A 60,572-nucleotide genomic window follows, 5' to 3' on the forward strand; every position below is an offset into this window, starting at 1 on the left:
TTACCATCTGTCATAACACTGTTACAATATCACTGATTATATTCCCTGTGCTGTACCTTTTATCCTTGTGACTTATTCATTCCAGACTTGGATCTTACTCCCTTTCACCCATTTTGCCCATCTACCACTCCGCCCCCTCCGCCCTGGCAACCGTCAGTTCTCTGTATTCATAGGTCTGATTCTGTTTGTTCATTCTTGTTTAGATTCCACCTATAAGTGAAATCCTATGGTATTTTCTTATTTTGCATAATACTCTCTAGTCTACACGTGTTGCAAATGGCAAGACCTCATTTTTTTTATGACTAATACTCCATTGTGTATATATACACATACCATATCTCTATCCAGTCATCTATCAATGAACACTTGGGTGCTTCCCTATCTTGGCTATTGTAAATAATGCTGCAATAAACATATAGGTGGCATGTCTCTTTTTAAATCAGTGTTTTGTTTTTTGATGGGTAAATACCTAGTAGTGGAAATCCTGTATTACGTGCTTTTTAATTTTTTTGAGGAAACTCCACAGTTTTCCACAGTGGCTGCACCAATTTACATTCCCACCAACAGTGCACAAGGGTTCCTTTTTCTCCACATCCTTGTCAAGACTTGTTACTTTTTGATTCTAGCCCTTCTGACACGTGTGAGGTGATATCTCATTGTGGTTTTGATTTGCATTTTCCTGATGATGATTGATGTTGGAGCATCTTTTCATGTGTCTGTTGGCTGATCTGTATGTCCTCTTTGGAAAAATGTCTATTCAGATTCTGTCCATTTTTAAAATCAGATTATTTTGGTGTTGTGTGAATTCTTTATATTTTGGATTATCAACCCCTTATTAGACCTATCATTTGCATTACCTCCTCCCATACAGTAGGTTGCCTTCTGCTGGTTTCCTTCTCTGTGCAAAAGTTTTTAGTTTGGTTGTAGTCCCAATACTTTTGCTTTTCTTTTCCTTTGCCTGAGACACATCTAGAAAAACATTGCTGGGGCTGATATCTGAGTACTAGGAGTTTTATACTTTCAGGTCTCTCAAATTTAGGGTTTTTTTGTATATGGTGTAAGAAAGTGGCCCAGTTTCATCTCTTGCATGTAGCTGTCTGATTTTCCCAATACCATTTATTGGAGACTCTTCTCCATTGTACACTCTTGTCACAGACTGAGCACACATGTGGGTTTATTTCTAGGCTCTCTATTCTGTAACACTGATCTATGAAACCCTTTAATGTTCTTTAATGAAATGACCAGTAAATGCCACACCCTTTACCACTTAGGTTAGTATGTCGATCTGGCCTATAAAACCAGTTTTAGATACTTTGAGAGAATCAAAATTCCCATGGCAATGTTTGCAGAACCCCTTTGTGAACCAACCATGAAGAAGTGCTATAATGGATAGAACAGGACTCAGTTACCACTAGCAAAACAGCAGCTCACTGTGGCCTTTGAGAATGGAATCTCAAACCAGAGACAATTCCTTCATGGGTGGAGCTCAATTTTGGTCCTGAGGATCATTCAGACAGTGGGAGATATATACCTGCTAGAACAGAGAACATGATTTTCTCTGTTCACAGGAGTCAAACAATTATACCACCCCATTATCTGCATTGCCCCCAACAAGATTTTTAATCTTACTTAGTGGCCTACAAAGTCACTAAAAAGTTACCAAGAATATATGAAATTAGGACATTAAATGTCATCTAATGGCCACATTTCATTTATGCTGAAAGCTATTCAAAGACACCAGACAGTTTTAAAAAGGGTAGAATTAATATTTTATTGTCACTTATAATCAGATGGAAGTTGGGTATAGAATCTTCATACTTGATCTTTCCTTTTTGTAAATAAAAAAAATTACAAGTTTTCAACAGCCAAGGGCTGGTTATGTTTTCAGAAAACATAATTAGATTAATTCATTTATGGTGGCTTCAAGTTTTTCCTTATTAGCTCCAGAAAATTCACCCACCTGTTAAGAAAATATTGAATTGTGGTTAGGGATGTAGCACTGTAGCTGTATTTTGTGACTGAGATATCACAGAATGGGAGAAGAAGTATAATCTTACTTGAAAGAGCTGGTTGTAAGCCAGAGAAATACATTTTAGGTTAAAAACAAGGTTTTTTTTTTTTTGCCCCCCTTAGTTTGTGTTTAAGACCTAAAACTTCTTACCTCTCAAAGATAAATGTACTTAACAAATACGAAGCACCAATCATGGGATTAGTGACCAGTTCTAACAAAGATCCATTTTCAATTAGATGTCACAACATGTACTTAAGAATGACCTATTTAAATATTATTAAAAGTAGAATATGGGGACAGGCTTTTCCATGTGAAGGGATAAGTCCCTTCAGTGTCTTAATTTACACCATGTCTTCCTATTGGCCAGCTGGATATAAGGTCAGATGTACCTACCTTCTGACCCTTTTTAAAAAACTGGAAGGTTGGCATGCATTTGACTTCACACTCTGAAGCAACATCCTGTGGGGTGAAGGGAAAGGATAAGAACAAGACTGAGGGTTGAGCTTTGACAGAAGTAATCTCTAACCAGACTTTTTCACCCCGTTATATACCTCACAAGTCAGCATTAGGATCTTTTTTAAGCATATGAAAATTGATAGAATGAATGAAATGGCAGCACAAAAGCCAATTTGGTTATATTCTCAATGAAAATTAACATGCACTCCCCTCTTGGGGGGGGCCACCAACAAGCAGAATGCATCAGATAAAGACAATGACCCAGTGAGTTGTTTAATCCAATTATATCTTGGCTATTTCAAGTGTAAAGAAGCAATAACAAATCCTTCTGTAACTATACTCGGGATTATAATCTTAACTATTCCTCAGAATTAGTACTGTTCCTAGTTTTTCCAATCTTATTATGGCAGTGGAGTCCACAGCTAATGGTCATAAAGACTAAAACAGCGTTAGCAAGAGAACCAACAATTCACTCACCAAAGAACTGTTCAAGAACAAAGGCCTAGTAACCTAAAGGCAAAGCTCCACACCACTTCTTTCTGCTTTAAACATTTACTTGCACGTTCTTAAATCTGGCTGCATATCCGAAACAGAGGTGCCTCAAGTATCAAGCATTCCCTAATTCTGTTACCGGAACACTAAATGAGAGCTTCTAACACCCACCCCCTTCTCAATATCTTGTTCACACAAGGGTTGGGGGGAAATACCTCGGAAAATGGTTTTGGACAAGAGTTTCAGATGGAGAGATCCATTAGGGACTGAAAATGTCCTAATGGTCCTCAAGAGGCTTGGGAAAGAAAGGTAGAACCACATGGCAGTGAAGGACAGCACCCAAAGAGGCTGAGTTCTGAGAACCAGATCACAGAACCCAAAGAGCTTACAGAGGAAAGGAAGGTGTCGTGGTGACTTCTAGTTTAGTATTCGGGAGGGAACAGGATTAAAAAAATGGAGCCGTCTGAGCCCCTAGCAATGGCAGTGTGCCAGCCTAAGTTCACCTCCTCCTCTGGGGAAAAAAAGTGTGGTTTTATAGCTTTATAAATTTGCTTTGCTGGTAGCTTGGGCAGGAAGGGTAGTGGTCACTACCGTTGGGAGTTCCTTCCAGATAACCTTGACTTTTCCTCTAAATGCTGGCTGACAAAGAGGCACAAGGACAGTCATAACTGGGATAAAAACGGCTAATAGGTTTGGAATGCCCAGGGAAGTTACCAAGAACATGTGATAAGACCACGAAAATGAAGGTTCTACAATTACAGTAATTCCCTTGTGGCAAGAGCATCCAAGATTGAAAATGGGGTGAAGAGGGGACAGGAAGACTATGAACTGCATGTGTCCAGGTTCTGGAAGAACTGTGGATAAGGATTCAGGAAGTCAGAAGATGACAAGTTAGAAAGGGAGAGGGGGACTGGCTGAGGGAAAACATTGAACACTGGTAGTCTAGGGGGCTGAATCTGGTCCAGATACGCTGCTTGGCTCGTGCAAGAGCTTAGAGCAAATCTCTGCATTGGCTGACCAAGAGCAGATACCTCTTGAACTTGAGTATTTGGGAACACCAAGCTCACCCCTCACAGCACCGGGGAGAGCAGCTGTTTGCCTCAGCCCCTTCCCTCTCTCATGCACATGGAAGCCACTGGTTGGACGCTACCTTTCATGCAGGCAGTTGGCAGCAGCTTCAAAGGAGAAGGGTGTTCATTTTGTTTTATATTTATGGTAGAAGGGCAGCCACCTGAAAATGATAAGCCATCCTCTTCCCCACCGCTAATCGGAAACTCCCAGGGGGGCTTGACTGAGCTGTATCACACACAAAGGCAGGTAAAAGGAACCTGGAAAGTCAGCACAACTTGCCGAATGAAAAAGCTTTTCAACAGAAAATACAGGGTCTCCTCTCAGTCAATCCTCAGATTCCGGATGCCTTACCCCTCACCTACCCAGAAGTTCAGCATTCCTACACTGGTACAACTGCTTAATTTACAATAAAATCCTAAAACTGGAAAAAAGATGAATGCCCAGAAGTGGTGTCAATGCTTTGAGAGAGAAGAGGATGAACAAGATTTTTAAAATACTTTTAAAAATTGCGGTCAAATCTTTACATGGGAAATTTTTAAAGAATTGAGTTTTCTTTCACTGGGTATGAAAATGGTTTGCTGTTTTCTTTTAAAGTGACCTAGGATTCCAAACCATAATTTAATGCCCCAAAGCGAGGCTTTGTTATCTGCAATTTATGTACATCCTTATGAATAAAGTGAAATTGCTGATCTTAAGATCATTTTTATTCACTTAAGTATAACCCACATTCAATTTGCAGAAAAACTGGGAGAGGGAAACCATTCCTATTCTCGACTAGCTGCTATAAACATCTTACTATTGTATCTAAACACTTTTCTTTATAAAACTTATGCTGCGTGCATGGTACACATATTAGGGACCTTATACCTATATACTCGGTATAATGTACATACAATGGCCTTTTCCCCATGAAAAAGTACACAGTTCTTTTTTATGGTTCTATGGACATGGCATCAATGGAACTAATCCACTGGTCAATATGTAAAAGGCTTTGATTTTTGCTTCAAGTAAACACTTGCATCTTCCTATATAAATTGTATCTGGTTCGGCCACCACCCCCAGAAGCAGAACTGCTAAGAAAAAGAATCATGCTCCTTTTAAGGCCTCTAGATACATAATAAAATGACCTCCCAATTTGAATGTGTATTAACTGATCAATATTTATCATGATTTTTGCCATCAGCCCTTCTCTACCCCATTCATTAAAAGCATGGGCTTTAGCTTAGGCATCAAACAGACTTCAGTTCTGTGACAGAATTTTTCCAGGCCCATTTCCTCAGTGGCAAGAGCGGAAAACAGTTAAGTTCTTGAGACTACAAGAACCAGAATGGTTAATGTGCTTAACAATGTCCATCATTTCTCTAAGTATGTTTAGTATTTTCTAGGATTTTTGTTTATTCCCAAGTAAAACCTAGAAGACATTTAAGGAAATGAGGCAGAGCTGCAGCATCTTAACCCCTAACAGTTAATGATTAATACATGCTTAATAGATGCTTTTTTTTTTTACTTTCTATTCTATTCCATGGGTATACCTCCCTACTCTGGTTACAAGACCACACTGTGTTCATAAGTGCAGCTAATACACTGTATTTTTATGGGGCCTGACCTTTCTCATCCCCCACGACTTCTCTCCCAGTTAGTGTTTGTTTTTATAAATACTTTCCAGGACCTTCCTGACTATTATTTCAGAATGTCAATCAATGGCCCCAAAATGTCAGATTGAGACTGCATCAGACAAACCTGGGAGTACTGACATTTTAATAATAATGAGTCACTATCCAGGAACACAGTACACCTGTCTCCTAAGATCTTTTATGGACTAATTTGCCTATTCCAATAGTGACTCTAAGATATTTATACATAAAAACTTAGTTACAATTGAAATTTATCACTTTCCTCACTTAAAAATAAAACTAATACCTCCAACCTGTTTTTATAAACAATCTGGAATTTTAAAAACAGTGAAATTCACTTTTTAGGGAATGTTTAAGTTCTGTGAGTTCTGACAAATGAAATCAAGATATAGAACCATTCCCTCCCTCCCCTAAAATTTCCTCAGCAGCTCCTTCATACTCCAATCCTCCCCCAGCCCTCTGCCCCCATCTGTTCTCCATCCCTATAGTTTTGCCCAATCTGATTTTTTGTTTTTATTAGTAAGTGTAATAAGACTACTTTTTACCTTACTAAATTTAGTTTCATTGGTTTCTAGCTTAAAACTCCCTACAGCCAAAGTAACGTTAAACTTGCTTTTGTCACTCCTATTAACTCATCTAATCAAAACGGAAACACACCTTGTTCTAAAAGGTTGCACAATTGTCCGGTCTAAATTACTTTGTTTCTTGTTTTCATTTACAAAGTAAGTATCTTACCCTATACAGAGTCTGGCCTAGAGTCAAGTCTATCGTTTTCCAAAGGACTGGGACTCCTAACTTTTCTATAAATACAAAATTTTCTTCGTGTATCACATTATATGTCCATGCCTCCTAATTCTTCCAGGCCCTGGAAAAGTTCCCGGTTCATTCTATTACACCTGAAAGGTAACTCCTTCCTGCCCAGGTGCTTACAGAGCCTTCTATTAAAATTATATGTTGCTTATGCCGAAGACACTACAAAGTACCCTAAGTCTGAAATTCATCAGCAGGGAATTATCTGCACGAAAATTTAAAAACTAGTCATTAAAAATTTCATCCATTAATGATATGATTTAATACTGAGAAATGTGATTGACGTAATGTTTATCCCTATCTCTATTTGAGAGTCGAATGAGGGGATGGTTTTACCTAGAGCTGCAAATTCCATGAGGAAAAAACAACTGCCTGTTGTTTAATGAACTGCTTTTCCATAGAATTAGCAACGAGGGTAATTCAGAATGGCCAGGTGAGTAGGGGCTGACAGACACTGTTACATGTATGGGACCAAAGGATTCTGGAATTAGTTCAATTTTGATCTCCTTAACAGGTCGATGAGGCTATTTAGATGGTGTTGTAATAGTATCGTTAAAGGTATTCAAACACCGTGCGTTGCTCAAAGGTCCCCAACTTGTGAGAGGGTCACTCCAAGGTCTAGAAAGTTCTGAGGGCGTATCTGCTAATCAGACATGAAGGAAGAGTTCTGTCACACCAAAGTCCTTGCCTGCTCTGCATATCTTTCCGCCCAAGGTTTCATATTCAGGCAGTGAGAACACCTGTCTGGCAAGGGGTCGACCTGCTTTGACCTACCCCTCCTCTTGTACTGCAGTCCCATTATCTGTTCCAGGGAAGTACTAATAAAAACAGTTATCAGAGCTGCCTGAGGACTAAAGGACCTAGTATAGCATCTAGCACATGTTATTACTTTCCAATAAAAACCTATGAGAGTCACTTACTATCTAATAGGGTCACAGTACCAGTCAGCAATCTCTCTAGTCCCTTCCAGGTCCCATTTTCACCGGGCTAAAGTGACCATATAGAAAAAGTAAGTCTGTAAATTAGGTTTAGATTTGGGAGCAAGAAATTGTTCACAAGCACCTGATATCTACTCTCATTTTCTTAAAACTCTGGAACACCTCAGAACAATCACTTTACCTTATATAATAAATCCATTCTATACCTACTACATGCCAGCCAGGTAAATAAGAGAGTCTCTGGTCCCAAGAAACTCATAGGGACTAATGGTAAAGGACAGACAAAAAGACTAATACTAGCTAAGATTCACTGAACACGTGCCAGGCACTACTCTAGGCACTTTCTAGGGATCATGTCACCTGACAACTCCTTTATGAAGGCTCAAATAAAGCAGGAAAATAAAGCAGGAAGTCTAGGCAGGGGATCTGCCCCATTCTACTACCATAAATGCAAGGGGAAAAGCGAGGTAGAGGACGACATGGAGACACGGAGGAAGGAAGCTGACGACATGGAGACACGGAGGAAGGAAGCTAACCTAGTCTGGGTGGAGAAAGGTTCCTGGAGAAGGTGTGAAGCTTACAGCTAGGAGTTTCTGAGGTATGAAAGGAAAGCATGTGCCAGGTAGAGAAGACCCCACCAGTAAAGGCCTGAGTGTGGAATCAGAAAATGTGCTAAGAAAAAGCAACATGGTGATGGTAGGTCCTCACAGGTTTAGAAAATACTGCCAAAAACCTGTTTTTATAAACCTTTCAGTACCTTTATTAAACACTCCATGTTTGCTCAATGAACAAACCACCCTGGGAGGCTAATGGGGCAGGTGTTAAGACCTGGTCTTAAAGAACTAAAGCTCAAGGGACAAGAGAGGTTAGCCTAAAGCCGAAGTCCCAGGGTCAGGCCTGGAACCCAGGTGAGCACCCTTTTGGCCACCTTAAACCCTAAACCCTCCTGCCTGCCTGCGGCTAGGAGAAAAATGTCCACATATCTGTAAAGAACTCCTAGGTGCTGTTCTTGAACATAAGCTATCCTAGTTCGGTGGGCTGTGTGGGAAGCAAATCTTAGGCCAGGAACGGTATCTGTACCCACCCTGGGCCAGAGCCTCCTCTGAAGAACAAGGGCTTCATTTTAAATCCGGACTCTGCCACTTACTAACTCTAACTCCATGGACAACCTCTCTGTTTTCTCATCTGTAAAATGGGGATGGACAGCACCAAGTATTAAATGAATCAATACTTGTAAAGCATGTGGAAGAGTACTGGGTACAGAGAGTCTGAAATAAGTGTTTGTAAAATTAAATCAACCCTCAAATTTCCCTCCAAATTACTCTCTCTGCTCTCTATCAAGCACCTTGGTGTGTGTTCTTTACAACATTGGGTTTTCTAATTGACTAAAAACAAGCAACATGAGTGAGCTTGTGATTATACTTTCTCATGTCACTAGTTCACAAAGAATCTTAAAAGTGGTCTCCCAATTTTTAAGTCTATGGATTTAGTTATAATCAAATTCAATTATCGATTTACTGAGCGCCTCAGTGTTACACTGAATGTCTAAGCTTTTAGAAAGGTGACTGGTAAGGTACAGAGCCTCAACCATCTGTTTTTATGCTTATTTTAGGATGTGATATACATAGTTCCTGATAGCTGGCATAAGCTCATAATTGGCACAATTACCTTTTTTGGCTAGGACTGTAGTTCTCATATTACTTGACATGTATGAAAACAAGCACTTGCAATTCAGAGAAAAAGGCCAATGTGAAAAGGGCAGTAGTAGTCCAAATTTCCAGGCACATACCTGACAGTCATCCACGTCTACTTCAAGGAACACCACGTTGGAATACTTCTCAGAGAGGGACTGGAAAATTTAAAATGAAAAATCCAGAAAGATTCAGAACTGGGTAACGGCAGTCATTATACTCAAGCTTCTTAAATAGAAAATAATAAAAGTAGAAACTACTCATTGAAGATCCAAAGGACCAGGTAAGCACAAAGGCCATATGCGCTCTCTGAATCAAATTCCTCCTAGCCTAAAAGAATTTGGCACATCAACTTCTGAGGCCTGAATTTCAAATAGGGCCTGGGTTTCAACCCGAAGAAAAAGAAAAACCATTTAAGACAACCAAATTAAGTTCTGACAGTTGTCTTGAGTGGGCTACACATTTGTCAAAACTAAATTATTTAAGTTGTTACACTATTACTTTATTTTGAAAGATTTTAAGTAATCTCTACACCCAACGCTGGCCTCGAACTCATGACCCCGAGATCCAGAGTCCATGTTCTACAGACTGAGCCAGCCAGGTGCCCCTTAAACTGTGACACTATTACTTTCAGACCAAATATCCAACAACAACACAAACACTCTGTCCCTTCCTAGCTTTGCCACCACCAACCCGAAATATAGAAACTCTTATAAAGCAGAACTAGCTAGCTTCATACTCACATGAAAGAAAGGCTTGATTATTTTGCAAGGCCCGCACCACGTGGCTGAGAAGTCAACTACTACAAGTTTATCCCCTGCACTGTTCAAGGCTTCCTGAAAAGCATACTAGAAGAAAAAAAGAAAAGCATGGGTTAAATTTCCCAAAGTCCTGATCAAATGTGAGAGAATGTGACGTACTGCTTTTTAAAAACCTAATAAACTAAAATGAACCAAATAAACTTGGAAAAAAAATCCTAGTGTGTAGTGTTAAAGATGAAACAAGTATGATGTATATAGTGTATCATTATTCATGTCTACATCAATCTATATTCAAACTGAGCAAATGGAAAGACATTTCTATTAGGTTTCCACATCAAATTTAGGTATATGGTAAACAAGCACTAAATGCTTATCAATTGATGAAGAGGGTCACTTCGATTGAATAAGTCACAAAAGCACAGAATTTTGCAATGAAAACAAGTTTAAAAGCTAACACTTTTTTGATTAAAACTGTCTACGATGGAACATGTCAAAAGCTTTAAAAATATCAAGGAAAATAAAATTCCCCCAGACCCTCACACTCAGAGGGGCACTGCTGACATTAAGCATATTTCCCCGTACTCTCCTTAATGGGTTTCCGGAGAGGAGATCGTACTGTGTATTGTTGACGTCTGCCCTTTATCTCAGAACTCTGTCCTTACCGGTGACCAAATGATAGCTCTAGTTCCTCATGCAGGGAATTTTCCTTAGGTGCTATTTTGCATTAGAATTATGTCAAATAAAATTCCACCAGCGAGACCTGATCAAGAAATCCCTTACCACCAATCTCCCTGAATAATTTACCAATGGTTTTGATACTGTAACCTTAGGAACCTAACCTTCTAGTTAAAAGGGACTTCTTTTTAACCACAGTTTAGTCAGTCAGTGCTTACCAACACTGGGGCAACAAAGAGCAATCAAAACAAGTATCTGTATCTGAAGTCTGGGTTTTCCCTCAAGGGGAAAATGCTGGTCACATTGGTTTAATTAAACCAACATTCCTCTCCCTTGAAAGCTAAGAATCATATCAGATCCTATTCAGTAAAGTAAACATCATTAAAAAAAAAAATCTGAAGTGAATTTCTCTGCAGTACAGTTACTTTTCTAATTTCTACTTCATGTTTTTTTGGGGGAAACAATTCACAAGTGGCATTCGCATGTCCTGACTTCTGTAACCTTTTTAGTTATTCAGATACAAGTTCCCATCCCACCTTTGGGGTGTGGGGAGATATTTGTGTGTGAGGGCTAGGTAGAGGGGAGGGAGAGAGAGAACAAGTTAGAATTATAGAAATTATTTTTCCAAACCACCAGTTTTTCCGGGTGAATTTAATTTGGAGCCTTCTCTAACCTGATTTTTTAAAAACCTCAAACTATGGGTGCCTGGGTGGCTCAGTCGGTTAAGCATCTGCCTTCAGCTCAGGTCATGATCCCAGGGCCCTGGGATCAAGTCCCGCATCAGGCTCTCTGCTCAGTGGGGAGCCTGCCGCTCCCCCTGCTTGTGCTCTCTCTCACTCTCTGACAAATAAAATCTTAAAAAAAAGTCAAACCAGTCATTCTTTACTTCAAGAACCAGGTTAGACAAGAAAAAAATCAATGATAATGTCCGATGAATGCACTGTTTTGTGAACACGGTTGGCCCTCCATAAATACTTGGTGAGGTTACTTGCAAAACAAAATATACACTCTCAATGGTTTCCCAAACAATTCTGAATCAAATTCAAGCAAAACTACCTAAAATTCTGAAAAGAAAAGAAGCATGCAACAGTAACTTTTGGCTTAACTGAGGAGTTACAGAGCCAGGTATGTGTAAACTTCACAACAAATTCTCTTCTCCTGATACTTACGTTTGTCTAAAAGAGATATCTTTTGAAAACGACTGTCTAACACTCAGAGACTAACAATGAGGAACAATAAAGGTCCCCATTATGGACCTAAATATTCTGAAAACAAAACAATGTATTTGGGGTAGATAAGAACAGACTCTAGTGTCTCTTTTCCTAAACATACCCATTCCAAAGGTAATTAGCAAGCATAAGAGTGCCCATGTATAGAAGGCAGGACTTCAATAAAAGGCAGCTACCATTCTTTTTTTTTCTTTTTTTTTTCTGAGTTGTAAAATATTTATTTCTATTGTATTTGTTTTCCATTGCCTGCTGTATACGGCAAATTATATTGACTTTTCATTTTATAGTTACAAATGCAATTTTCCTTTTGTATTCATTTGCTTTAACGTGTGAGCTAATATTTTAAAAGTTATTAAGTAAAGTACAGGTGGAACATATCTGTGGCCCAAAAAATAAAAATACAAAGGTGGTGTGCAAGTGGGAGGAAATGTTGAAGTGGAACCCCGGGTTAGTGGGAGATCGTGCCCTTAGCCAGAGCAAGTAGGAGAAAACAAAGTGTTGAGGACTGAAAAACCAAATGAAGTTTGCATTTTGTTACATGGGCCATGGAGTATTGTTGGAGACTTTGGGGCAGGAGCGTGATATTGAAGAATACTGATCTGGCTGTAGAGCGTGAAATGAGCCCTGTGCTGGTCGTTCCGTCCACTTGGAATGCTCATCCCTATATATTTGCGTGGCTAACTTGCTTCCCTCCTGTGTGACTTCGTTGAAATGTCGCCTTCTTGATGAGGCCCATCTTGACTACCTTATAAAATGGTAGCCTGCTCCTTCTACCAGGACCTCTCTGGTCCTCCTTAGCCTGCCCAAACTTGCCTTCCTCTCCTCGACCTCTAGCTTCTTCTAGCATCCCATGACCTATCTTTTTTTTTTTTTATTTTTTTTTATTCTTATGTTAATCCCCATACATTACATCATTAGTTTTAGATGAAGTGTTCCATGATTCATTGTTTGAAAAGGCAGCTACCATTCTTTTTTTTTTTTTTTTTAAAGATTTTATTTATTTATTTGAGAGAGAGAGAATGAGAGAGAACACATGAGAGGGGGGAGGGTCGGAGGGAGAAGCAGACCCCTTGCAGAGCAGGGAGCCCGATGCGGGACTCGATCCAGGGACTCCAGGATCATGACCTGAGCCGAAGGCAGTCGCTTAACCAACTGAGCCACCCAGGTGCCCTGGCAGCTACCATTCTTAAACAACATACAACAACTGTGTGTTGATTTCTTTCTCATCACATTGACAGTCCATTATCCCACTTGTTCTAAAATAGATACCAGTGGCTCTGATCTATCACACCTCAGAAAGAGCTGTCTTAGACGGCCAATGGCACCAACTTTAGTCCAGCAGGATGAAAATCTAAAGTGTATTCGACATTTACAAGTAACACTGAACTGAGCTTAACTTTTGATCAATGTCCCTGGATCATAATTTTGAAGACCAACTGATGACCAGGGTCTTTGCGCCCCAGTCTGTAACCAATTTCTGGTCACCCTCGCACAGCTTCTCATTGATGAGGGGAGGAGGGTGCCAAAACTATGACAACTAAAATAGGGGAAAACTGAAAGATGTGTTCCAGGATTCAATCGATTTTGTTTGTAGTGTATGGGTTCTGAGACAACTACTATAAACCACTCAAAGTCTTCTCCCTCCCTTTATGGGTTCTCACCTATTAGGTTATACTGATGATGTGGTCAGACCCTGGACAACACTCCTCCTCCCCCAACGGAGACTGATACTTGTCACTCAGTAGGTACTGAATAAAAGTAGGGGGAATTCCATATTAATGACCTCTCCAACAAATGACAGGGTTGCTAGTTTTAATATAAAAGCTCACACAATAAAACATGCCATTAGGAAAAAATTGATTAAGGACAAGCAGATAACAAACTGCAATTAGTCAATCAACATATATGTGGGGGGGGTGGAGTTCAGAGTCCCTAATAATCAAATGAAATACAAGACAATTTTTCTTACTAATAATGATTTGGCCAAAGTTGGGGGAAAATATTAAGTGTTAATGGGGGTGGAGTGAAAGAGCACTCTCATATGCTTCTTGGGGATTTACAAACCTTAAATAAAAGGTTCTCACCCCTTGACCCAATCACTACACTGGGCCCTAACCTGAGGAAACAGCTTGAACTCTGTACAAAGGGTTATGAACAAAAATATGCACCGAGGCACTGAAAGCTGCCTAAATGTCCAGCAACGTGTTCAGATACCGAAATGATTACAAAGCTTCTAATTACACAAAAAGGGTTCAGGCTAAACTAGAGGATAGAATAAAAAAAAAAGCTCAGGAACAAAACAGGATACATAAAATAATCCAACTACTTTGCAGCTGCTTCTAGGAAATAGAAGATCGCTCTCTTGCTAAATCTACTACAATGATCATATATGCTTTCTGATTTTAAACGTAACAAAAAGACAAGGCACCATTACAGAGAAACTTCCATTTCCAAAGCGACCCAGCATCTCTCAGGTCCAGACATTCAAGGAGGGCGAGGGCTTGGGATGGGAGTACCGCAGGGTAAACGCTTTCGAGGGTCTTCTACTGTTCCAGCAACATCAATGTTCTCCCACTCCCTTTTCTGACTACATTTAACTAACAAACATTTCTTGAATGGCTACAGTATACCAAACACGAAGTCAGGCTCTGAGTTTCCCGAGCAGGAGGGTATGAGGCTTGCAATAACTCTCGAAGATGGAACAAGGTCTTGGACATTCCTAATAGGGCAGAACCACCACCTGGTACTCCAGGGCCGCCTCGGGGGCACTCCTGGCTGCAGCGAAACCCACCCACCGTGGGTGAATCACGGACGGGTAGGGCAGCGGAGGCCCCTGGGCTCAGTCTTGGGGACTGAGTCATTCCAAAGCCAGCGCTGCCGGAAACACGCCCTGCGCCGCTAGAGGAGGAGTCCCGAGGGCGCGGCCCCGGCCTCACTTCCTTGCGGCCACCTGGGCCCCTCGGGCCGCGGGGCCCGCCTCGTACAGGCGAGGGGGTCTCCAGCCCGGAGCCGCCCCCTTGCGCGGAGGCCAGCACGCGCCATTTCTGGGGCCCGGCACTGATGGAGGCAGCCGGGGTCTCCGGCCCGGATACGCTCCCTAGGGAGCTCACGCTGCCCAACGTGGGTGATCATGCCGCCCACCGGGGAGGGAGCGGCGGCCCACAACCCCGTGCCTCTTTCAAGGGGCCCTCCATCTCCTTGCCCGGCCCGTATCCAGAGACGGACGGGAGCCAAGAGCAGACTCCATCCTCTCAGCCAACAGGGGTTTCCCGAACACTGGGGTGCAGGGGGGCGCTTTGGGGGGGGAACGCTCGGCGCACTGGACACGGGCAGCGCTGGGCACCCAGAGCCCGCCCTCCAGGGCGCCCTCGCCCCTCTCCTCCTTTCCTCCAGGGCATGATCGGCCGCCTCAGGCGCGCCCAAGCCCGGGCTTCCCGCAGTCCCAGGCCAAGGCGTACCATCCCCTTCCCCCGGGCTGCGGAGGGGCGCCTGCCCACCTCCCGCCCTCGCCCTCCCCAGCTACGGAGGCTCCACGTCGCGCCCTGGGCTTCCCCGGGAAGCGCGTACCTTGCTCTCGATCTGCTTCACCATTTTGGCGGCTGGGGTCTGACAAGCAACCGTAAACACCGATGAAAGTGGATCCAAAACGCCGGCCACAGCTTGCGGAGAGCTCAGCCCGCCTTCCCTTTATAGCAACTGGGGGCGGGGCAGGCGGGCGCGCGCGGCGTGCGTGTTGCGGGAGCGCGTCCGCTCGGGCCTCTCGCGCCCGCCACGGCGCCCCGGCCAGGCCCCGCCTTCCGGAACCACCGAGATGCCGATTGGGGGCGGGGCCCCCCGGGGGCGGAGTTGGCGCGGATGCTGGGCGGGGCTCTACGGAGCGCCCTGGGCTCCAAGCCCGCTGCTCCGCTCGCCCGCACCCCCGCTGGGAGTGGGGGTGTGTGCCGGCCGCCGAGCGGCCTACGGGACGCATGCACTGTGCACGGGCGGGGGAAGCGGGGATGCGGACGGCCATCCCCAGAGCCACAGGGCCACCAGGGAAGTGGTCAGCCGGCCTCAACGGAACGCTCCCACGTTCGAGAAGGGGCCGCTCAGGTAGGGCTGGATTCCTCGAAAAGGTCCGCCACGCTCCCGCCCTCCCAACCCCGTAAACCCCACAAAGTGCTGAGTAACGGTGACCAGGAAGTATCTCTGCGCCCCCGCCTCCCTTCTGGAGCTTATCGCGATGGTTGTCTGCTTTTCACTCTTCCCTGTTCTTTGACTTTCACCGATGAAACCGCTGCTCCGGCGTGACACTGCAGTTTAGTGCGGGAGAGACGGCCCGGGAACGGACTTGACCAGCAGGCAGCTGCTGTGTGGTGGATGTACCTGCGGCTGGACTGATGAGCAGGTCCTGACCTTCCGGTGCCTCAGTGTTCCTTTATGTAAAATGAGAATCATGCTGGTCCCTAACTCATGCTGGTGGTGTTTTGAGGATTAAATGAAGTGCCGTAAAGTGATTAGGACAGTGCTTGGCACGTAGTAAGTACTCAATAGTTATAATTAAAGCTGTTGTGAGTACTAATTAGGCTTGCTTGGTGTCATGGTGAGGGGGGAGGCATGCTGATCTTGGCGACCTTATACTTATAATGGCGCCAGTACACACATTTGTGTGAGTTTTTTCTACCAGTGGTAGAACCTGGAGCAGAGGTGTTGATCCAGGGATGCATGTTGCAGGTTGGGTCTGGCAGGTTAGGAGGCGTTGTGAAGCCACGGGGGGCCGTCAGCAGCCGGAAGTGAAGGTAGCGAAACTGTTGAGCTGGAGAGAGGAATGAAGGCTTGGAGGTGGGATGATGGAGTGGGGGTCTGAGTAGGAATTTTCAGGGGGGAGCAGCTCTGGATGGAGCTACGTCTAGGTGTGATTGGCTGGGATGGTGAAACTGCCCCCCTGCCTCCCTTCTCCCTGCTCTTGCAGACAGAGGAAGGAAGAAAACCAGAGGTTTTGAACCCATCGTGCCAAGCTTCTACAAGGTTGAGGAGCACAGGGCCGTGAGTAAGACAAAGGACAAGGGTCATTCCTTATCTGAGGAATGACCTGAATGCATTCCCACAGAGTATAAGGACTATTGGGGCAGAAAAGAGGTTTTATGGGGTACCAGGACAGAATATATAACTTTCTTTTATTTTTTTTCCCCCAAAGATTCTATTTATTTATTTGGCAGAGACAGCGAGAGAGGGAACACAAGCAGGGGCAGTGGGAGAGGGAGAAGCGAAGCAGGCTTCCCAGTGAGCAGGGAGCCAGATGCTGGGCTCAATCCCAGGACTCTGGGATCATGACCTGAGCCGAAAGCAGACGCTTAACGACTGAGCCACCCAGGCATCCCTATAACCTTCTTTTCTGCTGCTGTGTTGTCAACCCAACCTCAACACCAGTTTCTGGGCTTATGTATTAGTGGGTACATTTACATGGGAGATGACAATAAATCATGTGCTGTAGAAAGGTGAAGTACAGGTCTTCAATGGCCATCCAAACCACCCTCAGCTGACCTCTCCTTCTCTCCAAGGACCTTCCAGGTACACAGTGACTCAGTTGGAGGAGGTACTGACTGCCTCCCACCTTCACAGGACCAATATAGAGTGGCTATGGGGGATGCTAAAATTTTAGAGAAAAGGGAACTGGGAGGCTAGCATGTATGTTAAGAGCCCAGACTCTGCAATTAGACTCCTTGTTCTCATCCCCACTCTACCACTTAGTAGCTGGGGAACTCTAGAAAAGTCTAAATAGCCTTTCTGTGCCTCAGTTTCCTCGTCTATAAAATGGGGCTAGTAATACTTCATGCTGTTATAAGGGTTGAGTGAGCCAAAATATATGTAAGCTACTTAGAACTATGCCTGGTACACAGTAAATGCTTATGAGCTGTGATTACAGGCTATTAAATGGAATGGTGAAATCCCTCTGGAATGACGGCAGAGGTGGAAGGAGAGACTATAAAACAGGTGTCAGAGTCCTAAGTGAATTAAGTAATCAGGAAATCGGTAATGAACAGTGAGCTCTATAACATGACTCTCAAAAGAAAAGGATTTCTGCCCCAAAGGGTAGAAGAAAAGTGGGCTAGACCTGGCCCTAAAGAGCAAGGCCCCCCACCTATAGGGACATGGGAAACTTGTGTCCCATTGTGGCAAGGAGGTGACATTCTGCGAGGAAAGTGAGGTGCAGGGGTATTGTTTGGGACAGCCCACTGAGGGAAGATTTGTTTGGGCACAGAGGTAGTGAGAGAAGAGTAGAGACAGGATGACGTCAAGGCCTCCATTTGAGGGGTTGGTTCTGCATATCAGAACTCCCAGCTGTAAGAAGAAATTCCAACTCAAACTGACTCACACCAAAAAGAGAATTAGTGACTCATATTACCAAGAACTCCAGAGGGCTAAAGATGTCACAGCACCATCTTTACTGTTTCATTCTCAGTGGGCTCTCCATCTTATGTGAGACTAACCCAAGCAGCGCCAGCCTTAGGTTCCTACCATCCTCCAATCCCTGGAGGAAAAGCTTTCCTCTCCTTTGTTCTAGTAAATGTCCTGGAGGCTGACTTTCACTGACTTGAGTTGGGGTTGGGGAGGAAGGGCATCAGCCTGGCTTGAACCATTTGGACTAGGAATGTGGAAAATCCAGAGGATTAGCAAAGAAAGGGGAAATGGATGCTGGACAGGCAAAAATGATACATCCACATTGTCAAAAAGAACAGAAACAAGGAGCGTGGGTGATGAACTTGTATCACGTTTCTGGGTCAGCTCCATCTGAGGCTCCCTGGGGGCCTGGAGAACTAGGGTTGCTGTCTTTGTACAGGTCCAAATTTGAAGAAAATGCAGCTCTAAGTTTTCTAAAGTAAGCTTTTGTCAGGTCATAGCTTTCCCTAAGTGTGGCCCTTGACCATCCCATTCAGCATAGCTGGGGGTACTTGATGACACTGTAGATTCCTGGGCCACATCCAGACACATGGAAAAACAATCGTTTGGGGTAGATCTCTGGAATCTGCATCTTAACACTAAGATTTGATAGACTGCCCTGGCATCTTCAGAGGAAGCTAGCATTAGTTAAGCTTGAAGACTGTGATTGGTACAGCCACTATGGAAAACAGTATGGAGGTTCCTCAAAATTTTAAAAATAGATATACCATATGATCCAGTAATTCCACTGCTAGGTATTTACCCAAAGAAAATGAAAACACTAATTTGAAAAGATATATGCACTTCTCTGTTTATTGCCCCATTAATTCTAATAGCCAAGATATGGAAGCAGCCCAAGTGCCCATGGATAGATGAATTAATTTAAAAAATGTACACACACACACACACACATATGCACACAATGTAATATTAACTCAGCCATAATAAAGGATGAGACCTTGCCATTTGCAACAACACAGATGGACCCAGAGGGTCCATCTTATGCTAAGTGAAATAAGTCAGACAGAGACTGTTGGACATTCCATATGATTTCACTTATATGTGGAATCTAAAAAACACAACAAATGAATAAACAAAAAGCAGAATCAGACCTATACATACAGAGAACAAACTGATGGTTGCCAGAGCAGAGGAGGTTGGAAGGATGGGCAAAACGGGTGAAGGGGAGTGGCAGATCCAGGCTTCCAGTTATGGAATGAATGAGTCACAAGGAATAAAGGGCACAGCATAGGGAATATAGTCAATAATATTGTAATAGCATTGCATGGTAACAGATGGCAACTACACTTGTGGTAAGCAGGTCATGATGTATGGAATCACTGTTATACACCTGACACTGATGTGACATTGCATGTCATATATGCTGAAATTAAATAAATAAGTAATAACAGTCCTTGGTGTGGGGAGCGGGGGGGGGGGGGGGCTTGAAGACTGTCTAGCAAGAGAGTTGAGATAGGAACATGGTATGTGATATAAAATAGGGAGCTCAAAATACTATAGTAGAGGAGATAATCAAAGGAAAGGGAATAACTATACACATGTGGAACAGTCATTAAGTGCCAAGTCTGGAGCAAGGTATCTTGCATCATTCTTCTCAACAGCCCCTAGGAAATAGATACGATTCTTCCCATCGTACAGAGAAGAAAATTAAGGTTCAAAGAGGTCATCTGGTCACACCAAATGCACACTGATTCTATTCAACATTGTACTGTGGGTTCCTAGCCAGACCACTTAAGAAAAAAAAAATAAAAGGCATCTGGATTGGAAAGGAAGAAGTAAAACTCTCTTGGCAGATGACATGGTCTTATATATAGAAACTCCCAAAGATCCTAAAGACTATTAGAATAAGCAAGTTTAGCAAGGATGTAGGATTTGATTCAACATACAAAATTCAAAAAGAATGAATTACTTGTATGTAAATTTAATAAAAGAAATATAAGACTTGTACAACGAAAATTGCAAAACCTCATTAAAAGGAATTAAAATGTTAAATAAATGGAAAGACAGCCCATGTTTATGGACTGGAAGACAATATTATTAAGGTGTTAATACTTCCCCAAATGATCTGTAGATTGAATAAAATCCCTGTCAAAATCCCAGGTGCCTTTTTTTGCTGAGGTAGACAAGCTGTTCCTAAAGTTTATGTGGAAATCCAAGGGACATAAAATAGCCAAAACAATCTTGAAAAGAACAAAGTTGGAGGACTTACACTGTCTAATTTCAAAACTCACTACAAAGCTACAATATTCAAAACAGTGTGGTACTTGCATAAAGACAGACATATAGATCAATAGGACAGAATTGAGAGTCCAGAAATAAACATGGGTTTATTTATTTATGTGGAGTTGATTTTCAACAAGAGTACAAGCCCATCCACAGGAAAAGGATAGTATCTTCAATAAATGGTGCTAGGGACAATTGCATATCCACAGGCAAAAAGAATGAGGTTGGACCCATACCTTACACAGTTCACAAATATTCACTCAAAATGGATCAAAGATCTAAATGTAAGAACTAAAACTATAAAACTATTAGAAGGAAACATAAATTTCTGTGTCCTTGGATTAGGCCATGATTTCATAGGTATGACACCAAAAGAACAATCAACCAAAAAGATGAGATAAATTGGATTTCATCAAAATTTAAAAAAAAATTGTGCCTCAAAGGACACCCAAGAAAGTGAAAAGATAACCTACAGAGTGGAGAAAAATATTTGTAAATCATATATATGAGAAGGGACCTGATTTTAAAATATATAAAGAACTCTTACAACTCAACAGTGAAAAAACAACTCATTAAAAAAATTGGCAAAGCATTCGAATAGACATTTCTCCAAAGGGGATATACAAATGGGCAATAAGCACAAGAAAATATGTTCAATATCATTAATCATTAGGGAAATACAAATCAAAACTACTAGGACAAACTACACGCACAAAGACTGCTATATAAAAGACAAGAACGAGTGTTGGTGAGGACGTGGGGAGACTGGAAGGCTCACACACTGCTGGTGGGAATGAAAATGGCACAGTTGCTATGAAAAACAGTTTGGCGATTCCTCATAAGTTAAACATAGAGTTACCATATGATCTAGCAATTCCACTTCTAGGTGTATACGCAACAAAGTTAATAATACACGTGCACACCAAAACTTGCACATACATGAATGTTCATAGCGGCATTATTCTTTATAGCTAAAATGTAGGAACAACCCAAATGTCCACCAACTGATGGATAACAAAATGTAGTGTATCCACACAATGGAATATTATTTGGCCATAAAATGGAGTAAAGTTATGATGCATGCCACAATATAGATGAACCTTGAAAACATGCCCAGAGAAAGAAGCCAGCCAGAAAAGGCTACATATTGAATGATTCCATTTGTCTGAAATGTCCAGAATAAGCAAATTCATAGAGCTAGTAAGTGAGTGGTTTCCAGGAGCTGGGGGAACTTCCAAGGGGTATGGATGGTGTTTTTTTGTTTTTTGTTTTGTTTTGTTTTTTTGTTTCTTTTAAGTCTCGAATATGTTCTGGAATTAGATAATAGGATGATCATACAACTTTGTGAATATACTAAAAGCCATTGAAGAATAAAACAAAATTGGGATAAGGATATCTATTCTGACTTCACAAAATCATCTTATATAAATAAATATGTTCTGCAAATTCTAAAAAAAAAAAAAGGAAAGAAAAAGAAATAAAACCCTTTTCACAGAAGCTGGGTGAATCCAGTTCCTGTAATTTTACTTTGGAAAACTTATCTCTCCAAAACGTGTAAGCTAATGGGAGTAGAATATCTTTGTCCAATGCCATTAACCAAGGGTGATCCTGACTCTTGTGGGGAGGACAACTTGCTAATCTGTAACCACAAATCAACCAGGAAGTACGTATTTTTTATGATCTGCTCCTTACCTAAGTATGGTATGCCAGGTCATTCAGCAGCACTCTATTAACAATCCAACTACACACAATTATTCTTACAAACAGGTAAACTTTAAGGAAACGAAACTGACCCCATAAAAGAGTTGTACATGGTTGGATCCTTAACACATAAAAGAAGTGTTCCATTGAAATACATGGCTGTACAGGATGTCAAATCCTAGAACCATTTAGATATCACTTGACTACAAAGAAGTAATTAAGTGGTCCAATAAGCACATTCAAGATTATTATGATATGACAATTTTTAGGGCACGGTCAAAGTGTCACAAGCCAGGACGTAAACACATTATCAGTCAGACTGTTACATGATAATTGGCCTTTACCTTTTGTTTATCATTGTAACTTGGCACATGTTTGTGAAGCATGTTCTATCATGACTCTCTCCCAGGGAAGCAGGGGTAAGTCCTTGAAATAGAGTGTTTATCAGAAATAAAGGGGAATTGAAGAGACAATGAAACTTAAAAATGTATCATTGTAAGTAAATGTACACCAAATGCGAAGTGATCTTTATTTTGCTCATAAAGGATATCTTTACTCCAATAAAGTACTTGGAGTTTCATTTCTCCTTCCACTGCTACCTTCCTGGTTCCGACCACTCCATCCCTTACCTGGACCACAGCCATACCCTCGTAACCTATCTCCCTTCCACCATTCTTGCTCCCTATACTCCATTCTTCACACAACAGTATGAAAATCTGAGCACGTCACTCTACTGGAAACCCTTCAATGATCTTTTCATCGTCCCCTGAATAAAACACGAACGCTGACCATGGCCACAGGATCATGCTTCCCTCAGTTTCTCTCTCCAAAATGTTCCCACTTTGGGATCAACTCCAAACTCATGAAAGAGGACACAGGAGTCAGACCCATGAAGATCAAAACATCAGTTTTATTCCTAAAAATGCTGGATTGGAAAACAGATGTGCAGTTATAATTAGACCTTCTTGGGAGCCAAAATTTCCTTGTGGAAATACAAAGACTGAGATATAGGGGTTTCATCTCCACTTACTTCAGGACCCTTTCTGTCTAGTTTCTTGATGATTGTAGAAACCAGCAAATACTTTTTCTAATACGAAACTGGCAGGTTATGGCATCATTACCACGTTAACACAATTCTTAAAACAACTGTAGAGACATTGAGCTTTCTCTCCTCTTTGATTTTTCACTTTTCTAATTCACAGGACATTTATTGTAGTGTCACTCACACTTGGTCCTTTTCTCAGGAACATATTTGGAAAACTATTAGAAATCTGATAACTGAAACATGTCATCTAGCACTGTCCCACCTCTGCTCAAACAGACCAAACAGACCAGTGAGTCAATTCCATTTAATCCTGAGTTGAGGGCAGGGTTTTATGAAATAACACGTATTGAACATTATTATCAAAATCATTCATAGACCCCAAACAGATATAATCACATTTAACTTTTAACCATTCCCACATAAAGACAAACCATGAGCTCTTAGTAGAAAATGTGGTTTGACCCCAAACACGTAATGAAACAAAACATGACCTGCAAGGTGGCTGCATAAGAAGGTAATCTATCGTGTAAACTCTCTGGTTTTAGAACACATCATGGGCTCTTGATAGAAAATGTGGTTTGACCACCAAACACATAATGAAACAAAGCATGACCTGCAAGGTGGCTGAATAAAAAGCTAATCTATCGTGTAAACTCTCTGGGTTTGGAACACATCATGTCCTTCAGGAAAAAACAAAAACAATAAAGTGTGGTCCCAGAGTTGCTTCTGTTGTTCATTCTGGACAGTCTCACATTTGCAAGTGCGGGGTGGAGGGGGGGACAGACCCCACTGTATCAACTAGAACTCCGTCTATTCCAAGTGACCAAACTGACCTAGGAAACAAACTGACCTAGAAAGAGGACTTTGGCAATTCTAGGGGTAGGTCTGGCATAGAAACGATGAAGGAGGTCAAGGGATGTCACCAGGACCTAGTTTCTCTTTTATCTTTGGGTCTACAACTTCTGCTTTGCCCTATTTTCAGACAAGCCTCTTTACTGTGGTAGCAGTTTGGTTGTTGCAGTTCCAAACCTAAATTACTATCACTTCAAATCCAGGGAAAAAGGGCAAATTTTTTCCTTCCTCAGGAGCCCCAGTCCAGGTTTTATTGTGTCCCCTTGGTTGTGGTTGAGAGGACTAGTCATTATGATCACATATGGGACCAGGCCAAGGTCACATGCTCCACCACTTTGGCTAGACTGGACAATGAGAAATAGGATCCCATAGAAGGAATCTTCAGGGACCACTCAGCTTCTTCAGGATGGCAGGCTGTGATTTTACTGTCCCTCTTAAATTTCCTATTGTGGGGGCTGTATTTCTCTGTGCAAAAAAGAGGGATGGACCCTGGGTACAAAAAAAAAAAAAAAAAAAAAAAAAACCACACCAAAAACTCACCACCCCTTTTGTAGTCTGTGCATGTCTAAAATGATCAATTGTTAAGAGAATCTTTGCTTCAGATTCGGCTTCTAGAGCCATGACAGCAGCTCCAGCTGCGAGGGAATAAGCTGGAAAAGGCCAGGGAGGCTGTGTCCAGCATCTAAACATCAAGTTCAACAACCTTTATCATCACTTAATAAGCCAGTAGCCCAAGAGACCCAGTATCCCCTGGCATGTGTGCAAGATACAAATTTCATGATCTGGAACCAAGATGCTTCTTTCATATCTAGAGAAGAAAGAAGGGCAGTGTTTCCAGTTTATAACCATTAGTGTAATTAAATTGCTTCATTATATGACTCAATGACAAGCAGGAAATCAGCATCGGCCCCTGATCCCCAAGAGGAAACATATTGTTCTGGGAAAGAAAGAAGGTGACTAGGAATACAATAGAATGTAGGAGCCAAAAAGTATTAATAATGCATTTCATGTTACAGGTTTTCAATGTGTTCATATTATTAAACTTAATAATAGGGTGATTATTTATACGAGAAGAATTTAGTTGTATCAGTCGCGATAGGCTAAAGGAAAGGAAGAGTCCTTATAATAAGGGAAAGATGTTGTCTATGCCAGAACTTTGTACTCCTTAATTTTTAATTCATCTAACATTGCAGGATTGTTTCCATTTCACGCTTAGGTCAGTCGAAGCAGGAGGCATTTTGTGAAATTCCTTAAGCCACTGATAAAGCAGAAGCTTCTAAAAAAAAAAACCAAACCCAAGTTCCTTAGGGCCCAGACCGCAGAAGACAGTACCATGCTGTTTCTGCTTTAAAAACGTTCCTTTTCCTCTTTGTCTCTCATCCTGATATCAATGCTAAAGGACAGTTTCAAATTTTTGTAATGGATGTTGAGGTTTGTGTGATGCTAGTTCACAGTTGCAAGCAACTGAAACTTACGCCATACGATTGATTCTCACAGAATTTCTGGTGATGATGCAGAAGGCGGCTTGGAAACTGAGCAGGAGCAAGGGGGGTGGGGGTCGCAGCATGGACCACAACCCAAAACCAGCCACAAACCCTCTGGTTGAGGACCCTCTTGCCATTGCCACTGAGCACTCCGATGCCACTGGATTATAGTTGGATAAAACAGGATGCCTAGTTAAGTTTGAATTTTAAGGAAAGAATGCATGAGTTTTTAAAAGTGTAACTGTGTTGCATGCAATATTTGAAATAGACTGAAAAAATTATACTAAAAGTTATTTGGGTTTTTTTTTTTCTGAAATTCAAATTTAATTGCACTCTCATTTGCTGAACCTGGCAACCCTCTACTAAATGTATGTGCTATTGCCACCTCTGTCCTTGGAAACCAGCCACCATAACCACTCAAACAGATTTTTCAGGCCATTACTGGCTCTTGGCCTCATGGGTTCCAAAATGAACCTCACTGAAACAGTTATGTGTGATCGGCGGAGCCTCTGTTCCATGCCCCTGCTCCGCCTTTGAGGAAGGTCAGAGAGCTGATGGTGTCTCCATTGTTTGTGGAAAGCGGCCTCTGTCTTCCACTAAGTCTCAAATTCCTCAGACATGGAGGGGGGCGGTAGTGAGGTTCAGATACTGGGGGAGAAAAAAAGATCAAGGCCTACTCTATTTTTCTTTAACATAAATTCCTCCTCTTTTTCATTGTCTAATGGCCGGTGAGTTGGGGGCCAGGCAGGATAATATAATTCTCTTTGCTAGTGACTGGTTCAAGAACCCAGATCTAAGCCAGTTAGCATAGGGTATGCTCTTGGCCACAAGGACTTTTGCAGGATTGGCCATGTGATCCAGTCTGGATCAAGGAGATGAGAGGAAAGCACTAGAAGATTCTAGGGAAAGTTACCTTATTCCTGAGACTTACGTTAAAAAATGATCTCATCTTCCTCCGGTTATTGTTTTGGGTGCTGGAGAGGCCTGAAAATCCTGCGCCATCTTGCTTCCAGCCCGAGATAAAGAACAGAGAGAGAAAAAAAAGCAGAAAGCCTCATGGCACCCGCAGAGAAGTCGAGTTGGAACCACTGGATTCAGTCCCCTGACGCCTGTCCTACAACTGGACATTCAGTTCTGGGCACCAAGACATTTTTGTTTGGCTTAAGCAACATCAAGTCGGGGGTTCTCGTACTTATAGCCAAAAACAACCCAACTGAAAAAGAAGGATTCATGAATATGCGAGCCAGTTTTGTAAGCTTGTTATTTGTTGAATTCTGAAAGCTCAGCATAATGTGTTTTGATTGAACTAGAAATTATTGCTATTATGAAATTGTGAGGCAAAGATTAGTATTTAAATTAATGCAACACAAACAACTAGAGAGCAGCTTCATTAAGCCAGGGAGAGAAGTGGTTTATGATTAGTGCCAGATTCTTGCTCTTTTTGCATGAATGCCCTGAGGATGAGCCAGCCTCTCGGGGAGTACCCTCTGAAGAGAGAAACATTTAAATTCCTGGAAGGGCCAGCAGTACAAACATAAGCAAGATTTCGGAAAACATTTCCCACCCTCTTTCTTTCTTCATGAGGTGGACAGCTGCTTCTTTGGCCTGCCTAGCAACCCTCCCCCCCTCTTTGGGTGATGACACCCGGCTTTTCTTTAGGATACTCTCTCCCCCCCATTTCATGTCATCCCGTTGGGACCAGTCATCCAGGTGCCACATCTGCTCCTACCCTGAGGCCCAAGGGTGGGCATGTGACTTCAGACCAAACTCTCTCAAAGAACGTAGCTCTCTAGGGAGTGATGCAAGAGGGAGACTCACTGGAATCACTCCTAAAGGGACCATTCATGGGTCCAGGCTCTTGATATCCCTGGAAATGCCTGATTCCAGTCCTTTCTGAGGCTTGATTCTGGAGGCCTCCCCAGTGGTTTTGTGTCAGGTAACCAGAGCGAATTTCGCTTGCACGCTGTCAAAAGCCTTAGCCGACACACTCCACCGAAACAACCCTTGACCACACCACACCTTTATTTAGGAGCTACCTTCTTAATTTTTATGAGGCACGTATATCAATCTTTTTATAATAACTCCCATCATATGCCCAAGTTATCATATAATCAATTATTGACACCAATTTTATTGGGAACTAACATATTGGAAATGACAGTTAACTTTAAGGATTTATTCGAAAAACACATGGCAGTTATCATGTCCAAGGCATTGTTTATTTGCTTAATCCTCATGATAATCTAGTGAGGTAAATACTATCATTATCCCCATTTTACAGATTTTGAAACTGGAGCACAGAAAGGTTAAGTAACATGCCAGCCTGATTCCAGGTGGTGCTCTGGATGCACTGCGTAAGATCTGGCATCATCAGAAAGCTGAGGCAAACTACAAAACTGACTTCTAATGCATAAGATCAGTCCTATGTAAAAGCATCTTGATGACAGAATGTCTTCTAGTCCAGGGGCGCCTGGATGGCTCAGTCATTAAGCGTCTGCCTTCAGCTCAGGTCATGATCCCAGGGTCCTGGGGATCGAGCCCCGCATCAGGCTCCCTGCTCCGCGGGAGGCCTGCTTCTCCCTCTCCCTCTCCCCCTGCTTGTGTTCCCTCTCTCGCTGTCTCTCTCTCTGTCAAATAAATAAATAAAATCTTAAAAAAAAAAAAAAAAAGAATGTCTTCTAGTCCAGAAGCAAGAAAGGATAAACAGTTGGCTGAGGCCCCTGGGTTCCAACTTTCAATTTTTGAACCAGATGAAAACTGCTTAGGATTTCCAGGGGAAAAATCCTCATCTAATTAGTTAGCAAGCACAAACTAAGTCCAAACACCTGCTGCTGTTTTTCTTTCACTGTTCGCCAGGTGTTCCACGAGCAGCCTCAGATCAGTAAGTAATTACAATGGAGGCTGAATAGAATTAATTATATAACTTTAACTTACTAGGTTTATTTCCATTAAAATTGCCCCATAAAACTGCGATATTTTAAAGGCTGCCATAGAAAAGGGGACCGCAGAGGACTAAAGCCTTTTTTACATTTGACTCAGCTATGAGTCCTGCTCATATCACCATAGTTAAACTCTAGTAAATATCTAAGGGGTTCTTCGCCCATTCATTCAACTAAACCTACAAAGTACCTGCTAAGTGCCAAGCACTGACCTGGCTACTGGGATTACGGCAGGGAACGAGCAGTCGGAACTCCTGGCCGTTATGGCCCTTACTTAGAGTTCTTGTGGGGAGCTGTAATTCCAAAGACCACAAAATTGAAAAAGCCTGAATTTCTCCTGGCTCTTGATTGTTTCCATTGCTACAGTGAATGAAAGGATGGGTTCGCCCGAGGGCTATGCTGAGTCTGAGTCCGTGCAAGGTTAGCTGGCCTCGTACTTCCCAAGGGGCCCAAGGGAAGGACACTGTGGCTAACAGACTGCTTGGCAGAGGCCATAGTATCACGATTCGTTATTGCCTGCCCAGGATTTCACACGAATATGCCCTCCGCTTCATATATGCTAACACGCTTCTCAAACAACCTAAGATCTCAAAGCAGAAGCACTGCATCTCCTCAGACTGCTGCCTCAGCCTTGTCGTCTCTTCTCTTGTCCCCGTTCCCAAAGGCATACCCTTCCCCGAACCCCACACCTGGGGCATGAACTTCCTGTCCGAAGACTATAAAGACTGACTAGTGTGAAAATGAAAAACCAAGAACTGATGGCTTGGTCTCAAAATACCCACCAGTCTATTATTTCAGGGGAGTTCATTTCAGAAGGAAAATGGGTCAAGCTTGGGAAAAACAACTCACATGGCTCCTTACTGGTACAGCAAGAGGCTGGGACACCGTGAAACACACACCAGGAGAGGACAGTCAACTGGTGGTGTGGGGTGGTTCCATGGCTGCAAAGAACTCACTCTTCGTGATGAATGTATCCGGCAAAGCCGTTCCAGCCACCAGTGGGGAGGCTGATGCCTAGAACTCCCCGCAGGTGTCATAGCTGACGATGGAAGCCCAGAATCTGCAGCTTCTCTTCAGGAGCTTGAGGAAGACACTGGCTGTGAAGGTGACCTTGCTGAAAGGATGGATGCAGGTCTGTCACACTGTACTGATCACACATGATGACAAGAACTACTAATGGAGATGAGGCTGAAAACGTTTAAGTCCTAAGCCAAAACCAGGGGATGGAGCATTTGTGGAAATGATTTCTTTACCAAGGAATGACCTGCTGAAGAGAACCAATACTCTGGTGGCTGAAGGACATCCAATAATGGACGCCAGCAGCTGTTCCTGGGCTCTGGCACCAAACCATGCAAATGTGAAGCTGTTTGAAGTGCCCTTCCTGGAACTGGAAGGCCAAAGGACAGAGGCCATATGTTTTTTGTAAATGAGACCACCAGACCTCCTTCACTAAGACTGTGTTCCACTTAGTTTCACATAGATTTGAAATGAGCTTTTTCATAAAATAAAAGCAGCACAGAATGCAATCAATCAATCAATCAATCAATCAATCAATTTGCCGAGGTACCTCTTTTCACATCTTAACTTCTCTGGAATTGAGGGGTGTCTTAGAAGCCATGGTCTCTCCTAGGTGCGGTCTGCAGGGTATGGTAGTGATGGGGACATTGTCTACAATACACACTTGGGCATGGCTGTTTATGTTTTCAGCATTTCAGTTGAATTATGAGCGTTGCTACTGCATGTGCTGAGTTATTTGTTATTTGTAACAGCTTCCTGGTTCTTGCTTGAAACATTCTGTTGACATCTGCTGCTAAGATCATCTTGCAGAATGGGTGCCAGTGACAGGAAAGAAAGTCTCCCAGATAGCGGAGGGAGCAGTTGAGGCATGCATAGGGGAGAGCTTCTTTGGGAAATGCTGCTTGGCTCATCCTACGATGGAACAGGGGCTGGTTTTGCTTGGAAAAAGCCTCAGTGATAAGAAAACATTGGGTTCTAGCTTAATTGGTAGGTTTTTCTTCAATCGTATACGAGGTGTCTTACAATCAAGGGCCACTTGGAGTCGATAAAATACAAATTATTATGCTCACTTTATAGATGAGAAAGCTGAGACGCAATCATGTGAATTAAGTTGCCGCAAACCCCACAGCTAGTAAGTGGCAGAGCCAGGATTTTCTCCTGAATTGTGCAGTTGATTTAAGGTCTAAACACTCAGGTAACCCTTGTACTATACTATTCTTTGGTACTCATGCAGCTGATCAAGGAAGGCTATTGTGATTTACTCCAATTAGCCAACCGAGTCATTGGGTACCCCATATATTGGGGACAGGTCCAGCAGTGAGCAAGGACTTGGAGCTACCCTCACGGAGTGCATAACTTAATAAGGGAATAGGTCTTAATTACATAACAGGAATAAATGGAAAGTTGCAACATGCGGTAACAGAAAGGAGAACCATAGAGTGCTATTCAAATATAAAATGAGGGGCCCCTTTTCCTTTTTTTTTTAAAGATTTTATTTATTTATTAGAGAGAGAGTGTGTGCTAGAGTGAGCATGAGCAGGGGTAGGGGCAGAGGGAGCATCAGACTCCCTGCTGGGTGCAGAGCCTGACTCAGGCTTGATCCAATGACCCTGAGATCACAACCTGAGCTAAAATCAAGAGTCGGACACTCAACTGACTGAGCCATCCAAGCACCCCAAGGGGCCCCTTTTCAATCTGGGAAATCAGAGGCGGCTTCCTGGAAGAAGACTCCTTTGAGTAAAGGTAAATAGGCAAAAAGGTGGGAGGGAAGAACATCCCAGCAAGAGGAAACAACATGTGAAAAAGGCCTTGTGGTGGGGAAGAGGTTAGCACCTTCTCAAACTAGAAAGAAGCCAGAGTGGCTACAGTGAGTAGCCATGCACACACAGATGGGGGCCAGAGTGTTCTGGGAGGAAGGTAGAGAAGTAGGTTGGGGTAAGATCATGCAGAGCCCTGTAGCCATGTTAGGATTTAAGTCTTCATCCTGAAAGCAGTGATATTCTCCCAGAGTCTCATTGTCCTATATTGTTCCCTAGCTCTATTTCAGTAAATCTGAAACTGTCTCAAAATCTGATTCATTCTCTGTGGGTGAGAATAATTTTTCTGGAAGCCCTTGATAAGCAGCTATACTGTATAATGTACAATTATTTCCCCTGCTATTTAAAACAGATCTCGTTGCTTGCTCTGGCTCAGCATATGATGAAACTTAGCCATAAATAAGGGAGATTTAAAACTGAATTTAGATATGGTCCTAGGATGTCTCAGTCTGTTTGGGCTGCTATCACAAAATTCCCCAGATGGGGTGGCTTGTAAACAACAGAAATTTATTGCTCACAGTTCTGGAGGCTGGAAGTCGGAGATCAGGGCACAGGCATGGCTGGGTGAGGGCCCTCTTCTCGGGGACAGACTTCTATTCTCACATGGTGGAAGGAGCTGGGAGCTCTGTGGGGTCCCTTTTATGAGTGCTCTACCCTCAGGACCTAGTCACCTCTCAAAGGACCCACCTTTGGTAATGGTATTTCAACATACGAATTCGGAAGGGGACACCAACACTCAGACCATAGCAATGGTTCTCCAGACTTGTAAATTAGTATGTATAGAAAGATAGTTGAAACAAAGTTTGTTTGCCTATGTGTAAACATGTGGCATAGAGAGATGTATGCAATGTACTGAGATCATATATATTAAACATACCATATTTAATTCAAAGACGCACATTTTTTTCATTGAAATTATGACGTGTCTTACAACTAAATACACATCTTATGTGTCACGTATGCATTGTCAGCATCTTTTCTTTCTTGGTGATATGTAAAATAATAGTCTCACAGTTGGTAGTGTCTCAGATACAATAAAGTAGAATGTCCAAGAGTCAAGTTCATAGAAGCAGAGCCAAAGAGAGGTATTGGGGTTTACATAATTTACTGAGAAGTGCTCTTTCCAAAAAGCCTGTAAGGGAGGGAGTGCAGCAGGAGAGGGAAGGAACAGAGCTATAAGCAGGGTCTCAAGTCAAGACTAGCCTCTAGCTGATCCATAGGAAGTGGGTTCTGAAGCATAAGCCCATCACGGTTTTACTCTCTTGAGGAAAGAGGCCTTCTGTGTCACCCAATTAGCTAGTCATTGACTACGGGCTGCTTTTAGAGGGGTTATAACCTCTTGGGCAAGGGGTTTTCATCAGCCAAGGGTAATCCTCAGAAGAAGCGAGGCTTCTTCTGAGGATTAGAAGGATGGCTGGAAGCCATCATCAGCCAATAGTCACAACAACTGAGAGGTGGGGACCTTCACTTGGTGTAGGGGATCTGAGGGACATTACAGCATCCACTAGAGGAATCCTGCTCAGCTTCAAGGTTCACAGTGCCCACAGAGTAGAAACCAGCTGCTCTCAAGAAGAATCATCATTACCCTGTCATAGTGTGGTTTGCAATGTCCTCAGTGATATCCTTAGAGTTAGACTCGTCACCAAGTATCCTAGGGCTGTTTCTTCCAGGTCTCCTGAGGACAGGGCATTGAGATGCTGTCAGAAGTCACAACCGCTACAGGCACAGAGCTACTGATCCACATGTGGCCAATCTGGCTCCCAAAGGAACTCCCAGACTCTTAGCATCCCAGGAGTGGCAAGAGGTGGGTGGGTGGAGCTTAGCCCAGAGATGAAAGCAGAAAGCAAGTGGGAATGTGTGTTCTGTCCCCTGTCCCACCTTTCTAGAATCCTGTCCCCCCTCCTAGCATCCTTTTCTCTACCCACATCACCACCACCCTCCCTCTGCCTGATCTCTAACTTTGAACTGTTCTCAGGATGTTTCTTACTTTCCTTTTTCCCCCCAAGGAACTTACCTTAAAAAAAAAAAAAAAGTGTTACTTAGGAATTTTATGTGTTACCACCTGGGTATATTTGCATTTTAAAGACCACTGGCAGAGGATACTGTTAACCATAAGGAAATGAATAACTACTGGTGTAATTCAAAGCATCTGGAGTCCTTTCAATTATTCAACATGGACAAGCTCCCCATACGAACTACCAACCTGGGGTGAGTGAGTAAAGAGACAGAGAAAAGTTGGGAAGATCTAACTCTGTTCTCTCATTTTGGCACATGGACCAATCCATGCCGCTAGCCTTAGCTAATTCTCTCTCTCTTCCTGTATCTTGGCTTTTTTTTGCACAAAAGAGTGGCCAGAGGGATGGCATTCCCAGGCCCAATCAACGGCATACACAAGGATGGGATAATTCCAATATATTAATTTTCCCCATTGCAGTGATACCAACAATAGCAACAATGACACAACAATCACTGTATGTTTTCTAGGTGTCAGGTCCCTTTTGATCCCCAAGCCTTGTGAAAGAGTGGTCAGTGGACTTTCTGGTTAATTAGAGCTAAACCTCCACCTTTGGATCCTTTTTACCTTAATCGGTTTGAGTACACATTTGAGCTGACCTAGAAATGAATGTGAAAATGATGAGAAAAAAATACTTTGACCAATGTAGTCTTTCCTAGACTGAGACTTAGCATGGGGGACATTCTGGCTCAATTAAAAGAGATGTAATAAGGCAGAGAGGGATGGGGTCCTAAGGATACGGAGCTGTAAGGAAGCTTAGAGTTCCAACTTTCTCATTGTACAGATGAAAAAAATTATATACCAGGTAAACTGTCTAAAGCCACAGAGCTCCAAGAAGACTTGGTGGTAGGGGGGTGGGGTCGGGGAGGTGACATGGTTATAAAAGCAGGTGCCAACAAGGACTTTGCTAGATTTAAGTGAAGATATTTTAATACAGAAATAGAAGTTTAATAATGACTGCAGTTAAATTAAGCTAGGAACAAATAAGGACAAAGACTAGTGAATGACTTCTGTCTGATGAGTATTCATTTGCCGAGAGTACATTAGCAATCATTCTGAACTCTTTTCCTGAGCAGGTGGTGAGAAGGGCGAGCATCACCTCATGGAGATATGTTACCCAAAGTGGATGCCTGTGATTAGGGCACACAGCCAATAGAACATCTTGGTGAAAAATGTGGGAAGAACAGTTTTTATGTGAAAACTGTTCTTTACTATTTTAAGAAGGAAGTGGCTAGTGTTTCTTATCTACCCAGATTTAGTCTATCAGTGATTTATGAAAGATAGTGTACAATCCACCAGTCACCTCCAAAGGATAATTTTTGGTCTTATCCAACCAACTGTGGTTAAATGTCATCAGCTTTATGAAAGGCACTGAAACACTGAATGTTTCTCTCTCTTTTTTTTTTTTAAAGATTTTACTTATTTATTTGACAGAGAGAGAGAACAAGTAGGCAGAGAGGCAGGCTGAGGGAGAGGGAGAAGCAGGCTCCCTGCTGAGCAGGGAGCCCGATGTGGGACTTGATCCAGGACCCTGGGATCATGACCTGAGCCGAAGGCAGGCGCTTAACCGGCTGAGCCACCCAGGCGCCCCAACACTGAACATTTCTAACACTTCAGTCTTTGGAAGTCTAGAAGACGAGTACTCTTTATTGCACATTTTACTAGAGCCCCTTGGAGAATGAAAAAGAAGTCAAAAATTAAAAATAAATAAAGCATATGTTCACATGCTCAAAGAGATTATAATCTGGCTGCAACAGCAGCAGGAAAAGCAAAATCATCCTTACCACCATCATTAACACCCTTGAATACTTGCTATGGATAGATACCATACAAAACACAGCATGTACATCATTCCACTTAATACTCGCATTGACCTTTAGGAGGTTCTATTATAACCCGATTTACTGATGAGAAAACTGAGACCCAGAGAGGCTTCCAGCTTGGCAGTGCCTGAGTCATAAGTGCAAACCCAAGTCTGTCTGACTTTAGAGCCTGTGATCCTTCTATCACTGCACACTGCCCTCACAAGAAAGCTTTACAGCAAAGCATGGTGACTGTCAACCTGATTAATAGAGACAGAACTGGCCCCAACACAGAGTAGATTTGTTCTTGGCTGCTGCTACTATTTATTCTGCCTCGTTTTGGATTCAGTACACCAACGTCTCATCCTCATAATGCGATTTGTGTGGGAGCAGATTATAGACTTGTAAAGTATATAGAAGCCATGCAGTGTGTGACTTGTTATTATACGTGTTAAAGACAAGATAGATAATAATGCAGACATGTTTTGCTCCTTCTGACAGGTCTAGTTTATGGATTATGAATTAAATGTGAGCACATTGTCTTTCCTCCTTCCAAACCTGCATTTCCAAGTAGGAATAGAAATGTATTCTTGATCTTAGCTGAAATCTTTGAGTTTCCTGTGTGCGTCTGGGCAGCAGTCATCCATCCAATAGTTACCAAGCCTTTACTAAGTGCTTGGTGATGTCCTCAGTACTGCACACACAAGGATGGAAAACCACAGCCTTTGTCCTTAGGGAGCTGAGTCTCATTGGAGACAGACATAAACTTGCCAGATTTAGCAAATAAAAAATACAAGATACCCTGTTAAATATTTCATGGAACATAATTACACTAAAAAATTGTCCTGTTTATCTGGATAATATAATTTAACCAGGTGCCATGTAGTTTAGCTGGAAACCATAGGCAGACATAAAAGTCCACCACACCCAACAAAAAGATGGTGGTTCTAATGGTTGTGCACACAGAGCTCTGTAGGCACACAAGAGAAGGACAGCCAAGGGAACCTTCACATGACTGTGTGGGCCAACTTAAAGGAATGGTGCCTTTGCAGGGTGATCTTGAATAAGATTTGATAGGCAAAGATGAGGGGAAGGAAATTCCAGATGCAGGAAGAACACAGAATTTGACATAATGCCTGGAGTGTGTGATCAATGGGAGAAGGGCAGAGACGAATGTGAGGGGCAGGTCATGAAGGGCTTTGGTAGAAAGGTGAAGGATTCAGACCTCATTCTACCATCAGTAGGAAACCACCCAACCAAATACTTTTTCTTATTTTTTCATACAATCAGACTTTGACTAAGAAGTGTTTTATTACAAAATGTGGGCCATGGACCAATGTTACTGCGGGAGGTAATTTTAGGTAATAATTTCTGATGATTTGGCGTAGTATTGGGGAATGCAGCATTAAATAACCTTGACTTGCGTGGGGTGTTAATCTGCCTTTTTTTTTTTTTCAGTTTAAAGCTCTTAATTTTATTTTTATGTATACACTTAAAAAATTTATAGACTTTGTTTTTTAGAACAGTTTGGGGTTTACGAGACATTGAGCAGAAAGTACAGAGTTCCCATATATCCCCTCTTGGTTCCTTTTTTATTGTCTTTCAATCACTTCTTATTACTCAAGATGGAAGTCTTCATTTGGTGTTATTCTTTTTTTTTTTTTTTTTAAGTAACCACTACCCCCAACATGGGGCTCAAACTCAGGACACAGAGAGTCAGTTAACTGAGCTGTCTCAGTTAACAACAACAACAACAAAAAAAACATTAGAGCTAGTAAAAGGACTTTCTAGCTTTTGTGTGTACGTGTGGATTTTTTTTTAATTTTATAAAAGAATTTTAGAAAGGCACTGGGGGAGAGAAAAATGACACCATTCCAATACAAACTGATGCATCAGAGAAGAATTTTGTACCACAAATGATGGCCCAATTAGCAGTGGCTTCTATGTATTTGGAGGACACTAGGGAAAAATGGCACTTGTTTCTTTCTTTCTTTTCTTTTTTTTTTTTAAGGATTTTATTTATTTATTTGACAGAGAGAGAGAAGAGAGATCACAAGTAGGCAGGCAGGCAGGCAGGCAGAGGGAGAGGGAGAAGCAGGTTCCCTGCTGAGCAAGGAGCCCAATGTGGGACTTGATCCCAGGACCCCAGGATCATGACCTGAGCCAAAGGCAGACGCCTAACCGACTGAGCCACCCAGGTGCTCCGGCACTTGTTTTTTTCTTGATCACTGTGGAAAATCCCATCTTTGGCAATCTCTGGAAAGCCCTCTTAATGGCATGGTATTACTTAGCTATGCAGGGGCCTCTGTTGTGGAGGTCATAAAAACATTGCCTAAGAGATGTGCATGGAAAGTGGAAAGGCCAAGTTAGAGAATGGGAGTGATACATTCTCTGATACCACAAGAGCTTTAAGCAATTTTGCAGTGAGAGTGCAAAAAAGGTGGACTTCGAGCTGTAAAGCGTTAGGAGAAAGACCAATGAATGGAGCATTAACAATATTCGCTGCAAATAAAAATGCAAACACACTAGCCACGGCCTTTTAAAATGTTGCAAGTGTATTTTATCTTGGAGATCGGCTTACATTAGTTCTCGAATCTTCGCTTCCAATTTTTGAGCATCGGCTCCACAAAATTCAAAAATCTGTTCACAAATATACAAGGGGAAATATGTATTGGTTTAAATATTTACAACGACGTTAAAGCTTTGAGGAGTTTTGTTCCTGTTAAATTACCCTCTACTCATTTCCATTGTCTGAAAGATACTTAAAATATAAATACATATCTAACACATTAAATTCATGATGTTTTCAATTATTTGGCACCTTTTCAAAATTGTTTATGCTAACATTTTGCCAGATTTATATAATTCTCCTTAATAGTCTTCTAAACTGAGATCTAAAACATATAATGTGTTAGAAATGAGAAAACTCAATCATTGAAACCTTTCAGAGCCTTTATACATTGGTCTTAAGGACTCGTTAATTCATACATATGATTTCCTGAAATCAAATGAGACGTGATTTCCCATGCCCTGACTTTTGTACAGGTAACAGTATTATAACCAACTGATTCTAAGAAGCACATATTCTTTTCATATTGTCACATCTCTGACTCAGGATGTATCTCATAGTGGGTGGTATATTTTATTTGAAACACTTTTCAGTCGTATGTAACATAATGGTGGCTCTGTCAATGGGCATCTTATATTTGATGAAATATGGAAGTTTAAGACTCTTACCGTGCATTATCACTTTAGTACCAATTGTATGATGTGCTTGTAGAGAAGGTAGAATTTGGGCAAACTGAGGACGGGATTAGCTGAAGATTTGAGTTTCCAGTGAGGGAGGTTTCAGCAGCCAGAAATGGTGTTAGGACTTTGGGACAGGCGTTGGAAAGTTCTAGAACAACTTCAGTGCTCAGTGTATAGCAGAGAAGAAACTATCCCTGCTTCTAATGATTCTGCTTCCCCAGGCAGCAGCATTCTATCTGGGTGCTGCCTGTGGGCATCATGGTTCATTCTATTTCTTGAAAGTAGAGCCCAGACTTCTGACTCCATCTTGATCCCATTTCACTTACCGGCTCGCCCATGAATCCACTTCCATTACAGCAAATTGCTCTTTTTAGTCTTGAGAATAGGGTTACCTAAGTGTGGGTGCAGAATTTCATGATTTATCTGGGTTGCCTGGTTTGTACCCATTTCCTCTATAAATAGTTCTCATGGCATTTGCTGCCAGGGAGGAAGGTGTCAGAAAGGATTTACAATGTGTTTCATTTCTATGAGTCGGGTGGCAGCTGGATGGTGTCTATAGGCATGAAGGGAGTTTCATAATCCCCTGAGCCCATGGCAGGTACAAAGACAAGAACCCCTGGCATGAACACAGGCAGGGCTTGGCCACCTGAATGACCAGATTTGGCTAACAGTTTTCTGAAGTGATTTTATCAATTTACATTCCACCAGCAAAGGATGAATGTTCTGGGTGCTCTATATGCTCCATATGCTTGACAAGACTTTGTATTGCCCATTCTTTATCGTGTTAGCCATTCTGGTGGCTTTAGGGGACATTAAATTTGTCACCGAATTTCATGGATTTTACCTCATCAACTTTCCCTTGAACTTAAGCAACAGCGTATGACTTGTCTGTCTTCAGTCTTACGTCCCTTAGTTCCCTTTCTCCTTGAAGATCAAAAACACAAATCTAGTCTTTGTACAATTCTTCAGTGTTTCTCCACCACCATAAAATCCAAGGTCCTTACGGGGATTCCTTGATTTTGTCCTGTCTACCTCACTGTCCTCCACCTGAAACTCTGACCTCTAGCGACACATTATAATTCACTTATTTATTTAATTGAATAAATATTTAATAAGTGTCTACTATGAGCCAGACATTGTAAACATGCCAGACAAAAATCCCCTCTGGAGTTCATATTCTAGTGATAATTTTATACTATCGTATTGTTATCAAAAAATTCCTGATACATACCCAAGCTGTTTTGTAACTCCCACTTCTTCCCTTCTTTCTCACCTGTTAGTCTTAACCATCCTGCAAGATTTAACTCATGAAGTCTCTGTAATCTCACAGAACCTGGGCATTCCACTACTCAAGAGTTGATTTTGTTACATCATCTTTTGCAGCTGACCAAAGACGGGGACTCTGTCTCATTTTTTTCCCTCCATACTTTTAGTATCTAGCTAGGAACCGTATACAGAGCAGATGCTCTGTTAATGATTTTAGGCCTGAAGTGAGCTGAGCTAAGCTGATTTCTGGCCACCGAAGAACAGGTCCAAGACTCTGGGTAGTGTTAGGCTTCAGAGACCAGGTGTTATCTATTTTATTTTTTGTCCAGTTTGCCAAAAGCAAATGGAATATGTCTCCCTGTCTAGCATGAGGCTTTGTACACAGGAGCTTCATATATGTAGTTAATGAATGAGGAGCAGCTTAGTGATAAGAGCTTATTACATAGGTAGCTTTCTTTTGAAGAGAGATATATGCAAGGAAACCAGCATATAATTTCTGCTCAAAATGTTTTCTCATTTTAATCTGAATGTTTCGTTATGTCTCTCAAAGGCATGCTCCACTATGAGGGATTAGGAAGCAATGTTTACTTCTCTCTCCTCAGCGCCTTCAGTTTAAGCAGTGCTGCCACCCCCATAATGACGGGATATGGGGGGGGGGGGCTACCCATGCATTACAGAACCACCTATGTCCAACAGTCACTTAAAAAATCTTTCATTATGAACTTTTTTAAAAAAAGACTTTATTTTTAAGTAATCTCCATGCCCAATGTGGGGCTCTAACTCACAACCCCAAGATCAAGAGTCACACACTCCACTGACCGAGCCAGCCAGGCACCCCTCATTATGAACATTTTCAAACACATACACAGAAAGAGAATTATAAGGTGACTCCCTACCCCCTCATTTACCTATCACCCAGGTCCAACCAGCAGCATTTTTTTTTTTTTTATGCCAAAGACATTCAATCACCAGCAAAAAGTATATTACTGTTACTGAGAAAATGCAAAAGGTCCAGAGACGGGGGTCCCTTCCTAACAAATGGACTTCTGAGAGTATCAATTAAGGAGTCTAATGATGCATTCATAGAATAATTATAATAAAATACTTTGGACAGTTGGTAGGCAATGTGGTTAAGTGAATACTGAAGTTAGGTTTGGATCAGCTGAATGAAAGCTTGCCAATTGTCCAGACTGCTTTACTGAGTTAACAACAACAACAAAATCCTCAAAGCAATAATAACAACACAAACAAAAGAGCCCAAACAACCAACCAACACAAGACACTTTTTTGGGAGAAGGCTGTAGCAATGTTTGTACATACAATATAATTTTATAAGCTGTAATAGTATGATGTTCCTTTTCTTCTTTACAAAGGGTTTGCTAAGGCATTAAATCTTATTAATGAGATGGGAGGAATATGTCTAACAAGAGATTGACAAGTACCCCCACCTGCTGAGAGCCCGACAGTGTTGATTACTTTTTGATCCCATCTTGGATTCTTTCTCTGATTCAACCAGACCCATGCCTTGCCCAGAACCATCTGCATCACATTGCAGGTGTTTGCACACTTCTCCCTGGACTTTCACAACACGTTGCAGGGCAGGCCTTACAAATGCAAGCAGCTCAACTGTGGTTTTCGGACTTTAGCAAAATCAAACCGAGAAGGCAGGGCCTCTTAGAAACAGTCATTTCAAACAGCTTGAATTTATATGCATTTGCATTCAGGAAAAAAGCGTATGAAAGCAATCTATTATCTATTTCTTTTTTTTTTTTTAAGATTTTATTTATTTATTTGAGAGAGAGAGAATGAGAGAGAGCAAGTACATGAGAGGGGGGAGGGTCAGAGGGAGAAGCAGACTCCCTGCCGAGCAGGGAGCCCGATGCGGGACTCGATCCCGGGACTCCGGGATCATGACCCGAGCCGAAGGCAGTCGCTTAACCAACTGAGCCACCCAGGCGCCCCTATTATCTATTTCTTTCTAAGCTACACTGGCCTTCTTCTCAATTTGTTCCAATAATGAGATTTCAGTAAAACATTAATTTGCTTTCATTTTCTTATAGCTGGTTTAGAAACTCTGGCTACATACCTGTTTTTAAGCCTAGTGGCATAAATATTGACTAAGTGCTTTTCTATGTTAGGGGTTGACAAACTTTTTTTGCAAGGGCCCAATACCTGTTTTAGGCTTTGCAGGCCATATGCTGTGTGTTGAAACTACTCAGATCTGCTATAGTAGTGTGATAGTAGCCAAAGACAATACTTAAACAGATGGACATGACTGTGTTCCAGTAAAACTTTATTTACAAAAAACTGGTGGAGGGTCAGATTTGACCCTGGGGCCACAGTTTGCCAAGCTTTAGTCTACTGCCATCAGCTGAAGGTGTTGAGCATACACGTGAAGCTGCCTAAGAGCTCATCACTCAGTACAATGTGGTTTTTTGTTGAAGGGGAAAGGAGCATGAGTCTAATGTTGTGGGAATTTATCCTAAGCCACACTGAGAATCAGGAAAAGTGATTTTGGACTCTGGCAGGAAGAGATGTCATTCTGCCCATTACTAGAAGTATGGGATGAAAATTTGTTCATGGGGATAATAATGGTTGCGGAGCCATTCCCTTCAATGGCCTATACTCCTGTTCTCATGTTCCCATTGGAAAATCTGCTCAACTGTCCAATACTGGGAAATCCCTTCATTGACTTCTCCCCAGGTTGAGGTGAGCATATCAGTGGAGCCTAGACAAAGGAATGAGTTTATGATTATCCTCTGCCTTTTTGAAGGTGCTCTGCCCAAGGGACAGGTCTGCTCTCCTCCCACTGTCTTTCTTTTTCTGGAAAGCACATCTGAAGCAGGCCTCAGGGCGGGAAGGCCATCATCACCCTGTCTCCTCACTTTTGGAGTATGAAAGTTGTGAAAAGCAGCAATATCTCCTTCACCTAGGTGGGTAAGTTTCTCCTCTGCAGCCCAAGATTCTCCCTTAGGTGGGTGATTTCCAAAGTCTAGGCTTCAAGGGAATCATAGGAAGTCCGTTGACATGCGTCCAAGCCATGTTCTGTAATTAGCACAATTTAATGCTACTGCTACTTACAATTGTCCACATGATTCTGTGTGAGAAGAGTTAACACAGCAGGTCTGGTTCCTTATCTCTTGCTTGTCTCCAAGGAAACCATGATTGATCCGTCATCGACCCCCCAGAGAATGGGTCCCCTCCCCCACCAAAGTGTTCTTTGTATTAATGATTGATGATTTTGTTATATATACCTGGAGTGATGGACCAAGCCACATTGGCTTGCTTGGCATAAACATCAATATTAATGATGGGCACCTGGTTTTATTGTTGGGGTCCTAGTCTCCATTGTCATAGCTAGTTTTGTAGCAATGGTTGCCTAGCAAGATATGTCTATGTGACCAGGCCCCCATAAAGGCCTCAGACCCTGAGCTTCAAAAGAGCATCCCTAGGTAGAAACATTCCACAGATGTCCTTGAAGTTCACTACTAGAGAGAGAAACAGAGCACTCCTATGTGTCTCCAGCCTAGGAAGAACATCAGAAGCTTGTGCTGACCTTTCTGGACTCTACCAATGCTTATCTTTTTCCTGATGCTTTTGCTCTGTATTTTCTGTTGTAATAAATCTTAGCTATAAGTATAACCTGCTATTGAATCTTTAAGTCCTTCTAGCCAATCACTGAATGAAGTACTCCTACATTTCAATGATTTAAAATTTAGAGGGCAGGACTAGGAGGAGGATGTAAAATTTAAGGGGTTCCCAGAACTCAGTAATCAAGATAAATAATATTTTAATAAATATTTTAAAAGTTAAACATTAATGCAAAAATCCATCATAAACAAGATATCAAAAATTCAAATAAAGACAGGATTCCACCCTATACTAGCAATCTCCTGCCTCACTTGCCTCACCCTAATCCCTGCCCTGTATCTTCAGCAATGGTGCTAAATGGTGCTAAATGTTTGCTACCCATCTCTCTCACTTTCCCTCCATCTCACTTTCACTTAGTTCTTGCCCCTTCCAGTCAATTAATCTCTGCCAATGTATCAGCTGCTTATGGGGCTGACATGTAACTCTGTTTTGGACCTGAACACTATGGGAGAGTGCTTTTATTTTCCCTCAGGTGGAACCCCTCTGTGTCTAACACCATCCTTAACAGTTTGAATATCCCTGGTAGGTAACTCTTGAATGCTAAGATGACTTAGCTTAAATGGGTATTGTAGTTATTCAAAGAGTTTTTGAGGTCTCTCCTAACCACTGTTTCCAAATTCCTATTTATTCATAGATTTTCAAGGAGATAGAAGCACAGACAGATTCTGGGGCTCTAGCAATAACCTTATTTTATAATATGTACCAAGTCCAGTGCTAAAGCACTTTATATACATTATCACAAATTTTCATGACAACAGTTCAAAGACACATGATACAGCCCCTATTTCATAGAGAAGGAACTGAACTCAAGGTGGTGAAGGCACATTCCCAAGGTCACCCACTAATAAAAGGCAGACCTGGGGTTCAACCTGCAGCTCTCTGACTCCAGAGACAGCAAAAACTAGCCACAGACACTCTTTTGGGCAGTGGGTCAAGCACTGTTTCTTGTGAACTTGAACGGTGAGCATTTGGGAGGGTGATTCTCCAAGGACCACCATCCTCCTCACTTCCTATTGTCTCATTTATTTTCCCTGACTAGCTCTTGAAGACATCAATCCTGTCCTCTGGAGCACACAATGGTGCTGCCCCTTGGGGATTCTTTTCATCTCTGTACCCACTTGAAGAAGGGAGCTTGTTGGAAATGACTTCAATGACCCTGCTGTTCACAAGCAAAGGGGCAGGCACTTCCTCCCACTCGATGTGAGCATAGGAACTCTCAGTTCTTCTGAATTAATCATTTGTAAATAACTCACTTACCAGCATCTATGCACCTATATCCCATCGCTCTTATGAATAGATTAAAGTGCTTTGAGAAGCCATTTATTCATATCAAAGAATGAAAGATGGAACCAATTTCTGATGTTGGCCCATGTTTAAGCAGTTGGCCAAGAGTTGCTAAATCTTTGTTACTCTTCCTTTCTGCTATTCCATTGACATATGTCAACTTCGGTCTGGAATCAATGTTATTAACCCAGGGGATCTACAGATGGGCTTCAGAGACTCAATGAATAACTAGTACTATATGCACATTGTAATTTATGTATTTTTCTATGTATAATAGAATACAGTATAATATTCTGGTTAAAAAAATCAGCCAAGGTTTTGGATGGCCCATCTGAAAGACACCGCAGAATTTTTTTTTTTAACCATAGTCAATCTTACTGGAATAGGATGTGATGTCCCAGGTGAAAACACGAAGGAATACAGCAGGAAGAACAATCCCACATTATTACCTAGAATTTGCTTTCATTGTCCTATGCCCCAACACTGTGAAATAACAACTGGTGTTTATGGTGCATCCCTGCTAGGTGGCCATCCAAATCTGCATGGAAACTTCCAGCATCAAGTAATGCCCATTATCCACCATGACCCTGAGTCACTGTTATACAGCTTTATCTGTTTCAGTTTTTTAAAGTTTTATTTGTTTATATTTTGTGTATTTTGAAAATATTTGAAATGAGCTAGAATCAAGGGCAAGATAAAGTAACAAAACCATTCAAGTATGATTCAGTATGGAGATGGCAATTAGGGAATGCCAGGTAACTGCAGATAAGGGAGGCTATTGTGTTTGAGTAAAGGAAGTAATCTTGAGATTATTGGCAGCAATGGAAAAAAGAGAAACCCAAGGGATTCCCTAAGCCTTCTGATCTAATGCAAGGGAGTAGATCATATTTTTGAGGGCAGCAAATATTCTCCTAACTCTGTTCTATGAGGAATTATCACAGGGCTTTTTATACAATGTATATTTTAAAAGGCATATGGATCGTGGTTCTTTGCCAGATGTTTTACCAGAAATGTGAGCATATTTCTTATAACATCCCTTAATAGAAACTGGACTCTGGGTTTGTTTTTGTTTTTTTTTAATACTAGATAAATACTACTTAACTGCTTTCCTAAGTCAATTTTCAGCTGTGCTGTCCCAGATGAAAGAGAGATGGAAGTGGTCTCAAAGAAGTGAATTTAATTTTTTTCCACCCCAATGAGAACAATGAATGTCATTGGCAGATTTCCTAGTCAATTCTATTGAGAAAGGAGGGAAATTCACATAGACTGGTCCTTTTGCACAGCCATCCCCAATTTTCTCTGGTTCCAGTTATTTTCCTGTGCAGATCATTGCAAGATAGAACCTGGGGGGCATTTCAGAGGTCTCAGGTTTTGACTGCAGCTCTGGATGCAGTGGAAGAGGTGGGGGGACCCTCCAGAAGCCCTATACGGATCTCAGATACCAAATGCTGGGGATTGAGTGAAAAAGGTAAAGAGATTTGTAGTACCGTCTCTTTAGGATCTCCTGCCCCCATAATTTTGCTGTTGTCTTTTGCACAGGAGATAGATATTCTCTGTCAAGTGGAAGCCAGCATTGCAAATCTTTGCAAGTTTTCAAATGATGTCTAAATTGATCTGAGTATGAATCTTTCTGGAGATACGATTACACAAAGTTTAGAAGTAGACTTATTTGTAATATTATGACAGAAATGATCTCAAGTAGTTGTTGTTTTTTAAATAACTCCATAACCAGGATGCTAAGTTGGTAATATTCAATGAGACACTCAGTTCTCAAGAACATTTATCAGGACATGGGTAGCCATGTTATAATCAGATGTTAGCTGGCTGACTGTGGAATTAGAATATAGGGAGGTAGATCAGCTTAATGAATAATGTCATCAATTCAGTTAATTTTATTTTCCATTAGCTAACTGGCATAAAATTCAAATTTCAGATCCTTCATGATGCCTAGAATACAGGCATTTTTTCCCAACCATTCCAAAGGGATTCATATCCTGTAGAAACCTGTTCAGAAATAATTGAATGCAAGAGGTCACCCCACTCACCACTGAGAGTTCCTCCACCTCCATATAGAACTGAGACCAAGCAGGGCCAAGCTTTTCCTCAAAAGCATAGCTATGGATTTGCTCAAGAGCCTAGACATACAGTAGTTGAGCACTAGTGCTCCAGTTTTGTTTAATAAAGTGGAGAACAACTGTTGGGTTGCAGCAGACCTTAAGCTATATCAGCTGCAGAAGAGATGAAAGCAGAGAGCTGTTCTGAGCTGAAGAGAAACCTGAGTTAGACGGGCATGAGGACAGAATGAGGAGGAGAGGCAGAGCTGGTGGTGGGAGGCGGGCCAAAGACAGCAGCTTTCCTTTACTCTTTCATTTGTTCATTCGCTCAGGAGTCAAACACAAAAGGAGTATTCTCTACCCAGGGGGGATTCTTCTAGACGCTGACAGGAACTCCTCCAGATGCTTGGAATAGTATGAGAAAAATACATGAAGTTAAGGCCTGAGTCAAACCGAAATGGGCTTGGAAAAGTAGATTGGGACAAAATTGTGGAGAAATTTGAATGCCAGACTCGAATCTGAGGAATTAGTCTTGATTCTGCAGTCAATGGAGGGAAAGAGGGATCCAATTTTAAATAAGGGAATGACATACATGGAGCCGTGCCAGGATCTATTTAGAAAAGAGAACAGAGCTATGGTGTGAACTTGGGGGTGAGGAGGGCTATCGCACTTGTTTATGTTAAAGGTAGTTAGAGCTGGAACTATACGTAGGGATGAAATTACTAGAGGAGAAGAAGTAGAATGGGGAAAAGAGAGAACCTTGGGAAACACTCATATTTTAGGACAGCAGGAGCCAAGCTAGAGGAGAGCTGGGGGAAAGGATCAGGGATAGATGCCAAAAAGGAAGTTTTCAGGATATAGAAGCTAATTAGTTAATGGTGCTTTTGTATAACCAAGGAATACAAGGATTGAGAAATGGCTATTTGAATTAGGTGCTGGAAGACCCTTGTGACTTTTAAAAGAGCAGATGGAGGAATAAGTGGAAAATGAGAATTGAAGGCAATAAGTATATTCTACTTTTTCAAGAGTTAGATCATGAAATGAAGGAGAGTAGTCTGAGAGAGCATTAATTTTGTCATTAGAAATTTTTTTGGTTGCAAGTAACAGCAAAAGCAACCCCAGGTTTGCATAACTAAAGAATCTGTGGGGGTAGTTCAGGCTTCAGGCATGGATAGATTCAGGGTTCAATCAACACTCCTGATATTTCCTGGTTTGACTTTGCTTTTTTGCTGTATGGTGGCTTCTTTTTCAGGATCCCTGTGGTGGCAAGCTAGTTGTATTACCATCAGCCTCATATCTTCCCAAGTTCAAATCCAGTGAAATCAAAAGAGAAGACTTTTACCTAGCTGCTTAAACCAAGTCTTAGAATTAGCTCTGGTTGGGCTTCAGTTGGCTTGATCGGAGTCAAGGGCCCATTCTTGATGGGGATGGAGTTCACTCGTAGGTCCAGGCCTGGAGATGGAGCCCTAAGGAAGCACATGGACCAAGAATGGGAAAGGGCATGGTTCCCTGGAGGAAAATCAAAGAACTCTTGATAGAGAATGAAGAATGGCAGTCGGTAGCAAAATTGAGTGTCCAAACACCAGGTCTGAAAGAAGATAGCTGATTGATAGAGGCCTGGAGCATAAGGGAGGGAATGCAATCAAGGTACAATGGATGATCTTCTTCTTTTTTTTTTTTTTTTTTAAACATATAATGTATTATTTGTTTCAGAGGTACAGATCTGTGGTTCAACGGTCTTACACAATTCACAGAGCTCACCGTGGCACATACCCTCCCCAGTGTCTATCACCCAGCCATGAAGGGGGCGGAAATCGGAGGGGGAGACGAACCATGAGAGACTATGGACTCTGAAAAACAAACTGAGGGTTCTAGAGGGGAGGGGGTGGGGGGATGGGTTAGCCTGGTGATGGGTATTAAAGAGGGCACGTTCTGCATGGAGCACTGGGTGTTATACGCAAACAATGAATCATGGAACACTACATCAAAAACTAATGATGTAATGTATGGTGATTAACATAACATAATAAAAAAAGGTACAATGGATGAAATCCATTTCAAAAAAAGGAAGCATTCTCAACTCTGAGATGGAAGAGAAGAAGGTAAAAAATGACACATGAACAATTTGATATGTGGGGGGTGGGGAGTTGAGGGTGCATATGCTCAAAAGGTTCAATTTTCAAGGAAACACTCAAGAGGGAATAGGTAGTATTAATTCTTTTTGAAGAATTATTTATATCTATTGCACCAATTATGACAGTGAATACCCAACAAATAGAAGCTGAAAATGAAATTCTATAGCTAGCCTATCAACTGTTTTCATTTGTTATGCTGTAGACACAATCTTCACAAAGTTTAAGCCTGAATATTTTTGCTTTACATATGTTCTTCCTTACACTTTTAATTGCACACTAGATGTATCGCAAATCACTTAGCAGTTCTACTAGAAAAGACATTTAGCTTGCTTTCGTATTTCATTAGAAGTAATGCTACAATTACTATACACTTAGCCGCTTATTTTTCCTTGAGGTATTTCTGTAGCAAATTTCCCAAGAATGGGTAATTGTGTGAAAGGGAATAAACAGTTTGTTCCTCTTAAGCATGCTGCAAAGCCACTTTTCATAAGGTATGTACAATTTTCAGTGCTCCCAGCCATACTGTGGAATTCCTACTTTCATCACACATGAAGTATTTTAGACATCTTATTTCATTAATATCTTCGTGATAACAACTACCATAACGTGCTCAGCACTTAATGTGTGTCAGGATGGGTCTACAAACTTGAGTCATGTTAATTCATTTAATTCTCCCAACACCCTGTGAGGGGGAAAACTTATGATCTTTGTTTTTACAGATAAGGAAACTGAGATCAAAGAGGTTTTTAAGTAAAGTGCTAGGAAGCGGTAGAACAGGTATTTGAACCACGGAGACCTGAATCCAGAGCCTGCATGCTCAACCACTAGGTTATATTGCCTTGTGATTGTTTTTGATTACTATTTCCCCAAGTGTTGCTAACAATTTGTAGACATTTGTGTGAGAATTTCATCATGTCCTTTTCTGTAAGATTCTTTTTTGATGGTTCTGTCCCATCAAAAGGGATAAGATAGGGACAACAGTGAGATATTTCTTATGGATTTGGATATCTCAGATGGTCTGAATGTGGAGATTTATTATAATTCTTGCATTTTTTGGTACTCCTTGCCCATATGGGAAGTTCAGAAACTAAGAATTCCATTGCTAAATATTAAAAATAAATGCAGTTGTTTCATCCATCTTGGATACCCCCAGGTCTTTTTTTAGATTCTGAGGATTCTATAATTCAACTCTGCCAGTTACCATGGAAACATACCTTCTGGGCCTGCTTGAACATCTGAAATGTGGGTACTGCTTTGATATGATAAGTTTGGGCCAACTCCTGGGAAAGGAAAGAAAAGGCATGAAGTCACAATTTTGGTATCCTCTCTCTATACTGAGCCCGGAACTTGGTGACTTCTCAGGAGGCATGTCTGAAAGCCCAGGGACAGCTAACACTTGATAGATTCTCTTGCCAAGGAATGTCAAAACTTCTAGGAATGTTACAAGAGAAAATGGTTACTCTCTGAATTCCTGAGTTTTCTCCTCCCAGAGCCCTAGGAGAGGGCTGAGAGATGGAGGCCAAAATAGAACAGATGCCAAAGGACTAAACAAGCTCTATTTAAAAGAACTTGTGAAAGATTGCAGAGGGACCCCAGTGGAACCCAATATGGACATAGCCCGTTGCAAAAATAAGGAAGAATAAAGGTATCTTTATAACGCACACTTGAGACATGGGGTGATAATGCTCGTCTTGCATGTTAAGTGAGGTTTACGTGTCTCTTTCTTTTAAGCCCTACTTCCCCCTTCACTGCCCATGTTTGTGAAAGATGAACCAAAAGGCAAGAAAGTATGTCAGAATTCCAATTGTTTTAATCCATTACAATCTGCTTTCAAATGCCAGTTTTTGTTTATCTTGTTCAAGAGTCAAAAGAAAATTAGCCACCCACAGGATCAATAGAACTGGACTTTTCTCTCTAATATACCTATCATTTTATGGGATGAATCTCTCCCCTGCCACCCATAACACATATGCACACACACACATTAAATTATAATTTTCATGACCACAGCAATGACAACTAATAAATAAATTACTGTTAAAGAAAATTGTGCATTTTGTTTCACCTTAAAAGGGAAAGAGCTATAATCAAAAAGGCAGACAATAATATGTGTTGGTGAGGAGGTGGAGAAATCAGAACCCTCACACACTGCTGGTGGAAATATAAAATGGTGCAGCTGCTTTAGAAAACATTATGCCAGTTTCTCAAAAAGTTAAACATAGAGCTACAACATATCTCAACAATTCCACCCCTAGATATGTACTCAAGAGAAATGAAACTATATACATACATGTTTATACTAGCATTACTCATAAAAGTCAAAAGGGGCAAACAACCCAAATGTCCATCAACAGTTGAATGGCTAAATAAAAGGTGGGGTAGCCATACAATGGAATATTATTCAGCAATAAAAAGGAATAAAATATTGATACCTGCTACAACATGGAGGAACCTTGAAAACTCATGCTAAGTGAAAGAAGCTCGTCACAAATGACCACCTATTCGATGATTCCATTTATATGAAATGTTCAGAATAAGCAAATCTATAGACAGAAATAGACTTATGGTTGCCCAGAGTTGGGATAGAAGGAACTGGGGGTGACCACTGGAACTCCAAAAGTGGTCTTTTTTTTTTGGAGTGGTGAAATGGTCTAAAATTGATGATAGGGATGGTTGCACAACTCTGTGAATATAAAAAAGGACAAAGAGATAATGATCCTAGGTGTATTCTGAATGCACAATATATGATTCAGTGTAAAGGGCACTTAAACACTGTCACACTTTGATGAAGCCTGAAGGAAATGGAGAAATGGAACTTCTATTATGTTCTGGGCACCATGTCATATATCTTATGTATTTTATCTCATATTATATTCTGTTAAATATTATTTGCCCTGTTTTACAGATGAAGAAACTGAAGTTTATAGGTGATAAGAAGTCACAAAACTATTAAAGAAAAGGATGGGTGGAAAATAGATTTTTTAATATTCTAAAGCTCAGATTCAATCCGATATGTGCAAAGATCACTTGTTACTGTTTTTTTTTTTCTGAGTTATAAATGGACAAATGTTAGGAAGAATAATTTTTCAGAAACTTTGTGTATATTAATAGGGCACATTTTGACTGAGGATATGAGGCTGATTATTTTTGCAGGGGTTAGGAAAGAAGGCTCTAGGGAGGGAAACGAAGGAAAGATTTCTTGGAATTACTTATGATGTTTTAAAAAAACCCACAAAAAGCATAAGATAAAGCAAGAGGAAAGCAAGGTATATTAAAATGTCTGTAATGCACTGAGTTGGGTTTTAGAAACTGATTAATAATTTACTACAAGGGTGAAAGCCACTTTTCACCTTGAGCCCAACACCACCACCTGGTTTTATCTGCACAGAGCAATTCTGCTCAGCAGGATTCTGGGGCAGAGCTCAGAGCAAGTGGAGAAAAATGCTGGGAAGTCTGCCATAGTATGGGAGGGGAGGGGGCAGCAAGAGAGTCACATACTTGATCACATACTTCAAAATTAATACAAAACATACAAGAACATTATGAGGAAGTTTACTACCAATCATCAGAAAAAATCATGAAATTCTACTCGACTTAAAATTGATTATATGATCACTGAGGTAGTGTTGTAAATGACACTGCATTTGGATTTTATGTATCCCCATGGAAGGATTTAAGATGCTTACCTGAGAATCATCCACATCCACATTAGCAAACATTACATTTTGGTACTGCAGAGACATTGCCTTCAAAATAAAGGAATAAAAGCTCCCTATTAGCTTAGCGTTAATACTAAATCACACACTAGAATTACACACTTGTCTCTTGGCAAAAACAAACAACGAACAAAAAGGTTGTTCAGGAGAGCTAAGCATCACTCTGGCATTTCACTACGGCCTGGAACTTGAAGCACCAAAGTCAAATATGGGATGACACCAAGGTCAAGGAAAGATCAGTGGCAGAACCAGAGTCTAAAGAACCAGACTGAAGGTCAGAGTTTCGAAGCTGGGAAAGGACAGGATGCAAAGAAATCATGACATGTGTGTGGTGGGTCCAGATTAACTCTGCAGGGTGAAGGGACAGGTAGTAGCTTTGTCCCAGAGTGGCCGGAGGTGGGGGGCTGCCTTCAGTGGTCTTCAAAATACAGATTTCTGAACCAAATACCCAAACTCTGCTTTTACCTTCACCTTTTGCCAGGTTTTTTGAGAGGCCTTTATGACCGAGGTGATACAAAAATATGTGCGCTGACCCCTGGCCTAATTGCTCTTTGCTTCCATTGACGTCTTCCATGCTCTACTATGTTTTGAAACTATACTTTCCAGGATCCTTTGTCAGCTGTCTTCCATGTAGGTTCTGCTAATGGGAAGCATTTGCAGGAAAACAGAAGGTGGGAGGAGGAAAGAAGCAACTCTCTTCTGATTCTGTTTTGTTCTGAAAGCATCTTTGGCAGCAATGGTGACAAAGATGTTGATAACGGGTCTGAGAGTAGTGGACGCAGCAGCAGCAGGTAAATGTCAGCTCTTGGGGTTTTTTTTCAGACAGCTGTGTTCATACTTTAAGGACACTTAATAGCATCTTGATTTGTTTGCTTTAACATCCTATCTCAGGTATTTCCAGTGACCTATTTCAAATGGGACCTCTTTCTGATGGTATGAGGTGTCCAGAGACAGTGGAGACAGGAACAGATGGAGCTTGCACTGGGAGCTGCTCCCACGGAGAAGCAGGGAGAAGCATGGCATGGGGACATTAGGTGGATATGTGCAGAGTTCTGTTGTAGGGATTCTCTCCAGTTTGTCCGTGGGTTGTGACCGAAGTGGGAGTTCTTTCTTCAGTGACCCATCAAGGTTGTGAAAATGGGGAAAAACTCTTAGATAATAGACCCAAAAGCCTCTGGGATTTCAGAGTATTTTTCAGACAGAAAAGAAGCTGATTTTGGTCAGCAGCATCTCTACGTCTGGCAGGAAAATGGTATCACCCACGAACTCTAGGGCAATTGACTTGCACTTTTAGAGTTTGAAGATATATGGATGTTCCCTAGTAGGAGTCATGGGAATGAGTTTCACCTATGTGGACATCTAATTGTATTTATGACATTTTCAGAACCTCACAAGTCTGTCAGGAAATGGATAGGGTTATGGCAGTTGCCATTTTTGCATCAAGTAGTACATATACATGGGATAGATACAGGTTCTTTGCTAGGTTGGGGTTCCCCTATGGACATTGCCTTCCCTCATTATCCCTTTCCATCCACCTAGGACCCCATCCCCAACCCCAACCACTCTTCTTCTGCTCTGTTCTTCCTCGTATGTAGTCTGCTACCATTTGGTCACCTATTCTATTGGTCTTAACTCTTAATTATCTCCTGAATTTGATCTTTCTTTTTTTCTCCAAAACCACTGCCCTAGTTTTGGGAAACCTATCACTGAGATTGTTGTCACCTTGGGTTACCTGCCTTCAGTCTTTCTAATCCATTTGTATACAGCATGGCTAAAAATATTCTCTACAACCTCCATTTGACCATGGCAAAACCCTTTTTAAAATTCTTCTATCTACAGCAACTCATTAAATTATAACATAAGGTCCTTCTTGATTTGGCCTCAACTTTCCATTTGAAGCTCATTTGTCACCACTCCCACCGTGTACACTGTAAGTTAGCCTCACAGACTATTTGTCTTCCCATGATCATACCATGCAATTTCTCAACAAATATATAACTTCTCCTTTCCCAGAAATGCTCTTTTCAGGGTTTTATGCCTGGTGATCCTCTTCACCCAGGGTCAGCAAACTGCACCCTGTAGAACAAAGCCAGGTCTCCACATGGTCTTGTAAATTAAATCTTATTGGAACACGGTTTGCCTGTTCATTTGTGCGTTGCCACTGGATGCTTCTGCACTACAACAGCGAAGCTGAGTAGTTATCACAGAGACCACAGGGCCCGCAAACTTGAAAATATTGACTGCCTTGTCCTTTTACAGAAGTTTAGCTGGCTAACTTCCATTCCACCTTCCTGCAGAGCCTGGGAAGGCAAAGGGTCCCTTGCAGCTAGAGTTCTGGATGCAAATTGGTTTTACCATTAGATACATGCAGGAAAGTTATGGAAGGCCGAAGTGAGACAGCAGGTACTTTCTTCTTGTCTTCGGATGTTTCTGCTGGAAAGCAAGACTGTGGGTAATGGAAGTGTTTGTGCTGGAGGCAGCAGCAGAAACCAGACTCAGGCTCTGGTGCCCAGACATCAGCTCTCTGGACGTCCAGAGGCACTCGTGACAGCAGGAGCCTCATGATTCTGGTTCTGATTCCCAACTGCTGCTCTATTGTCAGTTTGTTTGTTTTTTCCTCCTGGGGTGGTGGGGGGGGTGGTGGTGGCCTCCCATCACCCCCCCTCACTTCTGATTATGGCTAAGTCAGGATCCCCAAAGGTGGGTATGTGGTGTTCTTAGAGAATCATTCATGGAACCTATTCATCTAGTCTTTCAATAATTTTAAAAGCAATTAATTCCTTGTATTAAAATTTTTTTTCTGTTTAATTTGGTTTCTGTTGCCTGCTTTGATCTCTGACTAATAAAGTGACCTAGGGTAAGTAAAGCCTTTTCTCCACCCCCTTATGTACTAGGAGTTTTAAAAAATTATGCACATGGTACTTGAATACATTATCACACAAAAGTTCAAACATTACAAGAAAAATAAAGGAATCCAAATTTAACAATATTTTGTTGAAAAAAAAGCTTCTTTGATATGCATCCTTCTGTTCCCCTTTTCTGTACATATATACATGTGTTTATATACACATACATGTATATGTCTGTTTTACATAAATGGGACCATACTATATACATTTTTCTATATTGTACTCTTTTTACTTAATACTACATTGTCCTGGAGACAATGCCACCATTCCATATGGGTCTACTTGATTCTTTTTAACATCTGGATAGTATTTCAGAATGAATGCACCAAAATTTATTTTAAAACTATATTTGCATTAATCTGGATTCCAACAGGAAACAGATGGCACATTCAAATTAGGATCATTTGGGGAAGTTTATCTCCAAAGGGCTAACTATATCTATAAAGGTAGGAATGGGTATAGGAAGAGCTGCAGGAACCTGGACTAAAGAGTGGCAGAGCTGTTACTGCCTTTAGGGCAAACGTATGAAGGGAGGAGTTACTAAGCCTTAGATTTCATTGCAAATGTTACATGTTGGCTGTTGGAATTTGATCAGCTTTGACTTTGTGGCATGTGAGTATATTTATACTCTGGAAGCTGAACACTGAACACTTTTTTCTTCAAGTTTTGAGTGTCAGAATAAAGGGGCCCATGAGATAATAAAATGTTTCTTCTGGATATTCCAAGAATTTTAAGCATAGCATGGATATTGAGATGTCATGTAGCCAATTTCTGTACTTGGATATAGGTTTGTTTTTAAATCACTGTCAAAGGTTGTGGCAGTAGTTAGAATGAATTCAGGTAGATTTAAGACACTACAACAAAAATTTATGATGTACTATATGTTGGCTAACTGAACATAAAAAAAAAAAGAACAGGGAAACAAAAAAAATTTAAATTAAAAAAAAAAAAGAGTTCAAATTGAAATGTTAGAAATCTTGCCGTAAAGAAACCAGAGTATTTTTCAGTTGTGTAGAGAAATCAAAACTTCCTTAAATTTAAAGAAATAGATTTCACAAAATTGACCATAAGTATGAAACTTCTCCATGATAAGGACCAATGAAAATGCCCTGAGGTTCTTTCTGTGGTATATGATACCAAAAATAAATAAAATAGTGAAAACTTTTAAGTGGAGCAATAAGGAAATTGACTACATAAAACACTGTATAGACATTAAAGTTATAATCTGGAGACCCTACAAAAAGATGAATGAATGTGTACATGGAAAAAAGACCCAAATAAAATTATATGATTATAACTAATTAGAATATTTTACTAAGATATTTTATAAAGTAGAAAAGACATGAAAGAATATGTAAGACATAAGATCTGATAATAGGGTTGAAGGATGGGAGAAATTTATTCTTTTATATTATAGTTAAAAACAAGTATCATATTTTTTCTATAAACTATTCCAATATTTGAAAGTTCTGAACTCTGGAACTTTGGTAAAATGTCATTATTATGAATAATCCATTCATCTGTACAATTGTAGTCTTTTGCACATCTTGATGCTCCTCGCAGAATTATCCATAGATAAGTAGTATTAATCTTCTGGTGTGCATACAATGATTTAATTAGATCTTGGTATATTATCATCAGGATAATCAGGATGCTTCAAAAAACTATGATTCCATATGGCTCATAAGTGCAAACTTTTAAGATTGAGAAAATTATTAGGGGATTTAAAATTCCTTCTAAAACTGGGAAATATATACAGGTGATACTTACATGAACAAGAGGATAAATCCTTTGGCAAGGACCACACCATTTTGCTGAGAATTCAACCACCACAAGTTTGCATCCGGCAGCTTTCAAAAATGTTTTTAATTCATCCTGACACCAGAGCATAAATGAAGAAATATGCATAATCACTGCATCTCATAAAGCCTTGCAGAGAATAAATGACACTTCAGTTCTTAAAAACCTAAACGAGCTACCCTGCCACTATCGTTCTCCAGGAGACACACCTTTCCTAAAAGTCCCTGAGGTCACATACATTTACCTTTCTAAGTATATATAAGTGACACATAAATCTGCAAAAAGTGATTAGGAGTGTATTTACCAAGTGGTGGTTTGTAATGATAGGTTACCTGTGGGGAGAAGTGAGATTGGCCAATGAAAGATAAGGGGTGAAGGGCAGTGGTGGATAGTTGTTCAAGGTGGACATCTATATTTGACTTTTTTAACAAGGACCTAAACATGCATTAATAGTGAAATTTAAAACGAGAAGAAGTAATCTAACACCTTGAATCCATTTCCTGTTTTTGTTTTGTCTTGGGAGGTAATCATTACCAAAGCTGTAGTCAAACCACACATTTAAGGATTTGACATGCTTCTCACTGAATATCTTCAGTGAATTTTCCATCAGCTGTCCAGATCACCTAAGTAAAGATTTCCCTTTCTAGAACCTCAGATCATTTTATCATAATTTCCTTCCTTTATGGACAATGACTGTCCACACTAGGTTTTTCCCTCATGGCTTGTCTCCCCAACATCCTACAGAACTCAATCCTGATTTGCTCCTGAACCTCCATGGCCTCTGACTGGGCACATGGTAAGTGCTCATGCAGTGTTTAGTTGATGAATGATTTGCTAATATATAGTGTTCTGTTCAAGATTTATTTTTCCTTTTCTCACTGGAATTGCAACGATAGTAGCTAATGTACTCTGCACCTGGTGTCCTCTCCCTTAATCTTTACAACCACCCTCTGGAGTGGCTATTAGTTTTATCTCCATTTTGCAGATGAAAAAAACAAAAGTTATTAACTTTCTCCTGGTCAAGCAGCTGATTGGGGCTGCTAACCTAGGCAGCCTAATCCAGAGTCCCTTTCCTTAAGCACTACACAAAATCATTCCCTGAGTTCTTCCTAGCAATGGGATTTGCTCTCCCTCTCACTGGCCCTAATTCTATCATGTGCTCATCCCTGGACCAATCATTAAGATGGGGGGATGGGATCATTAATTAGATCAAGTCAAGCAGGGTCTATCATTGGAATTAGGGATGGGGTTAATTCCATACAAATGGCATAATGCTCTGTAATAGGGGAATCTTTTTTTTTTTTTAAAGATTTTATTTATTTATTTATTTGAGAGAGAGAGAGAGCATGAGATGGGGGAGGGTCAGAGGGAGAAGCAGACTCCCCGCTGAGCAGGGAGCCCGATGCGGGACTCGATCCAGGGACTCCAGGATCATGACCTGAGCCTAAGGCAGTCGCTTAACCAACTGAGCCACCCAGGCGCCCCGTAATAGGGGAATCTTGACAATTATGTTGCCATTTGGTTTAGTTTCAAGCAGATGAAACAGATGACTTAAAGAAGATATGCTCTCTTTCTTTACCTATATTCCTCTAGGATGGGGGTTACTTAACTCCTCAAGAGAGCTATGCCAAGCTTCCATTTCTCACTTGCTTCTGAAATTATACAGTAGATGCCATCCTCACAAGCCCTCAACACCCTTACTCCTCAGCAGTTGCTAGGGTGTAAACTGGCCTAGCAGGATCCATGAATTTGACTTGGCTAAGTCCTCTGAAGGGAATACCCCCATAGGATACATACTGATTTGACAAGTACCTATTGAGACTGATGCTATGCCAAGTAATGGACTCACTGCTAGGATACAGCTGTGTACAAAAAAAAAAAAACAAAAAAAAAAAACAGAAAAACATTTCCCTGCCTTCTTGGAGCTTATGTTTAGAGGCAGAAGCCGATGGTAAGATCAGTAAGTAAAATATGCAATGTGTTAGTGATCATTGCTAATAAAGACAAAAGGAGAAAGATAAAGCTGAAAGGAAGGAAATGAGCTGGATTGGAGTTGTAGTCTGGGTGGCCAAGGTCCACCTCAAATAGAAGGTGACATTTGGATACAGACATGGAGACAACAGGCCCTCAAGAGAGGTCTCTGAGGTATTTCAGGGGGCTAGCGAGACCCTGGGTTATTCTCTGAGATTCCCAGAAAATAAAAAAAAAGCAGTACCAAATACATTAGCAAATGTGTGCTATTTTAAAACATTTTCTTATAGCAAATCTATACAGCAATGCCTTCTTTCAATCTGATCAGCCTCATTTTTGTGACCTTATATATAGCTGTGTTTGGCGAAAATATCAGAAGTCTAAGTCAGAAGATGCTGATGGATGGCAGGCCCAGGCCCTATGCCTTCCCCCTTCCCTCCAGGTCCACGCCTCCTGTAACAGGGCCCAGCATCGGAATGTCTGGGTTCTAATGTCCATTTCCCTCCAATATGGTGTAGGACCTTAACCACTCTTTTAGAGGCAAATTTCTTCTTTATACATAAAGAAATCTCCCTAGCCTATCTATACATTTAGATTTTTTGTGGCAGTAACACTGGATAATGGATAGAAAATGGCTTTATAAAATACCACCGAAGAAATTGTTGATACTATTGACTGTCATTTTTCCTACCCTATTGCATAGGCATGTCTGAGGTTTCTGCTTTCTAGAATAAGAGAAATATACGGACTTTTACTTTCATAGAGTGTTCCAGGTACAACTAAGGTGGAATCAGTGGGATCAGGTACAGGACAGGATGTGTTAGGAGTTGGCCTGGATTCAGCTAGAGTCAGAGGAAGAAATGAGAATCAGGGAGGAACAAAACCCTTTTGATCAATTCGTCCCTTGGCTACTCTCTACAAAGTGCCATCCCTCGAGCAATAAAAAGGAGAGCAAGACTTAAAAAAATCTCCTCTTGCTACAGAGCAGTGAAGGAATACTAATAGAGGAAATCATTCTTAAAGTTTATCAAATCTGTTCTCAAGGTGGTCTCTTTTGAGATATCAGTGAAGCCAAATAAATACTTGCCATGTCTTTAATAATCTGAACCATGATTTACTGGGAATTGCTGACGAAACCTGCCTGTTGGTTCAGTTGGCTCACCGTAGCGGTTTCTCATTAAAGGATTCTAGCTGGAATAGAAGGATAACTTCTCTATGACATCATTAAACATGACATCTCAGAACCTAGAACTTTGGCGACTTGAAGCAAATTTCACTTTTCAGTCATGACTAGGTAGTCAGCCTGTGGTTAGCCAAGAGCCAGCCAACTGCAGGCCTTGTGTGCAGACCCAATAATGAGTCTGTCTACTTTTGATCTTTTGTCATCTATTTCCATGACCCCTCTTCCTTTTCCACACCCTGCAATCACCAAAT

General features: G+C 41.4%; 2 protein-coding genes and 1 pseudogene across 4 annotated transcripts; 1 reads left to right on the top strand and 2 right to left on the bottom strand.

Moving 5' to 3' along the window:
• Positions 1-1,745: 1,745 nt before the first annotated feature.
• On the bottom strand, positions 1,746-15,537 carry TXN (thioredoxin). Of its 2 annotated transcripts, XM_021691166.2 has the most exons (5): positions 15,336-15,529; positions 9,847-9,951; positions 9,202-9,261; positions 2,405-2,470; positions 1,746-1,960 (listed from the first exon to the last, which is right to left on the bottom strand). In XM_021691166.2, exons 1-5 carry the CDS (start codon positions 15,357-15,359, stop codon positions 1,898-1,900), a joined length of 318 nt encoding a protein of 105 aa, XP_021546841.1. In that variant the 5' UTR covers positions 15,360-15,529; the 3' UTR covers positions 1,746-1,897. The 2 variants fall into 2 exon arrangements, with proteins under 2 accessions (XP_021546841.1, XP_044776288.1); XM_044920353.1 differs by lacking the exon at positions 9,202-9,261 and having other exon boundaries at positions 15,336-15,537.
• Positions 15,538-29,302: 13,765 nt separating this feature from the next.
• LOC110581697 lies at positions 29,303-29,879 on the top strand (annotated as a pseudogene).
• A 7,801-nt stretch (positions 29,880-37,680) lies between these two features.
• On the bottom strand, positions 37,681-60,249 carry TXNDC8 (thioredoxin domain containing 8). 2 transcript variants are annotated; one of them, XM_044920664.1, is made up of 5 exons: positions 60,226-60,249; positions 57,138-57,242; positions 52,429-52,488; positions 49,957-50,022; positions 37,681-37,743 (listed from the first exon to the last, which is right to left on the bottom strand). In XM_044920664.1, exons 1-5 carry the CDS (start codon positions 60,247-60,249, stop codon positions 37,681-37,683), a joined length of 318 nt encoding a protein of 105 aa, XP_044776599.1. The 2 variants fall into 2 exon arrangements, with proteins under 2 accessions (XP_044776599.1, XP_021547369.1); XM_021691694.1 differs by lacking the exons at positions 37,681-37,743; positions 52,429-52,488 and adding an exon at positions 47,993-48,073.
• Positions 60,250-60,572: the final 323 nt, after the last annotated feature.

The sequence above is a fragment of the Neomonachus schauinslandi genome, chromosome 13 (assembly GCF_002201575.2).
Source record: "Neomonachus schauinslandi chromosome 13, ASM220157v2, whole genome shotgun sequence".
NCBI lineage: Eukaryota > Metazoa > Chordata > Mammalia > Carnivora > Phocidae > Neomonachus > Neomonachus schauinslandi.

Bases quoted from the DNA above. Each gene is read 5' to 3' on its own strand.
- TXN (XM_021691166.2), bottom strand. From the start codon at position 15,359: ATGGTGAAGCAGATCGAGAGCAAG. The intron at 9,952-15,335 runs GTACGCGCTTCC...TTTTTCTTCTAG, and splicing joins TGAAGCAGATCGAGAGCAAG to TATGCTTTTCAGGAAGCCTT. The intron at 2,471-9,201 runs GTATGTGCCTGG...TTCACCCCACAG, and splicing joins TAGACGTGGATGACTGTCAG to GATGTTGCTTCAGAGTGTGA.
- TXNDC8 (XM_044920664.1), bottom strand. From the start codon at position 60,249: ATGGTTCAGATTATTAAAGACATG. The intron at 50,023-52,428 runs GTAAGCATCTTA...TTCCTTTCCCAG, and splicing joins TGGATGTGGATGATTCTCAG to GAGTTGGCCCAAACTTATCA. The intron at 37,744-49,956 runs GTATGTTTCCAT...ATTTGTGAACAG, and splicing joins TGTTCAAGCAGGCCCAGAAG to ATTTTTGAATTTTGTGGAGC.